Genomic DNA, 72089 nt, shown 5'->3' with positions numbered 1-72089 from the left:
AGAGAAGTGTTGCTGTTATCGGGGACTGAATGTGAAGATTATGAATGATTTGCAGTTCCTGGAAGAAATGGAGTTATGGGTTGTGTATGAACTTGGATCTGCAGGAATTGGAGAGCTAGAGAAGATGATTTCTTAATCAACAGCTGCAACATCAGCTTCTGCTCGAAAAATGTTTGAAGAATTGCTTGAACCATCAGTTCTGCACCTGAATATGTTATTGCTGCAGTTGATTCTTGTGCTCTGGTTGTAGGGGATTGAGATGGGGAAATTGTATTCTGGGCAAGCAATGGCAATGAGAAAATGGATCTGGTGATACAAGGGACATGAGTGTGTATATGAATGAAGCACTCGTGTAAGAGCAGGAGATGATGAAAGAAGAGTGCAATTTTGCTGGTAGTATTTGATCAAGTTTTGGTTGAGAAGGCTGGGAATGGAGTTTGATTTTACAGAGAAGTGGAGTCTGAAGCTGCAGAATGGAGTTGGTGGTGAGTTAGATGAATGTCTAGGTCAGGTACAACTACAGGTGCAGAGAGTTGCAGCTGCATTTGAGGTGCTGCAAGTGATGAATTTCGAAATGCAAGCCTTAAGCTATGGTGCTATTGGTGCGTTGTAGTGCATCTCGACAGCTCTGTAGGCAATGTAGGAGGTTCGTTGGCAGTCGAGACGAAGAACGAGAAGTGCGGATCTGCTTTGTTTATGTGCAGTTCTGACCATGGTTCAATGGCCTTATATGAGGGCTGTTTGGCAGTGATTTTATGATACTGTGTTGGTGATACTTATTGCTGAGTCTATGGCCAGGGTTGTTTGCTGAATCTAATCCAAGGATGAAATGGGTCGAATCTGTGGTGGTCATGGTTAGTTTTCTTGGCTCAATGGCTGTGTATGATGGGTCACTTGGCAGAGGCTAGTTGCCATGGGTCGAATGAATGTTTGGCCGCATATGAGACTAAACCTAGAAGCCTACAGGATATGGAGATACGGGTACCAGTTTATTTCAGGTATGAAAAGAGTTTCTTGCCGAGAAAACAGGGCACAAGTACTATCTTTGCGGCTGATTATTGAGATGAATGGCCGTGATTGCTGGTTGTTTTTAGAGTTAATATTAAAAAGGAAAGTGGGTATGAATCAAGTCACGATTATACAGGGCAGAGAAGCTATATAAGGAGGCGCATAATACAGAGAAACACTACCTCTTTTGCACCAGTTTTCTGCATATCTGCTCGACGAAAGTTCTGAAAGAAAAGCTGCAACCTGAACCTGTTTTCTGCAGCTGCTTAGTACTTCACAGTGGTTTGCTTTCACAAGTTTTTAGCCATTGAAACCTTATTTATTTTGAATATATCTTTGTGTTTAAACCAAGAACATGAGTAGCTAAAAACCTTATTGATTGGGGAGGATTTCAAAACTCCGAACATGTTTTATTAATCAAATCTTAAGCAAGTTATTCTTTCATAAATATTCTTTTGTTGATTATCTTTTACCGTTTATATGACCATGAGGTGTTTGCTAGGTATCTAAGTGCGCAATTATGTATTTTTATGCAACTCTAATGCTAGTATTGAAAACATTAATCCGTAGTTGTTATAGTGATCTTTACATAAGTAGCGGTGCACTATTAGTTGTAAAGGGATTTTGTATGCAATGGTGTGTAAAAGATAACCCTAGGTTAACGTGTCGAGCTTATGAACATGTGGCTAGGAGCAACTTGATTCACAAATTTATTAATTGATTGAATTACATCTAGAGAGCTTATTTTAGGTGGTTCATTTGATTAGAATCCGCTAGAGAACTTATTCTATGCGGTGATTTAAGGAATCTAAAAGATTAGTTGAGCTTATAACTTGTCTAAAGTTGTTAACAATCGAAATTTATTGAAACTGAAACTTGTGTGATTAATAATATCTTGTTTGGTAGTGGCGAATGAATCTCTAGTCAATCTCATCTCATAATTTGAAGTACAATCTTTGCAATTTTCAGAATTTGTGTCTTTCAACAACAACAATTTGTCTTATAAAGCAACTTAAAACTCACACCTCCCTGTGGACTTGAACTCGACTTGCCTTACTACTTCTGTATAGAATTGTGTAGCATAGAAGATTGTTATTGATAGGTTGACAACCTCATCACTTGGTTCTTCCACTGATCAAGGAATTACCACATATCATGGAAAGAAGAAATCTTCTAAAGATGTCATTAATGCTACACACTCTAATCATTCCGGTGATCAGAAAGTATGTTTCTTTTGTGATTCAAAAGGACATGTTCAACGGAAGAGCAAACTGAAGTTGAATGACAATTACTTTGGTCGACTTCAACACACCTTAGATTTAATACTCAAAGGTGTAACTGACATGCGAATGTCTAAACCTATTGGTTTTAGTACTCATCCTGTGAATGCTTCCAGGAAAGTCAGTTCAATATGCTCATCGAACATTCGAACTAATTGTAGTATTAATACAAATCGGTCAAGGAGATTTCAGAAATGTTCTTCTCAACCTAAAGTGAAGGATGATGGTCAAAATGTGAGAAAGGTGACAGTAGAAGAAAACAACAACGGAGATATGAAGGACAATCTTTATCTGATAATTGAAGGATACAAGGGTCTTATCAACAGGCTGTCAACATCCTCCATACAAACTTCTGGTAAGGATTCAAACTTAGTCTCATATTTTGACGATAATAAGTTTTATGATACGTTTTTACATCAAAAAGGTTTTCCTCCAAAAATTAGAAGGATCAAGAGATTAACCATGAACATCATTCATTTAATGAGCTTAGGGCTCATACTTGTGCTAATTAATCACAAGGATTGAAATCTTACTCATAAAAAATCCTGCTGAGTAAGATTATTTTATAAATATGTATGTATGCTGGAAAAATATTCTCTATATTGTTTGTGCTACTCTATTATCGGTTGCTAGCCAACTTTTTCCACAAGCATTGTTGCATAAGTCCTTTAATTTTAAAAAAATTAGGTTCATTTGCTTTTTTTTCTTTCTGAAATTATTTTTGGTTTAAGAATGTTACTCTTATGCTCTAAATTTTTCTCTTGTGAGAATATAAAATTTATTGAGCTAAGATTTGTGAAAATATTCACTTAGCAATATTTTGCTTTGCAAACTATTTTCTTGGTTTGCCTTTTCAGTTGACTTAGTGTTAGGGTTGCACAAGACCCGCCCACGATACCCAAACCCACCCGTACCCGCTGAACCTGTGGGTATTTAGTCCATACCCGCCCGCTGTGGGTGCGGGGTTGGTTATGAAAAAAAACCGTTGTCTGTGGGTGCGAGGTTGGTTTAAGCTAATACCCGCCCAAAAAATCCGCAGATTATATACCATTAGATAAAACTAATCATAGACGTCCATTATGAAACCCTAATACTAGTAGATAGGATAACTGATAACCCTCATTCACTTTCTACACTCTTCTCTCTATTCGGCTCTCCTCTTCTTCCTCCTCAGTTCTTCTTCTTCACCTACGAACGACGATTACCAGAAATCGACAACAAAAATTTGAATCTTCACCATAAATCGACAACAATCGAAAAACCAACAGATTCTACACTTAATCTTCATCTGTGAACTTCCTAGGTATGAATATTTTGGAGGTTTTGGTTTTTTTTCTCACATAATCAAGGAGAATAGAAGTTACTCTAAATACTTGCATATAAAGCGGGTTTAAACCCGTTTAAACCCATACCCGCCCAATCCGTAGCGGGCGGGTAACAAAACCCGCCGCTGTTTGTGGGTGCGGGGTTGGTTATTAAAAAAGAACCGCAGTCTGTGGGTGCGAGGTTGGTTTTATCTTATACCCGCCCATACCCGCCAATGTGCAGCCCTACTTAGTGTCTTTCGTTTTTGGGTCAAGTCTGTGTTCGTACGGGTACCCGTGTTACTTGTCACGAACTGTCCTTAGAAACCCTAAAATCTTATTCTCCGAGAAACCATTTAAATATTGAACCTATTGACTCACGTACGCGTACTCTAGGTTATTTTTTTTTCTCAAGAATGTCTTCACCTTCTCGCACCTGTGATTTTGCAAGAGGTTTTCTTGATAAAGGTACTGGTTTCGAGTCCAAAAGGAGGAAGAAAAGAACCCTAGTAGAAGTTGACGATCAAAAACCTGATGCCTCATGCTACTATGCCTATACCCATGAAGATATTGAGAATGAGGATATGGTTTCTGCTAAAGTGGTTTATGATTTTCTTAAATACTTTGAGGAAGCAAAACCGCAACTCGTTGATACTATAAAGGGTCTTGATGTGTTAAGAACTGAGTTGAAAAAGGTTAACTCTGACCTTATTTTCATGAAGACACATGTTAAAGATCTTCTCAATGAGGATATCTTCTATGAAGAAGCAGTGGATGCTGTCAGTCACAAGACAAAGGACTCAAGACTCGTGGGGGTTCCGGAAGTGATCCTTGATTTGAGTTTATGGTTTTGATTGCCTTAGGAGTCATTGTTCCTTTTTAGCTTGTTTATTTTGTCTAGGAAACTCTTATGAGAATTTATTCTTGTGTTTTAAGAAGGATAACTAGGGTTTGGAATAACATATATTGTGAGTACACATATCTATTTCCAACGATTTTCATCTTGCAATTTTTTTAGATTTATTTATTTACATTCTAAATTTTATTTGGAAGATGATTTTGCAGTATTAATCTTTATTGGTTTTATATATTGCAAAAATAATGTTATGATATATGTGTGTTTACGTTCTTGAACTATGATTATCCCATATATGTCAAAAGTTAAGTCTATTGTGTCCTTATGCAAATATTGATGGAGAATATAATGAACTTTTGAATTATATGTCAAAGATTAAGTCTATGGTATCATTATGCAAATTTTGATGAAAAATAGAATGAATCTTTGAATATTCCGCAGTATTGATCTTTCCCTGATCCACTTCTATGTGAAAGTACTGTACGGCTCCGTAAGTTTTCCTATGTTGAGCATTTTCGATTAAATTAATCATTGAGGTTCCTTTATGGTTAATTTAATTGAGTTTTCTGGATACAAATCCATGTTTGATGTGATTTGTTAATGTCCAAAGAAATCCTTTTTTCTTGTAAAAGTAAGGTCGCTCTTGTTGTTCTTTCGGGAATGACATTTTATGGGGCGAAGTTCTTAATTGAATTTTTGCTTAATTGCCAAATATTTGTGGGGAGTGCGGTTGTGGAATATTTTAGGAGTTATCTTGTATCTTTATAAACTCCTTGATGAATACACTAAGTTTCGACTATGTGAAATCATCGAAACAAAGTTGATATGTTCTTTTTTAGTCATGAAGTATCCCTATGACAATTTCATTATGATCCCGCTAGTTTTCGTATCTATAATGGTTTTGGAAAAACCTAGGTTAAAGGAGAATCGACTCTAGTCGCAACTAGTATCACACATGAGGTGTGTGGATTAGGTTTTCCAGTTGCTAGAGTTCTCCCTTATATAGTCTTCAAATCAGGGTTTGATAGCTTTGAAACAAAGCAATCAATATTCACCGTTATATGAAATCCTGATTTAAGATTCAAGCTAAGTTTGCTTAAAACCAAAGCAATATCTCTCCACCGTTAGATGGTCTTAGCTTGTTACACACAAATAAAATATACCTTCATTTAGATATAGGTAACCGTACCTAAACGTGTATATTGATTTGGGTCAACAATAGTTAACCAAAGTTAGCCATATGAACCTTTTATATTAACCACATTCATCTAACACTTCTAGATCAAATATGATGATCAATAAAACATGAATATGATAATCAATAAATCTAATTGTGTTACTCATAGAGTTTTTCAATTGTTTATATCTCATAGAACTATATAAGAACACAATCGACACATAATCGGATTTGATTCATGATTGTACAAAGTACTTATTCAAGAATCAATTCATCAACATTAAGCCACGGTTTGCAAAGATTGTATTCACTAATTTATAAATGTACTTGTTCATGAGTATGAAATCATACTTAACCGATTTTAGAACTTTAACCAACACAGTTTGTAAACGGGTACGCAAACTTAAGTTCCGGACTTTGGTCTTGCCCGACAGTTCGCAAACGGGTATGCATATTGTCGTACCAGACCTAACTCAGGTGAAACCGTACGTGTACTGGTATGCATACTTGGTTCCCGGATTTTAACAGTTAAAACTGTTCGCATACTGGTGTGCAAACTTGGTTTCTGGACCCGATTCATACCACAACAGTTTGCATACTGGTATGCATACTGTAATGTATCCAGACAAAGGTTAATTGTTCTAAACTCCCATTTCAATCATTGAAACATCCTTAGAAGACGATATAAGTAGTTTTCAAGTGATGAAATGATCAATACGAAACTATCCGAGTCGACATCAAATGACTGTCTCACAAAAATCATGTAAGATGTTTCAAGGCAATTTTCACATGATCATATTTTGACGTATAATTTAATTTCCAACAAATAAATTGTTTCCAACTAAACTCGTCAAGAATAATGATGAACGTGGTCAAACCAAAAAGATTTCAGCACACATCTCGAGAAACCGAAATATCAAATGTATAAAATATTAAAGTCTATATAGGTATACGACTTAGTCTCAATAGGAGATAGAATAGATTCTGAGTGATAGATGAGTTTAAGTCTCCACATACCTTTTGTTGATGAAGTTCCTCCAAGCTATGCTTTGTAGATCTTCGTCTTCAATCGATGAACGCCATGAAGTCCAAAGCTCAACTACACATTCTATCCTAATCCGAGAAATAGCTATAAGTATATTAGAAATCAAGACTTATAATTTTGACACATAAACTTGACAAACAAGCTTGAGATAACAATGCTTGAGAGTTCGACCGAGCAGTTCTCTAACAGGTAGGTCAGCTAAATGGTTACTCCAAATGTCATAGCTCGACATAACATGCACTCCTCCGAGAGCCATTAAGGGACAAGCAGTAGCAGACTTGCTAGCATCATTCCCAGGAGAAGATAATACTATGCTAGACATTCCTGGAGAGTTTCCGGAAATCTCTTTTGTCAAAGAAGGAGTGTGGCTGTTGTATTTCCACGGTTATGTTACCCCTAGCAGTAATACTGGAGGATCTGGTGTGGTCATGGTATCTCCAACCGGTGAGATCTTTTCGCATTCGTTCAAGCTGGATTTTCAATGCACTAATAGTTCAGCAGAGTATGAGGCTTTCCTCATAGGGTTGTCACTAGCCAAACAAGTAGTACCAACACACCTGGAAGTGAGAGGCGGCTCAAAGCTGTTGGTCAATCAAGTGAATGGAGTATACTCGCTCAAAGAGGTAACCCTGTCCCCTTATAGAGATGAAGCACAAAGGCTATTAAACTACTTTTCTGACGCAACCACAGTTCATATCAGCCGTAATAACAATAAACACGCTGATTTCCTGGCTACCCTATCCTCTAAATTACGTTTTGAAGGCCTGAAAGAGACTCTGACGGTAAAGAGATGAACCGTGGAATCGACAAGGCTTTCACAACCCAAGGATACTGAAATCGATGATTGAACAACTCCGATTATTGAAGAGATTAATAGCTCGCTTTGTCAAGGAAACGTTGGTCTTAAAACCCTAAAAAACTCCTTCATGCTTCATGTAGTATTATACTACAAAAACTCAGATGGATCCTTATCAAGATGTCCGGGAGATGAAGAAACTCAGCTACAACTTAAGCGTGTTCACGATAAAATATGCGGGCAGACGTTAGTGGTGACTCTTTACCGACGTCTCCAACGCCTCGGATACTACTGGACGGATATGGAGACCCAATCCCGAATATTTCAAGGATCCTGCTCAAATTGTCAGGCGCCACCATATAACTGGAAATTCTAATCGTCAGTTATGATGGGGACTGGAGAGAACCATACATTAGTTACCAGTGAGATAGTGTGCTAGCTATTAACAAAAAAGACGCAATTAAGATAAATCAGAGATCCAAAAGATTCATATTTCATGAAGGAATCTTATACCGCAAGAGCTTTCGAGGAGACATGTTACGATGCTCGGCAAAGTCTGAAATCCCGACTATGTTGAGGGAAGCACATGAGGGTGAACACCAAGGAAAGAAGAAGTTATTTCTCTAGGTGAATGAAAATTATTATTGGCCAACTATGGAGGATGATTCAGCAGTGTTCGTTCAGAAATGTCACTATTTCCAGATCCATGGTAATCTTATCCATACATCATTCGCTCCTTTCATTCAGTATGGACTTTTTATAGTTGGGGACTGGATATTATTGGGAAAATCAATCCCCAGTCGTTAAAACAACACGAGTACATCATAACTGCAACAAAGTACTTTACTAAATGGGTTGAAGTTATCCCTTTCAGAGGAACCACTAGAGCGACCATTGCAACATTCATTAAGGAATACATTATCTGTCGGTTCAGCGTTCCTAAGCACATCATTAATGATAACGGTACCCCCTTCGCCAATAAGCAGGTACGGGAGATACTTGAAGGATACAGTGTCAGGCAATTATTTTCTACTCCTTACTACCCTCAGGGAAACGGGCAAGCCGAGAGTAACAATAAGACCTTAATCATAATTCTTAGTCGGACAGTGCCCGATAACCCCATGACATGGCATGAAAAATTTCTTATGAAATTGTGGGCGCATCGGACTGCACCTAGGAGCTCCACTGGAATCTCTCCCTACTCACTAGTCTATGGCGCTGACGTTATTCTCCTGATAGAGATCAAAATCATGTCGGCCAGGATTGCAGCAACAAGTGGTGTCAACTGGAACGAGACTGAAGCATAAAACTCCAGGATAACAGAGTTAGACACTTTGGATTCCAGGAGAACTAAGGCAGAAAAGCACACTCAGGCTTACAGAAAGAGGATCTCCAGGGCATATGGCAAGGCTGTAAAACCTCACGTTTTTCAAACGGGAGATATGGTGCTAAAGACAACCAAACACATTCAGCGGGACATGTCAGCACCAAAGTTTTCCCCAAATGGGAAGGCCCTACGTGATCACCAAGTCCTATAACAATGGGTATTAAAAGATTGTTAAGGTGGATGGAGGGAAAATTGAGGAAGTCATCAACGGAAAGTGGCTCAAGGCGTATTACGCATAACCACTATTTCATCTCTCATTTAGTGGATCGACTCATCATACATTTCTCTCACAATCCGAATTGCTTAAATTTCCTACCAGTTAGGACACGATAATGTAAACTGCATTTGCTTACCAAAATTTAAATGCAATTCATTTTCCAAAAACAATGTTCAAAACCTAAAGAAGAACAATCAACCTTTATCATACCTACTTATTCAACAAAAACAAAAAGTAGTTCAAAGACGATCATCTAATAAGTTGTAGTCCCTGGGAAGCATCATCTTCAGCCTATATTGATACCTTTCGAACCTGCTTTTAAAACTATGGATTTCTTGCTCCACTTTTTCTGATGCGTCATCCAGAGCCTTCTCCTCCTCCAAGATAGCCTTTGTAGCAGGTACAACATTGGCGATAATACCTGCTCGATCAATTTTGATGATATCAATGTGTTTCCAGAGCCATCTCATATTGAACTTTATGGATTCGCAGGTAGATATCATATTTTCCCATTTCTCAACAGTTGATTCACAACATCACGAATAAATGTACCTTCCATCTCCGTAATCATAGGGAGAAGACAGTTTACCATAGTAACCAAGGCAGAAGAACAATGTTGCACCACAATCCTGGTAGCAATATGGTCGTACCTTCTCCATATCTTCGTATACAAAGGTAAAAACTCTTTTCGTACCAGGAACTCACCGACAGTTCGATAACTAGAAGACAAACACTTCATATGAATATCAATCGGTAAGCCTGCGGTAGGATACTCATATGAAGAAATGCCTAAATCAGCATCTCCCAGATCTTCATCCGTAGGCGTGTTTGAGCTCAAAGAAATATGAATAACAAGATCATCGTCATCAACTACTGTCACACATGTCCCGGAAGGACATCTCTAATATATATATATACATTAGAGATAACCATATATATATATGGTTATCTCTTGGACACGACATACTCACATCTATCAACCAGTTGAGAAAATATATCGGTATGACTATCTTAACTCTGATGATCCTAGCATGGGAGTTATCACGAGACTCAAAGATTCGGCCACTCTGAAAGAACAATGTCAACGATTAAAGGAAACAGAAAAGAAAACTACTATTTCAAAACCAAGAGTCGAACAAATCTTACTATTGATATGAATCGTCCATGCTTGGTTGAAGAGTCTGGCTGAGCGGAAGATGATGTACTCTTCTATGACATGATGAAAGAATATGGGTTTCGAAAGAGGGTCTCCACTGCAATCTTATGTACATATATATGCCCCACAGAAACCCTAGGAAAAAGCGGTGTGAATACAGAACAACCTCAATGGGACTTATTCGACAAATAGGGCTCAACGTCTACCAAGTCATGTTCTTGATTGAAACCCTAGTCGAAGATGAAAGAAGATCGTTTAGGTATTCAAGCGTCCGACCTAGTTCAAGACCCAGACCATCCATGCTGCTTTTTTGCATCTCACGGTTCAATTAATATCATCATACCAGGAAAGAAAAGATAATTGCTAGCTTCCCCTGACTGGTAGCTCGACTCAATACTTCGAAATCAAGTCAAATGTTGTTTCCCTGGTAACATTTGCCTCTTCCAATTGATTTTATTCTCGTCTATCACCATCTATTGCTTACCCCGCAACAATTTCACTATTATGTACTAAGCAGGGGATTTAATGTTGATGGTGGCATTTAGTTCATAGCTAAAACTGTAAAACTCCATATTTGTATGCTTGCTTTCTGCAAAAAAGTGGAGCTGTCAAGAAGATGATTAGTGTCTATACTTCTCTGCTATGTAACTCAGTATTTTCAAAATTTATTAGAATAATATTGGTGCATGTAGCAAAAATCCCAAATATTCTATGAATTTTATTTAAGCTCCTGGTCGCGTTATTCATTAATGCAGAATCCGCTGAGTATTTGTCCTATGTTATGTTCCCGGCTGAACTCTTAAACATTGATATGATATGACAATTAATGTTCACTCTCAGCTGAGTAGCATGAAGGTACTCAATCAGAGGCGCGCCAACCTGCGCTGCTATCCAAGATAAAATTAGTGATTTTGTATCAGCGTGCAAAATTCACCAAAAAGTTGATTAATTTTGTGCCAACTCACAAAATTCAATTTTTGACCTAATTTTGTTGATTTACAAAAATTAGGTTTTTTCTCCAAAGCAAGCCTGCACGATGTGTCGATCCCTATTGGTCGAGACTAAACCTAGGAAAGCTAGGAAACCGACCCCTGGAGCTCGTAGAAATACAATCCTACCAAAAATTGTAAACCAGGAAGAAAAAGGGAAACTGTGACTAATTTTATCCGTAGCAAAAAGAGGCGCGTCAACTCCACTTGGACGGTCGGTTTGCCCCGTCTGACACCTCCCATCACCGATCGTCCTTGCTCCAATTTTTTGTTCATCGGCCCCTCTTCCCAATCGGCCAATCATATCGCTTCTAGTCTACCTGCTGCTACTCCAAATTGTTAGTCAAAATAGGCTAGTCGCGCTGCTTCTTATATAATAAAAATAATCTAGACCGTACAAGTCTGTCGCGGAACGATCATGACCACACGACTTGGTCGGTCAATTTTAGGAGCTTGGATGCCTCCTGGCGCGACCAAAAAAATTCCATAATACTCACCGGCATGCCCACTTTTATCCCATCCAATCAGAACTATCCTAGCCCGTAGGAAGTGTTCACAATATCTAGCCAAAGTAGGCCAGTCGAGCGGCCCCAAAAAGGGTTTTAATTATGATAATACCGCCCATGGTAGTCTTCAGTCGATCACAACCGTCCGACTTAGCCGGCCAAATTGACCAACTTAAATTATATTTGGGGTGACCAATGAGGCGCCATCGCGATCACAGGTCATCCCTCTCCCATGAGGACCGATCGCCTCGTCTCCAGCTCACTCAAGTATCTCATGGCAGCTACTCAAAGCAGGACGGTCACGCCCCTTACAAAAACCTTAAATAAATTTAACGACAATCAATAACTGCCGCAAATTATCTCAACCACTCAAGTTGACTGGCTGATTTGACTGGCCTAGATTTAATTTGAGCTAACCAATGAGGTGATGATGACTGCCGGTCATCCGTCTCCTATAAGGGCCGATCACCTCGTCCATAGCTTGCACGAACAACTCCTGGAAGCTAACCAAAGTTGGTCGGTCGCGTCCCTGTTAAGACCGTGAAATCCGTGACTGACTCAAACAGGCTCTATACAACGATGATTCGTATTACAAACGATATTTTATAAATATTGATTTTGCAAATAATTTAATTATTTAACCTAAAAGCGACATTGTTGATGGTGGTTTTTAGCTTAGGGTTAAAATAGTAAAACCTTGCATCAGATGTGACGTCACTCTGTAAGGAAGCGGTGCTGCGAGTACTAACCTCTCCACCGACATATTTATTGATCCGCTCAATACACTTTTATCCATAACACTCTGTAAATTTCGGCACCTCGCCAATACGAGACTCACTAAGTACTTTCTTGTGCTATGTTCCCTAGCAGAACCCTTAATCAGTATGGCATGACGGATTTATGTTCACTCGCAGCGGAGTAGCATGAACCTCCAAGTACCAAAGTTAAGGCCATTGCATGAAATGCTCAGACAGAAAGCACACTGCATTCTGTAGATAAAGATTTTTGTATGGCAACATACAAAATCCAGCTAATTATTTTGATAACTCGTAAATAACTCATAAACCCAACTAATTTGCAAATTAGGGTTTCGCGCCCCGCGCAGTATACTGGACCCCGTTGGTCGAAACCATGCTTAAACAAGCTAGGCAACCGAATCCGCCACAGCGCACTAAAAGTGCGGCCGCGCCCTAGCATGTCGGCCCTCTTTCCGTCAACAATCAGGTCGTTTCAAATCCTCCAACGCGCATTGGAAGTATGGCCACACCCTAGCATGCTGGCCCCACTTTCCGTCAACCAATCAGGTTGCTCCAAACCTGCCACGGCCTCAAAAAGGTCGTCGTACTAAGTTGGTTTCTCAAAACACGCCAGCTTCCCAAAAACGCGCTAGCTTCCTAAAAAACGCCATCATGCCGCACGGGCATGCCAGACGCGCTTACCAGACGCGCATGTCAGACGCGCATGCCTGACGCGCTTACCAGACGCGCATGCCCGACGCTCTTACCAGACGCGCATGCCAGACGCGCTTACCAGACGCGCTTACCAGACGCGCTTACCAGACGCGCATGCCAGGCAAACATGCTGCACGCGCATGCCAAAAAGAATGTGCAAGCCATGCCAGCCACGGCCACGCCACTGGCCGCCAAACGTAAGGTGGTCGCGATGAATGGCTACCCTACCTCCTGAGATGCAAAACCTCGGCTGTCGAAGGTCGTCACTGAACCAGGAAGCCTCTCTATCTTAACTTTCCGCACATAGCAACATGCTACACGTTTTCTAATGAAAACACTCGAGACATCAAAACATGTCACAAACTGGGAGATGCTCATCAGGGTATTGGTCTGGCGGTTTACAGCGTGCGGCGTGCAATACACCCGTTACAAAAAAGTGTCATAAGAGTGAGGCGGTTAGTAATGGCAAGAAATAAGTGGTGAAATGCATCTTCATTATGGAAACATCAATTCCAGGCATTACCCGTTACCACTTTTTCACCACTCAACCGCTTCCACTTCTTACGAGGCCAGGGTACGTTTTATTAAGACTTGTATAAATAGGTTTCACCTATTTCCACCAAAAAAAATTTTTGGCCAGGAGAACAATACACATCCAGAAATCACCTGGTAGCTTTCCATTCAGCTCTCCAATTCAACTTTCAGATATAAGTCGCAAAACACCCACACTTCCAGAATCAACTATTCTGGACTCAACACTTTCTTCACTTCCCTCCCTAAGACCATCCTTTCTCCTTCACTCTATGACCGAAGCAAGCCTGGAACGGCCATTTCTTGGTTTAGGCCAGGATTGTACAGGTTGATCTCTCGAATCAAAAGTACTCTCGTGCAGTACATTGTTTTGGGTTTAGATTTGTTTCTCACCCGCACTCACACGAAATTACCGAAATCAGCAGAAATGTTTTTCACCCACAAATAATTAGCGACCACAGTGGGAGATTAATCTCTAGGTTACAATATCACTTTCCAATGCCCTATTTCATTCTTTCAACCCCGATCTCGAGATGGTAGAACTCAGGTCAGGATCAACAACAAAACCCGAGAACACTGGCGCCGAAATTATTCTCGGTGTTAACATTTCTCCCAATGGTGCTAATACGCCATCTATCAACACCAGCTACATGGAGAATATTCCTTCAGGTGTTACACCTCCAATCACAAGAACCAGATCCTCTACCGCGGAAAATGCTCCTTCAGGTGTTACACCTCGAATCACCAGAGCCAGAGCTGCTGTCGCCGCTCCCAATGTTTCATCAAGTATGACACCTCCAACTGTTACCATAACTGCAACTACTCCGCCGTCAGGACGAGAAACTGGAGGAGCCAGAGGGAGCCGACCCTACATTACTATTGCTGATTTGATGGAAAGGCAGGAGGTTCTCGCCAGGGACCAAACAAACATGGCCTCAACCCAGAAGGAGGTGCTTTCTTTTTTCAAGACACTGACAGAGATGCTACCACAAGAATCACTCCATCTAGAGCCAATGAGGAACACATCCAATACCCCTGACACTAGCACCTCAACATGGCACACTTTTGTAGACGAAGAGACTCGCCCGGGAACTTCAGCGGAAAGAAATCAACCGCCCAATTTTGTCACGAGAAAAGATTTGGAATGATTTCTCCGAAACCGAGACAAAAGCGACTTCATGGACATGCATCAACATCAGCCCCCGTATCCTCCTGAAGTACAAAGAATTCCTCTTCCAAGGGAGTACTCTTCCCCTCAATTCTCTCTGTATGACGGTACCGACAATATGCGTGAACATGTCTCTCGATTCTTGGAGTCCCTGGAGGAACACGAATATAATCACGTTCTCCGTTTGAGGGAATTTTCGAAATCATTTACTGGAAGAGCAAACACATGGTACAACAACATTACGCCAGGCAGCATCTCCAACTGGTATGACATGGTTGTATCTTTCTACAAGAAATACTTCTTTGTGTATGAGCAAATTACCTTCTCAGATCTAGGAAGGATGTTTCAACGAAACAACGAACATCCGAATGATTTTGTCAAAAGATTAAGAATTCAAGCGCTCGATTTTCATGACCCAAACGTGACCGAACATCAATTGGTGGACTCCTGTATCAATGGCATGATTCCCATCTACCGCGCCTTACTAGAGAATCTGCGATTCCAGACATTCTCTGAGCTTCATGAAGCCGCAAAACGGTCAGCCACAACATCACCAGCGTTGTTGGAAAGAACCAGGACAACTAGAAGCGAGGACGCACACGAAACTTAAGGAAATAGACGCCTCATCAATAAGCAATACAACACTGGTCCCTCCTCTGTGAGCGTGGTAGACGAGGGAGGAAAAAGGAAGGCTCCAACAGCAGAACAACCATCCAAGCGCGCAGCGTCAGCACGATAGGCAGCTCCGCCACGGAAGACCAACGCTAAAGCTCCCATGCGACATCAAGAGGCTGGAGAAAATGTCTTGGATTTACCGTTCCCAATCTAAGAAGTGATTGAACTCTTGGAAGCATGGATCCAAGACGACGCTGTCAGGCTACCTCCTATCAGGCCCCCACCAACCGAAGCGGAAATAGGAAACCCAAAATATTGCCGCTACCACAGATTTTTCCACCACCCGACCAGTGACTGCAACAAGCTGAAGCATATCTTCAAAGAAAAGATAGAAGCAGGGGAGCTTCGACTAGACAATGAAATAGATCACAGAGATCCACTTCCAATCAGGAGTTGCATGGTCTGTGGGAACTCCGTACACGAAACTGTGCAATCCATGATGCAACATGTGTGCGAAATTCTCTACCTATCCAAGGCATAGCGTCAAGACATCTTCGCATCCCTTAATCGTGTTGTATCGGGCAAGTGACTCTTTCCTACTGAAGAAACCACACCAGAACCCCAAACTCTTCCAGGAAGCGGTGATGCAAAATACAACTGGGGATTGCTGACCACGGTTCATCAGAGGAACGCTAAGATCGATAGCACATTCATCGACGTGGCTTCTGACTTCAACATCATTACCATCAAAACTCTGAGAGCTGCGGGAGTTTTGAAGCAGGAGGCTACCCATTCCCCAACCATGGTCAAAAACTTGGCGATAGACGCGTATGGCTACATCAATCTTGAAATCAAGGTGGGGGACACTCTAACACATGGAAAATTCTACATTGTCAAAGAACTCTCAAGCTACGACATGATTCTGGGGCGCACGTGAGTACACGATAACAAAGCGAAGTTAGGGGTATCCCCTCTGCCGATGTCGATACCCGAAAGAATTTCCAACAAGCCATCCAACTTTGAAGATTACACGTTGCCATATCAACAACTTACCAATGTAACTCAATTGCCTGGAGAAAGCCTGTCGACGTTCATCCGCAGATTCCGAACACAAGTAAGTCTGGTTAAACAACCCTTTCTGCACCCAGTCACCTCTCCTCTCGGCCAAGCATGGGGACTCGGTCCTATTACCAACCCAGGCGTTATTAAGAGATGTGAATGGGATGTTGAGCCTTTCAAGTACTTTGTCAAAAATTTGGAAGTTGTCACAGCCAAACACGACGAGTTCAATCAAGTGGTTGCGCAACGCTCTAAACCATTTCAAATTGGAGATGTAGTAGTCAAGATGACCTCGTTTCAAGTTGGGAACATAACAGTAAAGATGGCCACTAGACCCGGTCCGCCTAAAGAAAAGGAAGACGAGCCATATCTGGTGGCAGATGTTATCATGGGTGGTTACTGCAAGCTCATCAATACCGAAAAATTGGAAGGTGTCACGATTCACTCGCGATGGCTCAAACCCTTCAATACCTAAAACGTTGTGCTACCTTCACCTCCAGCGTTCTCCTTCAACATTTCTTTCAGCATTTTCCTTTTCATGCAATGTTTGTAACTCCTCAAAAATGATTGCATTGCTTGCATTCATAAGTAGAATTTTCAATTCCAATTAAAGAACATCTTTCCTTGAAAAGTTTTCCCCTTAAAGGAAAAATACCAAGTAAACCTAAAACTCTCACAGAGTCATTATCCGTCAATTGAAAACCAGAGAAATCAAACCACTAAAAAAATACCTATTCAAAAATACTCAAGAAGGAAATATGCAAGGAAGACGATCATCAGGCGGCAGAACAGATATCTTCTTCAAGAATATTCGGCTTCAAATCTCAGAAACAGTATGAAGGTTTTATTAATTCATTCAAAGATGTGAAACCATAAAAAGCTGAATGACGGAATGTTACTTGACTAAACCTAACTCCACCATGAAAGCAAGAAAGTAAAATCAAACTTCTGGAAAGTCAAAAGAGGCTACACGTTAAGAAGAAATAGCAAAAGTGGAAAAATTGGCCGTTAACCGCAGACGCCTGGATCAATAGCGCCTTCATTAGAGCTTCTTCAAGCACTCTCCCCAGCACACTTTTTGACAGCAAACGTTCCATCCAAACGCCGCCTCGGCAGCATCAACCTCGGCGTTCCATCCAGAAGCCGCCTCAGCAGCAGCAACCGCAGCGTCCCATCCAGAAGCTACCACAGCAGCAACTTCCCCTTCATGTCCGGTGTTTGCTTCAACAGCAGTCCCAACGTATGTTTTCGTAGCTTCTCCAGTTGCTCCAGCATACATTTCCCCCGTCTCCTCGTCCGCCTTGACGGCATCCTCAGCGTTTGCGTCAACACCCCTGACAGTAGTTTCAGCGTCCACTCCAGAAGTTGCTTCAGTTTTGTAAATCGTGTCGAGTCTTCCCCATGAGCCTTTCCAGCTACTTCTTGAGGATGTCCCGGTTCGTCCGCATCAAAGTCAAGGATTACGATACCATCATGGACAGGGTAATTAAACTTGTCCTCACCTAAAAGTTTCATGAACTCAGTCTTCCGCCGCTTCAACCGAGAGGAGAATCATTCAGCCCTAGCATTGGGTTGTAGAAAAGGTTCGTTGCTCTAAGATCTCCCGACAAGCCGGGATTCTTCATCGTGCCTCCACCTTTCCTCCATGTCCACTGAAGCCAAGAGAGTCTGAACACCCATACGTACTCTGCATAAATAGGCGAGACATGTCTCGTATAATCTCGTCAGCCTCACGGAACAGAGAATCAATTCTGTCTAATACCTCCTCATGAGAAGAAAACTGGGTTTCGTCGGGTTCAGAATTTCTTTCCGAAGATATACGATCATCACTGTAAGATCCCATTATATACTACAATTTTTTTACCGCGTTTGTACCAGCAATCTACATGATGAGGAAGACAAAATGGAACTAGGGGAAGAAACACGATACAATACCTGTGGGGAAGATGGACGCGATTCTTATGATGATTTGTATGCGAAGGATTCAGGATCAGCTCTTATATTCAGCAGAAAATCTTTTACCAGCCGTGAATTAAGGCTTCACACGCGTGATACCAGCTGGATTAGATATTTCTTTATACGGAACAATTAGGATTTGGTGTCCGAGTCATTCTGACTTATCCAGCGTCATCTCCGCGCTAAGCAGCGTCCAAGCTACGCCAAGCCAAGTCGCGTCCAATCCACGCCGCGTCCGAGACGCGTCCGAGCCAAGCCATATCCAAGCTAGCCACGCCATCCGCTACTTCAGCTAGCCGCTCATCCGCTACTTCAAGCTATCGGTACCAACGACCCATGGCCAAGACGAATCTATGAAAAATCCGCCAACACAAGGATCACGGATTTCTCATGCCTTCCACTAAAGGTTAGTTCAGTTTCCTTCGCGATCTATTCACATGTTTCCCTCTAGATTTTGCTCTCGCCTGTCACCATCTCATGCTTACCCCGCAACAATGCCACTGTTACGTGCTAAGCAGGGGACTTAATGTTGATGGTGGTTTTTAGATTAGGGTTAAAATCGTAAAACCTTGCATCATATGTGACGTCACTCTGCAAGGAAGCGGTGCTGCGAGTACTAACCTCTCCACCGACATATTTATTGAGCCGCTCAATACACTTTTATCCATAACACTCTGTAAATTTCGGCACCTCGCCAATAGGAGACTCACTGAGTAATTTTGGCACCTCGCCAATACGGTATGGCATGACGGATTTATGTTCACTCACAACGGAGTAGAATGAACCTCCAAGTACCAAAGTTAAGGGCATTGCATGACATGCTCAGACAGAAAGCACACTGCATTCTGTAGATAAATATTTTTGTATGGCAGCATACAAAATCCAACTAATTATTGTGATAACTCGCAAAGAACTCATAAAACCAACTAATTTGCAAATTAGGGTTTCGCGCTCCGCGCAGTATACTGGACCCCGTTGGTCGAAACCATGCATAAACAAGCTAGGCAACCGAATCCGCCACAGCGCGCTAAAAGTGCGGTCGCGCCCTAGCATGTCGGCCCTATTTCCGTCGACCAATCAGGTCGCTTCAAATCCGCCACCGCGCATTGGAAGTATGGCCACGCCCTAGCATGCTGGCCCCACTTTCCGTCAACCAATCAGGTTGCTCCAAACCTTCCACGGCCTCAGAAAGGTAGCCAAGCTAAGTTGGTTTCCCAAAACACGCCAGCTTCCAAAAAACGCGCTAGCTTCCCAAAAAACGCCAGCATGCCGCACGCGCATGCCGAACATGCCATACGCTCATGCCAGGCGCGCTTATCAGACGCGCATTCCATACGCGCTTACCAGACGTGCATGCCAGACGCGCTTACCAGACGTGCATGCCAAAAAGCATGCGCAAGCCATACCAGCCACGTCCACGCCACTGGCCGCCAAACGGAAGGTGGTCGCAATCAACGGCTACCCTTCCTCCTGAGATGCAAAATCTCGGCCGTCGAAGGTCGTCACTGAACCGGTAAGCCTCTCTATCTTAACTTTCCGCACATAGCAACATGCTACACGTTTTCCAATGAAAACACTCGAGACATCAAAACATGTCACAAACTGGGGGATGCGCATCAGGGTATTGGTCTGGCGGTTTACAACGTGCGGCGTGCAATACGCCCGTTACAAGAAAGTGAAATAAGAGTGAGGCGGTTAGTAATGGCAAGAAATAAGTGGTGAAACGCATCTTCATTATGGAAACATCAATTCCAGGCGTTACGTGTTACCACTTTGCCACCACTCAACCGCTTCCACTTCTTACGAGGCCAGGATACGTTTTATTACGACTTGTATAAATAGGTTTCACTTATTTCTACCAAAAAAAAAAAGTTTGGTCAGGAGAACAATATACATCCAGAAATCACCTGGTAGCTTTCCATTCAGCTCGCCAGTCCAACTTTCGGATACAAGTGGCAAAACACCCACACTTCCAGAATCAACTATTCTGGCCTCAACACTTTCTTCGCTTCCCTCCCTAAGACCAACCCTTCTCCTTCACTTTGTGACCGAAGCAAGCCTGGAACGGCCATTTCTTGGTTTAGGCCAGTATTGTACAGATTGATCTCTCGAATCAAAAGTACTCCCGTGCAGTACATTGTTTTGGGTTTAGATTTGTTTCTCACCCACACTCACACGAAATTACCGAAATCAGCAGAAACGGTTTTCACCCACAAACAGACATATGTTATTCTTTGAGGGATGGCTCACGGGGAGTCTTATTCATATAATTTGACTTGCCACTTACGGATCTCATCCAGGTAAATCAAATTATACGAGTGAGCTTTTACTTGCCAGCCTTAGTAATATAAATCATGCCAGTCATGACTAATTGATGTTTTCTACCAAAATATTCGAGACATCAAACATGTCACAACTGGGGGATGTTCATTAGGGTATTGGTCTAGCGGTTTATAGCGTGCGGCGTGCAACACGCCCATTAAGAGAAAGTGTATGGAATAGCGGATAGGTGACAGGTAGAGGAGTAATAGGAGTACAAACCGTCCGGTCTTCCTATAACTACAAGACACGGTTTTTCACCACTCACCCATGATCTCCACTACTTCACAACTCCCACTTCTAGCGAGATCAGTGTGTTCGACTATGACTTGTATAAATATATTTTTTCCATCTATATTCAACTAAGAACATTATTTATCAACGCAAGTATTTCAGAAACCATCCAGGATTCACATCTTACACTTTGCAAGCAAATTCTACGTTCTGATACAAGTCAAAAAACTACACTTTACAGAATTCATCATTCCAATCTCAACACTTTCTTTGCTTCCCTCCCCAAGATCAACCTTCCTCCTTCATTTTGTGACCAAAGCAAGATTGGAACGGCCATTTCTTGGTTTAGGCCAGGATTGTACATATTGATCTCTCGAATCTAAAAGTACTCATGTGCAGTACATTTATTTAGGGTTTAGATTCGTTTCTCGTCGACATACCCAATTTACCATTTTCAACAGAATCAGTTTTTACCCTACTACATCTTGAAAGCCTTTTTTTTATGTGACATAAGGTCACTCGAACTACATCAAGGATTGATGGTAGTTTAAATCTGTTTTTAGATCTGACGATAGAGTTGTGATCATCAATTTGTTAAGAGATTCCGTTATGTGCATGATAGATGATAAGTGGAATCAAGTTTGTTTGTTCAGGTAGTTAAAACACTGAAGATTTGAAGACAAGAATATTTCTTATTGGTTTATGATCTTTGTGATTTACCTCGTGCACACTCTTGATCGGCTGGGATCTAATTAATTTATATTTGTTTATCTTTTGATAAACATCTTATTGCTAGTCGTATAGCTCGAGAATCTATCATCTAGTGGTCTTCTTCATCACTCGAAACTGATATATTATAAACATATATCTTGAATATATAGATATTGGTTGACCTAAACTGAATATGGCAGTTTATTAGATTAAACGGAAGAGCCTTTGTTTAACTAAATATAAAATCTTTGATTTACTTCTTGAGATTGAGAGATAAGTTACCGAATACAATTTAGTACTTTACTGTTTCGAAATATGATTCAAAAGAGTTGAGTGCTTGAAGTCTTTACAAGAAGGTAAAGAAACTTAAGATAATGGACTTTATCATAGGATTCACATATGATTGCTCGGTTAATCCACCAAGCGTTGGTATGTCAAGTTTGGTTGTCATATTTTAGTGAATCAAAACTCATTTAAAGAGTCGCTTGATTATTTACTAGAGTCAACTTCGTATAGGTTAGCTAGAAAGTTACTAGGATATGAGACTTACAAGTATTACGTGAAGACACGAAGAATATGAAGAAGTAAAGAGCTACAACGACAACATCATCCTTCCTCTTGAGGTTAGTAATATTTTACTTGAACTGTTTCATTCCTAACGTATCTTTCAAGTCGTGCATATTGAAAACGTAACTGCGAAACTGTGAATGATTATACTCTAGTTAGACATAGTATTAAGGAATTACAATACGAAGTATAACGTCTATCTTTTGAACTTCGTATATAAGACATCGACATAATAGTATGAATGCTATTGTGATTATGTATGGCTATGGGTGAAGATTTCGACCTAGGAAACAATGTTTTACATTCGTTTAAAGGAAGTACAATTCATAAACTTGTTTTATGAATCAAAAGGGAAATCGCTAGGCTTATTGGTATTGTTATTCATTGCAAATCTTTGGATTACCAATATGTGTGTTTAGAATAACCACTCATAACTTGTTTATGTATCTTGGTAAAACTATTCACAAGGCCTGACTTTTGTATTGGTATGACTTTTATTAGTGAAACCGATTTTAAGTAATCACCTGAGATGGTATTGTCGATATGTTGTAATTGGTATGACCAACTCTATACATTGGGGAACCATCCTAGTTAGAGGTGCAACCGATCACAAGCAAGGAGAATCGATCCTTGTAGGAATTACGACAAGTCTTAGATATTGGTAACCGATCCTATGACTTGTGCAACCGAATACAAGTTAGATACCATAAATATGTGGTAACCGATCCTAGTACCTAGTCAACCAAATTTTGGAAAGCTAGTGTGGCTAATCCTAGTATCCACATGGAGGTAGAACCGAAACTTGTTTTGGTAGAGCCGTGAAACCCATTAATGGTGATTTGATAGGATAATCAATCACATAGTTCTTGGAAGTCATATGAACCAATTATAAACTTGTTTGGAAGTGTGGCAAATCGATTCCAAGATTGTAAATATGAAAAAGGATTTACAAAGTAAAGACTTCGACATACTTTGAACATGTGCAGTAATTCTTATCTTTTACTGTTCAAAGATATTCCTTAATAACTAAAGGAAAATCCCGGATCGAAATAAATTGAGAATCTTTTAATTAAGATTTTTAGTTTTATATGCTTTTAATTTCCAGCAATTAAAATGCATATCTTTAGAAAATAAAAATTGGTAATGTGCATTTACTAATTGGAGATTTTCTACTGAGATTTCAGTTAATATTTGGACAAAACATTTCCAGGAATTATGGAAACCGAATTTGGAAATGTATTGCATATCTTGAGAATATTTTCAGTTTTGGAAATTCCTTGGTGTCCAAACTTCCCTGGTCTATAAATATTGAAGTTTGCATTTCAAGCAAACTAATCCTCAGAGCCATCAAAACTACCTAGTTGTGTTGTTACTGGTGGAGACGTCTATTCGGAGAGGAAAGTACCCTAATTAGGCGAAATCTCTTACGACCGCTCGTTTTAAAGACTTCTTTGGGATTGGGAAGCTCTACGAGTACGTTGGTGGAAAACTAGATAACTGCAGTTTATTATTAGTTTTCGATTGATTTGATTGACTAACGGTTGTTGATCTTTGATTGTACCTAGTTTGTTTATGCTTGAGAATCTTCTCTTCTGATATAAGATTTACTAAACCTAGATGGAAGTATCGACAGGGATCTTTAGACTGTTTGTAGATCTAAAGACGTTTTGTGATAATCCATTGTTAACAGACTCCGTTCTGTGTGTGATTGATCACAAGAGATTCAAGTTGATTATGTGCAGGTGTTTATTGAAGATCTAAGAAGATTTGAAGACGAAGAATATTTATGATTTGGGTTCATAATCTTTGGTGTGCATAAAACTTGATCGGCTGGGGATCCAACTATAATCAGTTTATCTTTGTGATAAACTTGACTGATAAGTTGATTAGATCGACATTAATACAATTCTTTGTGATTCGAAGTATTGATTGCATAGTCTAAACAATTACTTTAGTAATTGTTAAGAGATTGATCTAAGAACCTGACAAAGGAGTTTATTGGGATAAACGGAAGAGCATTTTGTCAAACTCATATCACGTTGTTTGAAAAGAGTTGGTACCGAACATATTTGTTGTTCCTTTACTTTTTGGAATACGAACCAAAGGGATTGTTCCAAGTACGTGACTTATTCATAGGTCGGAGGCATGGAATACAAATGGAACTAAAATAACTATAGGGTTAGTTACTTGGTCTCAACTATACGAAGTTAGGTGTAATTTTGTGTAGCGGCTTAATCCTGAGAGTATTCAATTTTGGACAAGGTCCCGGGGTTTTTCTGCATTTTTGGTTTCCTCGTTAACAAAATCTTGTTGTATCTTTTACTTTTCTATTTCCGCAATTATAATTGTTTTTATTATAATCAGAAGTAAAATACACAAACATTAATTCCTATTTACTTGATAGCAATCCTATTGTGTTTCGTTAAGTCCGAACTTATTATCAAGTAAACATACTTCGTTTTTTTATTGTCTCGATCTTGTATCCATAGTAAACCATACAAGTTATATTGTTGTCGTATTGTCTCGATCTCGTATCCATAGACGATCATACGAAGTGTGAACCGATTAGTTGTATTGTCTCGACTCAGTCCATAGACAGTCACTTTCGGAGAAAGGACTTATAGGTGGAAAAGTTTTAGATTGAGGTATATTTGGGTACCCTCGTCTTTTGAACATGCGTTGACCAGATTAGTTGTAGGCGCAGGAATACCAAGGTAACTAGGGATAGTTTACTTGTTCTCAGCTATACGAAGTTGGTAGTAGTATTATGAGAGTATTCAAAACTAGACTAGGACCCATGGATTTTCTGTATTTCCTATTTTCTTATTAACAAAATCTTGTGTTGCGTTATTTACTTTACTTTCACATTATTTAATTAGCTTAATTTTCTTTATAATTAAAGCGAATACACTCGTTTGTTTATCAAAACACTTGGATTGATCCCTATAGTTAGGTTTGGTTTCCATACCTATTCTATATATCAAGTGTATACCTTGTGGTTGTTATGTTCTTGACAGTCTCTGTCCATATAGGTTGATAACGAAAAGATTGTGGTGTACTTGGTACCCTCGTCTTTTCATAAACATAATTATTTCAAATGATATAAAACATTAGTTCTTGAACAATAAATTGTTGTTAACTAAGATTATCAAGGATCTATACATCCATTGCTTAAATCATATTTTGAGATATTTAGCAAGACAAGCTTGACTCAAAATTTCTTATTTTCAATAATAAATCTATTTATAGATTTTCAACATAATAGGTGGCTTTGAATTCAAGCTAATATAACTTGAGATTCAAGCAAACACTCTCTCAGTTTAGATGAAATTCTTATTAGGAATTCATGTAAGCATGTGAGAAGTGTGTCTTGAAATTACACAAAAGAAAGGATAGTTCATAGAAAATATGACATGTGAACATATAAGCAAAATCGTGTTCATTTATCACTTAAGGCTTAAATCATGATTCACAATCCCAGAGTAATTTAGTGATCAATGATGTCTTAGAAGTGTTCGTGAGAGTTGTAAAAATTTCAAGCGTATTTGTGAAAATAGTTTATGAACATTTGCTTAATTTGTACTTGGTAGGTATGTGCAGGGGTACGTGCACATACCTATGGACCAGTTCGCGAATTCATGTAGCGAGGGTACCCGTACTGGGTCTGCAATACCCTAAGCTATTCACAAACTCAAGCCCTTGGGGTACGCGTACTGGGTATACTACCTCCCACCTTTATACAAATCCAGAACCTCGGGGTACGCATACCTACCTACGCTCCGGAAATCAGATGTCTAGGGTACGCGTACTGGGTACGCGTATTTCTCATAAGTCCACATTTCAGTAGTTTTGAAAACTCTCTTTCATGATCTGAAACATTCCCAATCTCCGTAGATATGAAATATCATTGCTTGAGTAATTTTCAAATGATCATCTTGAAACAAAAAATCTTGAACAATAAATTGTTCTCAACAAGATTCTCAAAGATCTAAGAATATCCATTGCTTGGATCATATTTCGAGATATTTAACAAGACAAACTTGATTCGAAACGTCTTCTTTGCAATACTAAATCCATTAAAAATCGTACAATATAGTCTCATAAAGATAGAATGGTAATGCCGTGAGTAAATAGGATTGTTAAGTTTTCACATACCTCTTTGTCGACGAAGTTCTCCAAATGTCTTCGTTTGATCCTCAATATTCGAGGGCTATTCAGTGATGTCTGATACTCAACTACCATACTATAATCCTATTCTGAGACTTTAATTTAGTAAACTAGAAATCAAGATATAGTTTTATGCATCTAACATTGACAACAAGTTTGGGATAACAAAACTTGGCAGTTTGACCGAGCAATGCTCTAACAGAAACTATTTTCCTTATTCTCCCTATGACTTGAAATTTTTTATCCACTTTCCACTATAATTTGATACTTGACAAAAGGAACGGGATGTTCCATTATAAAGCATGACCTTACTACCTAAGGCGTGTTATTATAGAAAAATATATGTCTGGGGTAGTTGCTTATAGTAACACGCCTAAAGTTAAACATAACGCTTTATATAGATTCAGGTAGCGAACTAACGGCCAATATCTTGTCTAACTACTTCAATTTATTGTTGGAAATTACGCCGGGATGGCCACTCAAGCGCATATCCAATATGAATGGAAATTGTATTAACTTGAAACATAGGGGAAATGTTTAGTCCCACATTGCTTCAAAATTGAAGGTTTTTCTTGTCTATAAACTATATGTTTTTTTTTATAAGTCAAAAATTTGTATTAATAGATAACAAAATTTACAAGAAATGGTTTACAAGAAAAGAGGTTACAGCAACCCCAAAAATTTGAAACTATTTGAACCGAAAATAATCAACATTAGGATGTTCAACAGAAATTAAGAAAGGTGGTTTTCCATTGTAGTGAACTATGTGTATATCATTAACTTGTGAGTACAAGGCTAAGGTGCACCCTTTTCTTAGTGCTTCGCACTGAAATACTGCACCCACCCCGCGCATGCCCTAGACGTTTAGGGAGTAAGCACGCACTTCACATGCTCGTACCGAGGAGCACTTGGAGTGTTTGATTTTATACAATGAGATTCGAATTGGACGGTCAGGATTGCATCTAAATGAATAAGTTAAGATCCAGTATTTTAATATAACAATTATCATCTATTGGGAAGGATTAGTCCAAACCAGTTAGATGCGATCCCACGATCCTGAATGAACAATTTAAATAAATGATTGTTGGGAACATTTATGTGATTCAAACTACGTGACTGTTAATAACAATCGTAATTTTTTAGTTAGCAACCGTTGGGAATAGTTCCAACTATTGCCATAGGTGTTGTTTCAACACTATGTAAACTCTTCATCTTGTTGAGTTTGAGACATAAATATTTGGTTTTTCTCATATGATATTTTGAGAGTGTGTAAAAGAGAGTTTGTGCAATATTAATTCGCATTCAATTTTTGGCATTCATTGAAGTGTTGTTGAAGAATACCAAAAGTATTATTGAATGCTGGAGACATATACCATTACATGTATCAGCATCTAGGATAGGGTATTAAATTTTCTAAGTAAAGAGATTACTTGCCTTAATCTATGTTGTAAAAGCCCAGCGCCTAGCTCTCCTAGGCGCCCGGACAAAAAAACACCCTAGGCGAAAAACTGTGAACAATCTTTTTTTTTCCTGGGCGCCATCTCCTCGCCTAGCGTCTGATACAATATAGGCCTCAATACACATTGTTTGTTTGCTTAATTGTTTTGTCAATTCTTCTTCTTCTCTTTTTTCTTTAATTTTCTTTTTAAAGATCATCTTTACAAGTTTGTAAGGATTTATCGTTTACTAATCCTGATTTGAAATCAGTAATTTGGTAAAATGATAGAATGATTTGAATTGTATTTGGTGAATCAGTAATAAGATTTCCAACAGTTTAACTCTGGCTGTCCACCCCATTACAGGGCATAGATTCCTTTGGACTTCAATAGGCGTGAGCCAATCAAAAGCTTGAACCTATGTGCATAAGGTGCTTATTTCTTGGAGCCCTATCCAAAGAACCTAAAACTGTAAGATAATTTCTTATATGATTATTTATTTTTATTGGGTCCATGTGAGAATATTGGTCATAACTAGGACATTGCTAAATATATAATTCATGGTTTATATAAGGAGTTAGTATCCTATTAATACTCTTCCTTGATGGACGGTCGATATCTAAAGTTCATATATCGAAACCCTAGGAACTTGGTCCTCTCTCTACCTATGAAAGAGAAACAATAACCACCAGTATTGTATCCAAGGAATTACTCATTATGGCTAAGTTCAAGAGAGAGAAATCATGACTTTCACAAGGTATTATCACTGCCCCAAAGATGATTGATGTACGTTGGATTAGCGCTACCAGGTATTCCGTATAAAATATTCTTATATATAATTATCGTGTGATTATTAACGATCCTGATAATCACGTATCTATAAAATCAAATCTTATAGTTGGCATCTAGAGATTGCGTTTAGAACCCATGATCGTCTGTTTTCTGTATGCAATGATCATGTCGTCCATCAAGTTTGTGAATCAACTTCTCATATTAGAATCTGTTGGTATATTATGTCTCTGTTATACGTCTTTCAAAATAATACGTAATTGTATTTCTCGTCTTTCAAAATAATACGTAATTGTATTTCTCATGGTGCGTCGTAATTGGGATCGTGAACAGTACAATGGAAATTAGGTTTTGTTTCTGTAAAGAATTAAGTTGAAAATTGACTATCCTAACGATGGGGCATGTGACCTAAGAGCAACCAAAGTGGGCGAGTATAACCAAATATTTGGTCAAAAAACGAGACACAGCGGACAGACTATCGATTAAAATCCGGATCAAAGACCAAATCTCAGACTATATTTGGTCCAAGACCAAGACCAAAACCAAATATAGTCGAGCGAACGTATAGTTAACGCCCCACCACCAGGCGGGTGTATAGTTAACGCCCCACACCAGGCGTGTATAAAGTCCCCGCGCCCACACCAGGCGTGTTTTACATTTGTTGTTTTTTTTTTTTTTTGGGTGGGGCGGGGTTTATACCTCCGCCCAACTCTTTTTTTTCAATTCACTTTATATATGGGACGGGCTTTATACCTCCGCCCCATTTTTTTGTTGTTTATTATTTTATTTTATTTTTTGGAATCTCATCGGCCGTACGTATAGTTTACCCCCCACACCAGGCGAACGTATAGTGCACGCTCGATCAAATTTAATCTTCTACCCGTAGCGTCACACACCAGACTAAACTCAAATTTGATCGTTTTTTTTTGGTCTTTAATCTTTGGTTATACTCGCACCACTGCAGTTGCTCTAAGGGGCTGTTTGGTAACCATTATTTTAATGGATTATCAGCCCATAATCCATAATAATGGATTCTATACGCGTTTGGTAACCATTATAATAATTGCTTATTTTAATCACAATTGAAAAAATTCATTATTTCCATAAACAGGAAAAAGTTGTTTTGAAAATTTATTATAATCAATTATTTTTTTCTAAAATACTCAAATTGAATTTTTTCTTCTTATTTTCTCTAAATTATCAAGAGAGACAAAAAAACAACATACAACTAAGAAAATATCGTAGATCATCGTTTTTTCTTTTCCTTTTCGAGATCATCATTCTAAGATAATCAATTATCTGAAAAAAAGCGTTTGGAAAATTTTATTTTAAAAATGATTATATCAAACTCATTTACCAATTTATGATTATCTATAATCATAGATACATAATCATAAATTTTACCAAATAAGGCCTAATGCTAATGGACTAATTAATTATAATATGGGTCGAAATGGGTGATAAGTGGGCGACTAATGTTTTGTGAGAGGAATTTCCTGTTTAGTCCAGAAAACCCGACCTGGGTTACTCTGTAGTCCAGCGGGATAAAACATTTGCTGGCTGGTCCAACAAAGTTTCAAAAAACGTAAAATTACAAAGCTACCCGTGAGAAGAGTCAGTGTAAAACTTTAATCATCTTCTACAGTCCAGCGGCAGAAATCAGTTTTATCTTCTTTTGTATTCACTCAAATCTGAAGATCTATAGTACGATTTTGAGTTCCAGTTTCTTTATTTTTCCTGATTTCAATTTCATCTTCTTTATTTTAGTAAAAACTTAAAATCTAGGGCACGATTTTGAGTTTTATCTGAAAATGTAGGTCACAAAACCCAAATAATTCATCATCAAAGCAGAAGAAAATCAATGGGAAAACCCTAGATTCGGTGAAATCAAACAAGATTTTCCTATTTTTTGATGGAAATTCGTTTTGGATCTGATTTTGTTATTCGTTTTCTTGTTACTCCTTCACCAACAACAAAAAGGAAGAGAAACATTATTACTCCTCCACCATTAACAACAAATACAGAGAAAACATTGTTACTCCTTCATCAACAAAATGGAAGAAAGCATTTTTACCAAAAGAAGGTACAAATCTAAAATTCACTTCTAATTTCGTTTCTAAAAGGAACAATACATATCAAGATGTAATGTTCGATAGTTAGATTAGTGTTATGTGCATGATCTAATAGTACATATTACATATTGGTAGTACTTATTAATATGTAATGTTGAATAATTGGATTATTGTTGCGTGTACGATGCAGTACATATGAATATATATTTTTGTATTATGTAAACCCTCTTTACGCTCTCTATAAGCATCAATACATATCAATATGTATTGTTGTACTGTGTTACTTTGTACATATGAATATGTATTGTTGTATTATGTGAAACCCTCTTTATGCTTTTTATAAGCATTAATACATATAAATATGTAATGTTGTACTGTGTTACTTTGTACATATGAATATGTATTGTTTTCCTTGTTGTTGTGTGTATGCATCTGTACATATCAATACGTTCTATTGTACTACGTAAAACTCTTTTTTAGTTCTCCGTAAGCATCAGCGCATATCAATATGCTTTGTTGTATAAAAATCTCTTTTATGCTCCCCACAAGCATCATTATATATCAATATGTACTTTATCCAAAAGTGATTCGTTCATGCAGTACATATAATTATATATCGCATAGACCCTTAATAGTTCATGCTTGAATATGATACTACAGTACATATTGACATGTACTAGGTTATTAATTGATATACCATATTAATATGTACTGTAATAGATACGGATATGTACTGTGTAAAAGCATTAGTTACTGATATGTATCATGTGAAACCAGTGAACCTTATTTCTTTTGTAATGCAGAACTAGCCTTATTTCTTTTCCCCTTATCTTGACTAGTATTGTAGAAAACTTGCACTTGTATTAGGTCATATCAACATGTGCTACCTTGCAAGAGGAAAATAACATGTAAAACCAGCATGTTTCTGATAAGAAATATTGATGTGTAATGCTTGAAAAACGGGGTAGTTTTTGACAATGTCAATTGTCGCCAGTACATATTCGATTATACTGGTAAAAACTGCAGTACATATCTGGTTGTATTGTGATAAACTTGGTGGTTTTTGACAGTGTCAACTGCCAGTACATATTTTCTTATATCGTGAAAAACTAGGTGATTTTATTTCCCTTTCAATAAATATTTGTTGCAAAAATTGGTTTTAACATTAAGCTTTTATGGAAAAACTTATTAGTTGCAGCGATGTGCACATGTTGCGGTGTATAAATATCTATAATTTATCAAGTCAGCAGAAGCTTGAGATTATGAATGTGTTGCATAGAAAACGGGTGCTAAAAAGACTGTAAAGTTCGGAATTGAAGGCGTTGATCGTCACTTATTGTATTACAACAAGGCATAACTCCGCTTGTTTCAACTTCTCCTTTTGTTTCAGTGTACAAAGTTTACTTAATGCAAGTTCCCCTCCTGAGTACATTGTTTTATATACTGTGGTTTCTCCGGATACATCATTTATATACTGTAGTTTTTCCATAGCATATCATTTGTATACTGTGAGTTCAACTCATATTTCCCAATAAAATCTTTTTATTTTGATAAACGAGGTATATACAATAATCTTCCAAAGTACAGGACTCATAAATCCTACTACAAAGGCAGGGCTAGGAAAAGGTTAACAAAAAAATATTGGAAACCTTGAATACAGGCAGTACATCATCTACTGTAAAACCTGATGCACAAACTCAATTTTTTTTTGTAATGTATAGTGGCATTGAAAAGTAAAGTGGCGTTAAAAAGTATGAAGCCTTAAATAGTGGCATTACATATCTTGTTGTAATGTAAAACCTGGCGGCAAAGAAAATTCTGCCAAAAAAACATAGCTCAACAACTCATCAAGTTGATGAGATATTTCCTCCAATCTCTCTCTCATCCTTGATGTCTACAACCTCAATGACTTGTAGCTGCATCTCCAGCGGCCATAACTGTTGTTGTTGTTTGTTTTTTGAATTTAAGATTCTTCTCAAACATCACCATAGCTTGTTATATTTCATACATCCCCTTCCGCAAAACTGTCATCTGTCAAAGACGTAATAAAAACTATCAAGAGTCAATGACTTAACCATTAAGGACTAGAGAACGCTAAAAATACAGAACACCCAAAGAATCTAGCACACTCCTGCAAACAACATCAAGATTAGAATAAAAACACATTAAGAAATAGACATAAATGAATTAGTACATTTTGATATGTACTGAGTGAAAACCTAGTACATATTGAGATGTTCTAGACTGTTTGCGGCAATTGGAAGTTTCTGACTCTTAGGATTATTTTGAACTATAATACTTACAACCTTGGCAGCCTTTGCTCGGATGCCTGCACTCGAATTCTTCAGGTGTTCAAAAAGGGGGACTAAACCACCAATTGTATGCAAATATGTGACACACATACAAACTAATTACATTATATAACTAAAAAAAATCCCAAATTAATAAGGTATCAACTTACCATTTTCCATGTCAATGGATTCAACATGCTCTTGCAATTCATCCAACATAGCTGCCAATTATTAAAACAGACACAAAAAGTAACAAATTAAAATCCAAGCCGACTCAAAAAATTACAAATTAAAATCCAAAGTGATATACATCTCATCATGTAAACAAATGTTTGCTTATTAATCTAGCAAATAAACATCAGGATTCGAAAAAAATGCATTAAGAATTCACATAGACAGACACAAATGAATTAGTACATGTTAATATGTAATCTCCCCACAATGTTTCTGGTCCTTCACCACATTGTAAACAACTTCTGGCACAATTTCTCAGTCAAACACCGGTTCCAGGGGAACACTGCAAGGGGCATATAAATTTCCTATCCATATTTATACTATATTCCCTTAATATTACTGCATCAAAGTACATAGTTCATCTTCGTTTAGATGTTTTACATTCTCACACAGAATCCAGAATTATGTCAAATGAAAAAAAGAGCACAAAATAATTGAATGTTGAGAAGGTACCAGCAACAACACTGTTTTTCTTTTCCCGAGTTTGAAAATTCAGGGCAACAACAATCACATATCCTTGTTACCTTCTCAGCATATGTATAATCACAAGAACCATTGAATGATAAATGAAGTAAAAAGAATTGCAAACTCTAGCACAAGTCTACATGTTAGAGCTAGTACATATAAATATGTACTGAGTGAAAACCTAGGACATATTAATATGTACCGAGTTAGATCATTTCCCTGCATCGTCAAATGTAAATGTTACCCATGGCATCCAAATAGGAAAAGTGAATCCAACCTGAATACCATTTTTCATCAGATTGGTGAATTATAAATTTACTATAGAGTGTTTTATATAAGATAAATCATGAAAGAAAAATGTGTTGAATTCCTATTCATATTTATATACGCGTCATATTACTGCCTCAAATTACATAGTGCAACTTCATTTAGATGTTTTACTTTCTCACACAGAATCCAGAATTACGTCAAATAAAAAAAAACACCACATAATAATAGATCCCTTCGAAGGTACCTGCAGCAACAATGCTTTTCCTTTCCCGAGGTTGCAAAGTTAGGACAATGTATGTGTCCATGTTACTTGCTCGACAAACAGTTAAATCTTATAACCACAACAACCATTGAATGATAAATGAAGTACAAAACCTAGGACATATTAATATGTATTGAATCAAAGCCTAGTACATAACGATATATCTTACTTAACCATTGGTCTCAACTCGCATAATTAGCAAAAAATCACTTCACACACACAGTAGGTTCAACATACAAATAAAGAAAAAAAATAATTCAATAACATCATATAGTATATACCTTGAGAAACTTCTGCATTTTACACATGCATGGTGTAACAACTTGATTTCACACGTATTGACACTAAAAATGTTACTTACATCTAAGAATACAAAAACAACATAAATATCTATAAAACTTAAAGATCTTAAACCAAAATCAGTTCAACCCAATTTATAACGAACTAAATTCCGAATATTAAATCAAATCAACAATTAATAATAGTACCTGAACAATTTTACCCAATTCTAAATCCCTTACTAATCCATGGCTAATTAGTTGTCTACGGACTCATATTCTTCACATTTCATATGTTTGTTACTATCAGATTATAAAAATGATGAAAAACCTAGTTCTCGCGTCATGAAAAGAAAAATCAGGAAAATCAATCAATAAGAAATCGACGAGGAGCTGCCAGTTAAACCCTAAAAATATAAAATTAAAGATGAGGAAAACAAACATTAACAATTATCATCGTCACTGATTTTGGTTTGCAGAGAATTAGATTTCCTTGGCTTTTCTCCATCAATCGTCATGGCAAAGCTCTTCGTCGGAGAAGAAACTGAAAGAAGGAACTAGATCCAGAATGTTATCATCGTACGAGGGCACTTTAAGCATTTAGGAAAAAACGCTTCATAACTCTCACACGTGTTTGGACTGGGGGTTAATTCTTTTGGTCCAAAAACATAAAATCGGACTACCTCTTAAAAGATATCTAATGATGGACTACACATTAAGCGGGTTCTAGTAAACAGGATTAACCAGTAATTCCTAGATTAAGAAAACACAAAGTTTCAATTGTTCACTGATCCTGGCCATCATAGGACAAACCCTATTCAATATTAACCGATCTCGGATCCTAACCCGTTTTTAACCCGGTTCCACAGTTTCAACTAGGACTGATTAAAGTATATAGCCAGTCAACTGTTGACGCATCAGTTTGACCAAGAGATTTCGATTGTTGACTATGACTCTGTGGGTTCTACACCGATCCGTTATTTTTCGACTTTTTTTTCTTTGATCGATAAAAATTTAATTTAATTTAATTTAATTTAATTTAGACTTGTTCATTATATAGAACCAAATAATAAATAGAGTCATTTTACAATCAAAATTATTTTTTATGATAATGTTAAGAGGCCATGCAGTGATTTTTTAATTAACGAGTTGTATAACAATTAACATGCTTCCGCTTTATTGAAAATACCAATGACTTAATGTGTAATTTAAAACGATTCCTTATTGAATTGCATTATAAATTTTATTGATCAAAACCATTGTTTGGCACTATTAAATTTTAGCGTGTATTATGGTAGGATTTTTCTCCCAATGTTGATCTTTTTTATTGTACAAGATTATTGTCTTTAAGATCATTATGTTGAGACACTTTTGGCTATCACCACAGTGATACTAGAGTTTCTTTATCGTGGAAATAATCATAATATTATTGTAAGCACGAGTTCGCCAAACCTAAAGGTAAGGTTTAGCGATTACCGAATTTTTATGATGATGACATTATTGTTAAGTTGTTTGACAATCACCACAGTGATTTCAAATAATTTTTGATCCATAATCATTATAATTTTATGTTGTCAAGTGCTTATAATAAATATATATATATATATATATATGTATATATATATATTCTTAAATATATTAAAACAACAATTACCCACAGGTGATTTGAGTTTACATGTTTAAAAAAATACTAAAAGATATGATCTTTATTTGATCATACACTATGGACATGAATCACTTTATGTTTTAATGAGTGTCTAATGTCATTTCCCTTCATGTTCAAACTTGAGTGCCGGTTTTGACTGCATTTAGACATAAAAATTAAGATCATGATTAAGTAAATGCTACATAATTTTTTTTAATATTTTGGAAGTGTTTTGGGTTAAAAGCACATTGAAAATATTTTACCAAACACGGCCTGCTTTTTCTCTCATGCCTCCTTCTCCGGCGATTCACTCCGGTGATTGGAAATTCATTCCAATCACGACCTCTCCATGAATCCGCCTTGCATCGATTGTGTTTAGTTTTTCAATCTGATTTCTTTTCCACGATTTTCTGTTTTTCACTGCTTTTTTCCTTCAATTTTTTTCAGTCGCGGCTTGTCTTTCCTTAGGGTTCTTACTGCTTTTCGTTTTAGGGTTTTCTTACTGCTTTTCATTTTTCCCATGCCGAGAGTTACACACACTTCTTCTCGTGCATCGCTGCATTCTCCCAGCTCCCATATTCTTCCTTCCTCCATCCCGTCAAGCACGAACTCCTCTTCATCTTCTTTAGCAGTCTCCGACATCTTCTGTCACTGCCCTTTCAAGAGTCTTCATGGATGCCATGATGGAGTTCATGGAAGAGGGTATGTCAAGGGTTCTTTTCTGAAGCATCTCCACGAAAAACATCTCTTTTCGGAAGACAGTAAGAACGTAGTTAGAGACCTTATTGCTACTGATTTGAATGTGTTTTGTGCTCTGGAGAAAGTTCTATGCAACTTACGCATGTGGTTATGTAGCAAATGCTTATACTTGCATGCCTGGTCGAAAAACTGCAAAGGACGTGAAGGGTCGAAACATGATTTTATTTCAGGACCCTTCAATGGAGATGGTGCAGACTTCTTGATCCATGGATTGGACAAACCTGTGGAGCTACAGGTTGTGTCGCAATTGGATGGTGTTGTGGATGTTGACGTTGTGGATGCTGCAGTTTCTGAGGGTAACGACAGTGATGTTGTTGTTTCTGAGGATAATGACAGTGGTGCTGTTGAGTTTCTCACCACTGATATGCTTAATGTTGTGCTCCAACGGCAACTCCCCAGTGTTAAATGCATCCCCCATAAGTGTAGACTCGCTTTTTCGAGGGCACTTAAGGTCTGCCTTGATCGGATTCTTGCAAGTCCGAACTCCTGGCAGGTTGGTTACGTTTGCTTCTCCTTCTCATTTGTACTTTGTCCCTTTACCAGCCGAAGAGTTCTGTTGAGAGAAAATCTGGTAATCGTAAGCGATTACAAGTGGTAGCTATTCTTCACGTGATCAATGTTTGGAAGGAGTTGAATGGCTGCTTCATTTTAGTAAAAAAGCTGCTACAACAGACGATTCGGTGGGGTTCAAGGAAATCAGACGAGAAGAATGAGGATGATAAGAAGCAAGGGTTTGCTAACATTTCCGCCTGTCAGAAGAAGATTACTTCAGGGCATTTTGCAGCTGCCATCCGAGTCTTGTGATCGTCTGGTGTCGCACCTTTTGAAGAGAAGACTTACCTGGACTTGTTGGAAAAGCATCCCTTAGCCTCCCCTACGGAGGTTCCCACAGACGATATCACTGCGGATCCCATCTTTGTGGATTCCAAGGCGGTTTCGAGAGATATTAAGAGCTTTCCTAAAGGTACGTCGTGTGGTCGCGATGGTTTACGGGCGTAGAACCTAGTCGATGTTCTTAGTGGTGTGGTGGCTGCAGTGGCAGATGATTTTCTTTTCTCTATCTCTGGGGTTGTCAATATTTGGTTGGCTGGAAAATGTCTTAGTGAACTGGGCGAATACATTGCTAGTGCCCCTTTGACGCATTTGCTTAAGCCGGGTGGAGGGATTAGGCCTATTGCAGTTAGTACGGTTTGGCGTAGGATGGTTTCTAAGGTAGCTGCTTTTTCTGTCGGAGAGGACATGACTTCCTATTTAGAAGACTATCAATTTGGTATTGGTGTTCCTGTAGGAGGGGAAGGTATTTTACATGCTGTAAACCGCCTTTTAGAAATGAAGAGTCATTCAGACAAAATGTCAGTGTTGCTAATTGACTTTTCCAATGCTTTCAATATGGTGAGCAGAACTCAGCTCATCAAAGAAGTCCTCCTTCATTGCCCAGGTATTTCTCGGTGGGTAGAATTTTGCTACTTACGTCCATCTAAGCTTTATTATGCCCAATATATTTTGTCTTCTTCTCTTGGTATGCAACAAGGGGATCCCCTCGGTCCCTTGCTTTTTGCATTGACACTTCACCCCTTAGTGAAGTCCATTGCTTCTCGATGCAAGATTGATTTACACGCCTGGTACCTTGATGACGGCACAATTATTGGTGATACTTTGGAGGTAGCTGAGGCTTTGCGTATAATTGAAACTGAAGGACCGGGCAGGGGGCTACACCTCAACATAACGAATACGGAAGTCTTTTGGCCTTCCCTAGATCCCAGGAGTATTACAGACGGTGTCTTCCATTCGAATATTGGTAGGACTTCTAAGGGTGTTAAACTTTTGGGTGGTCCAGTGAGTTTATACATGAACTTTATTAGTGACATGTTATTGAACAGGGTGCACAAAACTGTTCAACTAATGGATGCGATCAAAAAACTCAAGGACCCTCAAAGTGAGATGCTTTTACTTCGCAATTGCACTGGTGTGTCTAGACTTTATTTTGCGATGCGAACTACCAATCCTGCCGCTTTACAACCTGACCCTCAAGGACCAGCTATATCAGTATTTGAGGCTTCTGATTACTGCGGATGGTGCGGGTTTTGGTCCTCTACATAAGAGATTAGCTACCTTGCCTATGAAGGATGGTGGGCTCGGTATTTATACCATGGCTGACACTCGTGCTTACTGCTACCTTGCTTCCTAGAGCCAGACTACTTCAGTGCAAAAAGCGATCCTTGGCAACTTATTCTCAACGGACAAAGGTTCAGCTTATCGGTTGGCTCGTCAGACCTTCACTCAGGTATGTGGATTGACGTCTACTTACTGTGTCGATGACACTTCCCCCTCTTCCATGCATTCCTTGGCAGTTGTTTATTTTGATGCAGTTAAGAAGCAAATCCCAAACCAATTCCATATATATGCAAGAGATTATATCTTATGGCAATGCAATCTTGTGAAGCATGCACAAGACTATCTTTTGGTGGTGCCCATTAGTGGGCTCAATCAATGTCTTGAACCTAGACAATTTAGAGTTGTGCTTTGTTATCGCCTTGGTATTCCTTTGTTTGGTGAGAATACTTTGTGCTCAAGTTGTAGCAAGCTTATGGACACTTTCGGTGATCATGCGCTTCATTGTGCTAAGGATATTGGGTATAAGTTTCGCCATGGTGTTGTCCGTGATGTTGTCTTTGACATTTGCTACAAAGCCAATGTACCTGCGCGCAAGGAAGTTCCTCTTGGTCTTCAGACGGATGATGGTAGATATTTAAAACCTGACGATATTCTCGTTCTTAACTTGGAAAATGGGTAAGACGTTTTTATGGATGTTACAGGTCTCTCTCCATTCACTGGTGATGGTGTTCGCTCCTTTGTTCCTGGTAAGGCTATTTCTGGTGTGGTTTCACGTAAATGTACCAAAAATCTGGACAAGTGTGTTGCACATGGCTATGGTTTGGGGGTTCTAGATTTTTCTACTTTTGGGGAACTTGGTGAGGATACTCTTGTTTTTTTCAAGCGTCTTAGGAATTGTTTGGTTAGTAATGACGCTAGTAGTGGTTTTGGTAGTTTTATTTTTCATACTTTAGGCGTTGCTATTCAAAAAGGAGTTGGGGTCCAGCTTGTCACTAGGTTACCAACCAAAAGCTCTGTGTAATATTACTTGATAATTATTTAATTATAAATATATAAAAGAAAATTTACTTAAATTAAATCATTATCGAGTTGAGTAACCCATTATAGTATTTACATGAAAATTGTTATTATATGTTTAACATCCAAAATTTATTGCATCCTCTAAAGAAACTAAGGTTTTGTTTTTGGATACCTTCTCAAATATTTGTGAAAATGGCATTCATTGCCTATTCTAAACATCATTTATTTTTATCCATACTATAACTCTTATTTAACATGATCATTAAGCTTGTATTAGATTTAAATTAGCAATGCATCCAAGAATTTTCTTCCACGAAATTTCATTATTGAATTATACTTATAGACTTGCTTAATGATCGATTTTGTTTTATGAAAAGTTCATTATGTTTGGATATTTTACAGTTAAAGGGTGTTGTTAATTTTTACAATTTATATATATGATATTCCTTTGAGTAAATGTTTATGATTAATGTTTTAGGGTTACTCATAATTGTTTATAATCGACTAATTCTAGGATCAGATCAAGTATGTGCATATCATTGAGGGGGACCATGCAATATCACAAGAAAAGATAGTGTGATATTTGCAATTGTAAACGTCTGTTGCATTGTTTAGTTATCACCACAGTGATACTAAACTCATATGTGTTAAATATTATATATTTTTGAGTCCTCTTAGTTTGATTTAACGATAAGAACAATGTTGCTGCAAGTAGTTTTGGTTCACAAGTTTAAACAAGCATTAAGGTTATCTAAATGTTACATATACATGTGAAATAATAGCCACCCACAGGTGACTACAGTTCACATTATATTAGGTTGAACATATTTAGAATTATTTGAGTTTGTTAATACATTTTTGACGAGATTCTCCCACAGGTGTGCATGAGAAGGTAATATATCTATATATGTTTTTCATGTCTCACATTGTTCCTTGATAAGGTTTTACCCACAGGAGAATCTTATTGAAGGTATGAAACTATTGTAAACTTAATTATCATTTATCTCAATTCTATCTTTTGTTCTTATTAATTATTGATTATGATTATTGTAGACTTTTTTTTTTGGGTCCAAACTTTGGAAGATAAAATTGTTTATCACATGATGATTTTTCGCATATCGTGTACATCTATTAATTGCATTAAGAATCTCAATTCATGGATGTTTTCTCAGAGATTTATTATTGAAATTGAGAGGCAATTATAGAGAAAGTGAAAAATCATAAAGTCTGACAAAGGTAATAAATTTTGTGAAAGGTATGACAAAACAGGATAATATCCTAAATATTTCACGTAGTATCTTCAAAAGTTTGGAATTGTTTCTCAATACACAAGGCCAACTTATCCTTGGCATAATGGTGCATGGAAAAAGACAAAATCATACTTTTATGCAAATGGTTAGAAGCATGATGAGTTATGCATAATGGCCACGCATATGTGAATGTATCTTCTTTCTACAACTGTGTAATTTAAATAGATTTTCGAGTAAAGCAGTTTCAAAGACAAACTTTGGACTAGAAAGGATGGAAACCTAGTTTAAATCACCTTTAAGTTATGGCTGTTTAGTTGGAGGTAAGGGCTTACATTCCCAAGAATGAAAATTGGATTTGAAAACTATTACTGGTTCATTGGTTTTCCTAAATAATCCAAATGGTATTTTTTAATGTTCTAACCATAGTATGAGATTTTATTGAAACTGAAAAAAAATATAAATTCATTAGTGATGGCATAATCAATGGGAGTACGTGGACATATATGTTCAAGAAGTCATGATAATGATCCCTTTATTTAAGATTTATATAGATATTGTGAATCTTCTCATTGTCGGAATGTTGAAAGACCACAAATTACTGATCCAATACTCCATAATATAACTACTGCCAATAAAGATTTTTTTTTTATAACAACATGAACCAGCATTAAGAAGGTCTCAAACGAGACTGAAAGGAAGTTATTCATGTTGTTTCAGTGATTTGCTTACTAGAATTTATTTCATTTTGATATAGAATGGCAAAGTCTCGATTTCCGGTCCACAAATATTATGAGTAATAATTTTGATTAATGAATTGATGTTATGTGAGCGAAAATCAATGGTTGAAATTCAAGTCTCGAATATTGTTTAATTGCTTGAATGACAAATCAGTTGTATGAAAGTGGGTCTTTCTGACCTAACACGACTGTAATAGAAATGTTAAATGATATAAAGCAAGACTTGTAGCTAAAGATTTTACTCTGAAATGATGCATCGATTATAAATAAGTTTTTCTCTTATATCAAAGAAAGATTTATTCAGAATTTTCATAGTATTATTAGTAGCTCAGTATGACCTAAGAGTTGCATTAACTAAATGTGAGAAATAGCCTTTATTAATGATAAATTATAAAGAAAATTTACGTATGCTAAAATGAAGGGCATGCCTTATAAAGACAGTAACACGCAGTCTGCAAACTTAATAAATCAAAGTATGAAATTAAGCAAACTTCTCGAATATTGCATATCTAAAATTCAATAAGACCATTAATGTTATTTGGTTTTGGATGAAATTATTCTAGATCCATGCATATACCTCAAGATCAGTGGGAGAAATTCATACTCTTGGTATGTCATGTTAAGACTTACTACCTACGAGTTATGATCTTGACTTTATGCATATCTCTATATTTTTCGAAATAAAGGATGTCAATGAAGCTTACCATGTGATAGTCACATATCATGTGGATTACTAAAGCTCTCATGTAAAGCGTATATCGAATTCGTAGAATTTTGAAATAATAACACATTTATCAAATTTTGTTTCCTATTGAATAAAAGATATAGATTTAATCTTCATTACGTCTTAATTCTAATATGGAACTTATAACAAGTTGTTCGTATGTTAGATACATGCCTAATGATTTTGAAAGAACAAATTACTGGAAAGTTATCAAGAATCCCGAGATACTAATCTTGAATTATGTCTTACAATTATTTATCCAATCCAATTAGAGTTGATTGGATTTTCAAACTTCAATTCTTGTGGATGTGCGGATTCTATAAAGGAAGAATCCATTAATACTAGTTCCACGATTGAGTTTGAATATTTTTGACTGCGAAACTCAGAGACTTAAGGTTTGTCTCTATATTGCTGAAATTTATCGTCTTAGCTTCGCAGCATTAAAACACGATATGATACAAAAGGAACAAAACACATGAACCTTAAGTATATATGCGTGAATCAAGTAATTCAGAAATAATAGTTGTTCATTTATCGCTTAAGCACAAATGCATCCACAGATGCACTTAATGAACAATTACCTTTTAAGACCTCTTAAGAAAAGATAAAAAATCTTAGGTTTGTGGAGTAATTGATTATTGAATTCAGCTAATTTATGCGCTTATTTTTGAAAACTGATTGAGCTCTTAATAATATACTTCTGAATTTATTTTTGTATCCATATTTAGTATACACTTATGTGAATGTTAACAGAATTTGTATTTCTGTTGAAGACATAACTAGACCATTATGATACTCCTCTTAAAGGCCTAGTTGAGTAAGTTGTTTATGTTGTGGTACATGGAAGGGAAAATGTTGATAACAAGACAACGTGCAACTTCATAAGTAGCTTATTTAATCAAGATATTACGTTAACCACTAATGTGTTATGTTTAGCAATTATGCGAGCCTTATGAATCATGTAGTTAACCATTAGTAGATAATCACATAGACCAGTGGGAGAATGTAAAATAATTTCTTATATGATTAATTATCTTTATTGGGTCCATGTGAGAATCTTGGTCATAACTAGGATATTGCTAAATATATAATCCATGATTTATATAAGGAGTTAGTATCCTATTAATACTCTTCCTTGATGGCGGTCGAGATCTAAAGTCCATATATCGAAACCCTAGGAACTTGGTCCTCTCTCTACCTATTAAAGGGAAACAATAACCATCAGTATTGTATCCAAGGAATTACTCATTATGGCTAAGGTCAAGATAGAGAAACCATGACCTCCACAAGATATTATCACTTCCCAAAGATGATTGATGTACGTTGGATTAGCGCTACCAGGTATTCCGTATAAACTATTCATTCTTCCATATAATTACCGTGTGATTATCATGGAGTTCAACGATTCTTAATCACGTATCTATAAAATCAAATCTTATAAAAACATCTCCAATCATATTAGTGCCGCATCCCCATAGACTTTATGCTGATATCTGGATGTTCAAGCTTTAATCATGTTAAATCATTCATTTGAGCAACATGTAATACTTAGCATAGAAGGATTCACTCATTCATGATTTCCACAAAAAGTGAGAAAAGTATATATTAATTTTCTCTATGTACATGATAAAAGATTGTTCGAACCATCTCACATCCCACTGTAAGTTGCATCAAGAATCTTCTAAATACATATATTAATTATTTAAAGATACAAAGCAGATCAAAACAATGGCAAAAATGAGCTTAGTACTAGCTAGCTAGTTTAAAGACATATTACCTTTTGTTGTAGTGGTTTTTTAACAGGTTCATGCAGAAATCAATTAACAACAATATTAGTGGGTTGCCCTCTGACTCTCAAAGTCCCATACTCCCATCCCATTGTGACAGCTCCTGTTTACTTTCTTTTCACCTCATTCTCCACTCACTTCCACAACAACCAGTCTATGAATAATCAGTAGCCACTTTCTCCATTTTCATTTCCACTGCATTTCTGATCTCTCTCTTTCTATCCCTTTCTGCGTAAGATGTCTGACAACACAGAGGGATTTTTGAGCGATCAACTATCAAGACCAACTCCAATCTTTGGACTAAGATTATGGATCGTATTGGGTATATCAGTTGGTACAGCTTTCGTTCTTGTTCTTTTTCTGATAGCACTATGGTTAATGATCTCAAAACCCAATAAGAGTACTAGTAGTACTTCTAAAGACAAGAAGTCTACTTCTCAAATCAGCTCTACATATCCAATGCATGAAATTCGGATTGATAAGTCGAAAGAACCAAAAAACCATAAAGAAGTTAAATCTCATATCGCATCAAATCCATTGCTTGAATCAGAGCTAGTTGGAAAAGTTGAAAACGGAGCGCTTCTGAAGGAGGATAGTAGTTTAGTTGGGGTTCGAAAGGTGCAAGTCGAGGTTTCGCACATGGGATGGGGTCACTGGTATACTCTTAAAGAGCTTGAAGAATCAACTAAGGGGTTTGCTGATGATAGAGTGATCGGTGAAGGTGGATACGGAATTGTGTACCTTGGCCATCTAAAGAACAACACCAAGGTTGCAATTAAGAATTTGCTTAATAACAGGTATATCAATACTTAAGCCCAGCTGCCTCATAACTTTATTTATGTAGAAATTTCCTTCGAAAGTGTCCTCCAGGATTCAAGAAGAAGGAAAAAAAAATGTTCTGTTTAGAAACGTATGACTGTCATAGATTTCTCAGATGAGCTGAGGATTTTATTTGGTTAATTTCATGTTATACGCAATTTGGAAATTCCATCATTAAATAGATGTATTTACTTCTTCAGAGGACAAGCTGAGAGGGAGTTTAAGGTTGAAGTTGAAGCAATTGGACGTGTTCGGCATAAAAATTTAGTAAGATTGCTCGGCTACTGTGCTGAAGGAGATCATAGGTACACTTCATTTTACAGGCGAACTCCTTTTCTATTTAGAACTGAATCCATGTTAACAATTTAAATGGCATCATGTATTTCATAGGATGCTTGTTTACGAGTACATGGATAATGGGAACTTAGAGCAGTGGCTTCATGGATGGGAGGCTAGAATGAACATTATTATAGGAACAGCAAAAGGGTGAGTAACAACGTAGTTCCAATGAACTTATACACATCCATGATTTCATTATTCAGTTTCTTGACTTGTTGGCAAGGAACTAACTTCATTTCTATTAAATTATAGGTTGACATATCTTCATGAAGGGCTTGAACCCAAGGTTGTTCATCGTGATGTTAAATCGAGCAATATTTTGCTTGATAAGCAGTGGACTTCGAAGGTATCTGATTTCGGTTTAGCAAAGCTATTGGGCTCAGAGAAGAGTTATGTCACAACCCGTGTTATGGGAACATTTGGGTTCGTTGAAATATCTCTGTCACTCACTCTCTCTACACAGACATATGTGAACTACGCTGCTTACTCTTTGAAGCAATAAATTTGCCTAAATGATGGATAAGCTTAGGAAGTAACTGTGTTTCTGTACATTTGTAGATATGTAGCTCCTGAATATGCAAGTACAGGCATGTTGAACGAACAAAGTGATGTATATAGCTTTGGAATTCTTATTATGGAGATCATTTCTGGGAGAAATCCCGTGGACTTTACTCGGCCTCCAGGTGAGGTTAGTATACCTACGTGCTGATTAAATGCATATTTTGGTCTGTACAAATGTTAAAAGCTCTTCAAGTTTATTTAGGTGCTATTTCTAATTGTACGCAACGGATGTTCAGGTTAACCTTGTTGATTGGCTTAAAACAATGGTTGCAAACCGCAACGCTGAGGGAGTTTTGGATCCTAAGCTACGAGATAAACCATCTGCAAGGTCACTCAAACGCAGTCTTTTAGTTGCCATAAAGTGCGTTGATCCAGATCCTCAGAAGAGGCCAAAGATGGGTCAAGTGATACATATGCTTGAAATCGATGATTTCCCATTCAGAGAAGTATGTCCATGTTCTCGCATTTACCAGTTCTTGTAAATCTATTCCATTTTGTTTTTTCCTCATATTTTAGTCCTTTCCTGTATTCAGGGCCGGCAAGCTGAAGGCAAGAACTCAAAACACGCTAATGATAGTATGAAATAAGAGGAGGATTCAGCTGTGAGACGACAGACAAGCTGGCGGCGCAAGCTGAAGAAAAATGAATGGCATGAAACGCCAGTTGTAGATCAATTGCGTTTGGAGACCAAAAGAGCTGGCCTAAGGAAAAACCACTCTTTTACTCAGAAACGTACATTTTAATTTTATCACATATCTATGCCTGTAAAGTTGTATCATCTTGTGACTCTCTCTACATATCCATTGTGGTCAAGTTTAACCTATATCTGTTAGACTGTTATCGTATAACTGTATCCAAATGGTAATTATTATATAGTTTTTCTTCCAAATGGTAATTATTATCCAAAAATATACTGCCATTAGTCCTACAGAATCCTTTATGCACAGACGCATAGTGCTTTTCTAGACAAAAAGAGAAAGGCTTAGATGCGGGGCAATAATTATAGTAACTAGTATCTTTCCCGTGCGTTGCACGGGATCAAAATGGTTGTCATGTTTGTTACACGATAACCAATCAAAACAAAGTTTAAACCTGTTTAAGATAATGTGTTGAGTGAAATCTTAATGAAGCGATTCATAAATGAGTATGGCATTGAAGTGTTCTTTTAAAGTGTTCGTTTTGTGGCAGTATGCTTAAGCAGTATAACAACGAGCACTACAGTCTGTCTTGTCCTTCTCTGTTTGTTATCCCAATGGTCTAGATTATGGATACTTCTCAAGTCTTACGCGCAAACTATTCAGCTTCTAACATTTCACCGAATAAATTCAAACGACTGCAACTCTTAATACTAAACAATACTTCTTCCCTTTCTTAAAAAGATATATTTTTCCTTTTGCATTTTAGCCCAAAAATATGTCAAATCGAAAAAGTTAAAGTATTTGTTTTTAAGAAACGGAGGGAGTGTGTGCGGTATAAATTTATGCTTGCACCACTCTAACATTAGGAAAAAAAACTACAATAATTGGTACATATAACAACATAGAAAAGTACTTATTCAACATGATTTGTTGTTTCTGGAGAAATATCTGTTCCCGGACATGTAAACCCATAGATGTGATATATAGACGTCAAACAATGCATGGAAAAATTACAAAATATGTAAAATCCTCTAAAAAATCAAAATTTCCTTAGAAATGCAGAGTCTAATCTCTTCTTATTGATCCTCATTCTACTCATTAGGTTATTCAATTTCAATGGTTACTCTCCTCCCCTGTTCTTCATCTACATTCTATAGTTGCGTCAACCAATGGTTACTCTCCTCCCCTGTTCTTCATCTACATTCTACAGTTGCGTCAACCAATGGTTACTCTCCTCCCTTGTTCTTCATCTCTATGTCGACCAATGGTGGAATATTGAAGAGCCACTCTCCTCACCATGATCTTTATCTTCACTTGCGCCGACCAATGGTGGAATGTTGTTATTATTCTGGAAACTCTAACTCTAATTCACTGGCAATCATATCCCACAATGGAGTTTCAAAAATCACATAATATCTTGATTCTCATCCTCCAAGTTAATCCATAATTACTATCCTGGTCCGAACGATAGGGATGGCGTTCTGGGCCTCAACAACTATTACAAAATAGTTTGCGGGTCTTCAACTCAAGATTGGATTAATAGGAAATTCAGTTCAAGGAAATAATGTGTAAGCCAAAGATTTAGAGACACCTGTTAAGATATGGTCAAGATATGATATATCTTGACATTATTGTGTTTGTTATTTGGTTATAACTGCATATATATTCTTTCTGTATATATCCTAGATATTGTTAGGTGTATCTTTTATTTGTCTTATCTAGTTGTTAGTTGTATCTTTTATTTGCCTTATCTAATTGTGTAAACATGTATAAATCAGGCTTTTGCCTATCAATGAATATACAGAGAATTATTCTCACAACTACATTAGAATCTCTATGCTCATGTTCATCATGGCATCAGAGCTAGGAAAGATCTGTGAACCAGTTTCCGCTGCAATACAATCCAGAGAAAATACAACCCAGAGAAAACATAGTAATCATGTCAAGAGAAGATTCTAAACCTATCACTGTCCGTTTTGATGGAACCAATTACAATCACTGGTCATTCCTCATGAGGAGTTTTCTTAAAGGAAAGAGTATGTGGAAGTATGTCGATGGTATAGAAAAGAAACCTACAACAAGCAAATCTGTTGAAAAAGGGAAAGAAAATGAAACACAGAAAAAGGATCCAAAAGAAGAATGGGAGATTAACAATCACAGGATTCTCACTTGGATTGGAAACACAGTCATTCCTTCCATAAGCATGCAACTCACAAGTTTTGAGGTAGCCAAAGATGCATGGGATTTTCTTTCGAAAAGGTACACCCAAATCAACTTTGCTCAGAGGTATAAACTCGAACAAGATATTAGATCTATGAAACAATCGCATGATCAGTCTATTTCTGTTTTTCATTCTGAGATGTCTTTAATCTGGAAACAATTAGCACTCATGGAACCAATATGGACCGTAGATTTGGAATTGTGGCAGAAGTATAGAGAGGAAACACGTTTAGTTCAGTTTCTAATGGCGTTGCGTGATGAGTTTGAGTCTGTTAGGGCATCAGTCCTTCGTCGTTCACCTCTTCCCACGGTGGAAGTTGCTTTGTCTGAACTTATTACAGAAGAAACAAGGAAAAGAATCACACCGGAGATATCAGGAGTATTTGTTATGCCCTCACGATCCATCCCTAACAATTTTCCAAGAAACTCAAATGCTCAAGTGCAACGTGATATGTCTCAAGTATAGTGTCATAACTGCAAGACCTTTGGACACTTGGCAAGGAACTACAATCTCCCATCGGCCAATACATCACCTGCTGCCACAATACCTGACACACCCACAACACAGTGTGGGTATTGTAAGAAATTTGGTCACTCATCTAGATTTTGCACCTCACCAACCTCAAGAAACATGAGAAGGATCAATGCTAATGGAGGAAACAAATTCAATACACCTACCAGATTTACGGCAGCTCCAGTTTCATCTGCAACAGATCCATATGCAACATCGACAACCTCATCTGCATTAGTTGTACCTGGTGGTGGTTCAGCACCAAACCTTGCTGATATTCAAGAGATGATTAAACAAGCACTCTCAATTGGTAACAACCCTACAGCTGCATCTGCCTTCTCTATCTTCTCAGGTATTTATTCAACAGAATGGTTTCTCGACTCAGGAGCATCAAACCATATGACTTTTAATCAAAAGTATTTTGAAAGTCTTCATCCTGTCATCACCCCTAAGATTCATACTGCTGATGGATCAACAGTAACTGCAAGTCATATAGGCTTGGTAAACAATTCAAATAACTTCTATGTACCAGATGTGCTTCTTGTTCCAAATATTACAATGAATCTTATTTCAGTTGGTCAACTGTGTGATCAAGGTTATAACACATATTGTTTTCCTTTTGGTTGTGCTATACAGGATCTCAAAACCGGGAAGCTAGTTGGGATAGGCCGTAGAGTTGGTCGGTTGTATCTCCTTCAATCTCTTGCTCTCTCAGCGGAATCTAAAAGTCATGTCGTAGCTGCTACTCCCACTGCACCTGTGTCAATATCTCCCTTCATGTCTTGGCATTCTAGGTTAGGTCATGCTTCCTTTTCTCGTCTTTCATATATGATCAATAAGGGTTTACTAGGAGATACTCGGTTAGATAAAGAACCAAATTGCATCTCTTGTAAACTGGAAAAACAACCAGCTCTTTCTTTTAATCTTAGCACTTCTGTCTCAACTGAACCTTTTGCTCTTATACATTCTGATGTCTGGGGTAAATCTCCAATTATGTCAAAGGGAGGTGATTTGTATTATGTCAGTTTTATTGATGATTATTCGCGTTATACATGGGTATATCTATTCAGCTCTAGAGCAGATTTTCTTAAGTTAAATGTTGATTTCTCAACCATGATAAAAACTCAGTTTGGTAAAGTGATCAAAGTTTTTCGTGTTGATCAAGGAGGGGAATATATTTCCAATCCATTCAAATAATTTCTTAAAACCCAAGGCACCATTCTTCAACTGTCATGTACTGAAACTCCAGAACAAAATGGAGTTGCAGAACGTAAACACCGTCATATTATAGAGACAGCTAGAGCTCAGTTAATTTCTGGATCAGTTCCTTCAAATTTCTGGGGAGAATCAGTCCTTACTGCAGTCTACACCATCAATAGAGTCCCAACAACTGTCATAGGAGGAATGTCACCTTATGAGCGTCTCTATGGTAAGAAACCAAACTATTCTGAGCTTCGAGTCTTTGGTTCAACTTGTTTTGTACTCCTTCCAGAACGTGAACGTCATAAACTTGGTCAAAAGAATGTCTTGTGTGTCTTCCTTGGTTATGGTATTGAACAAAAAGGGTACCGTTGTTATGATCCAGTTAATAGAAAGCTTCGTGTCTCTCGTCATGTCACATTCTGGGAGAAAGTTCCATTCTGGTCACTTCCAAGCAGCAAATCATCATCTTTTGAGTCTTTCACTTATTCTGATCCATTTCCTAGTGAATCCAATCCTAGCACTTTTCTTATCTACTCCTGAAAGTCCATCTCCTCTAGTTGTTGATCCACCAAATACGGATGACCAAGACCACTCTACGACTCAACCTAACAGTGCAACTCAGGAACGAGATCCTGATTCTGAAGAAAATTCTTTGCCACCTCGCAATCGAAGACCACCAGCTAAGTATGCAGACTATCACTGTTCCTTGTCTTCTATTTTGTCATTTTATGAACCAAAAACATACAGAGAAGCTGCAGCCATTCCAGAATGGCAAGATTCAATGGATGATGAATTGGAAGCACATGCAGAGGCAGGCACATGGAAAGGTGGACCTTCCTCCTGGAAAATCAGTTGTTGGAAGCAGATGGGTCTATAAAGTTAAGACCAAGTCAGATGGTGAGTTTGAACGATGTAAATCACGAGTTGTTGCAAAAGGTTATACACAAGAGTATGGTGTTGACTATGAAGAAACATTTGCACCAGTGGCCAGAATGGTTACAGTTCGTACATTACTTGTGTTGCTGCAGCACGACAATGGGGGCTTCATCAAATGGACGTGAAAAACGCGTTTCTTCATGGTGAGTTACAAGAAGAGGTTTACATGCAACCTCCTCCTGGTTTGCCTCATGAACCTAATCAAGTATGTAAGCTTCGACGGGCATTATATGGACTCAAACAAGCACCTCGTGCTTGGTTTGAGAAGTTTAGCAATGCAATTCTCCAGTATGGCTTTACACAAAGCTCTGTGATTCAGCTATGTTTGTCAGATCGTCAGAAAAAGGAATTGTCATTCTTTTCTTGTATGTTGACGACATGGTTATTACTGGCAGTGATCTACAAGGTATTACTGAACTCAAATCATATCTTAGTGATTGTTTTAAGATGAAAGATCTTGGATCTTTAAGTTACTTTCTTGGCATTGAAGTTGGCATGTCACCCACTGGTTATTTCATATCACAAGTCAAATATGCATCTGAGATTCTACAATGTGCATGGCTATATGACAATAAGGTAACTGACACACCTCTTGAATTGAATGTAAAATACAGTCCTACAGATGGGACTCTATTGTCTAATCCAACACTGTATTGTCAACTAGTAGGGAGTCTAAATTACTTGACCATTACGAGACCAGACATAAGTCATGCAGTTCACATAGCTAGTCAGTTTATGTCTGCTCCAAGATCTACTCATTATGCAGCTGTTCTCAGAATTCTAAGATATATCAAGGTCTGTGTTTCTCATCAAAGTCTGATCTCACTCTTCAAGCTTACTCGGATTCCGATTGGGCTGGGGATATTACAGATAGAAAATCTATTACATGCTACTGTGTGTTCTTGGGAGACTCATTGATTTCATGGAGAAGTAAGAAACAAAGTGTGGTTTCTCGTTCAAGTGCTGAAGCAGAGTATAGAGCACTTGCTCACACCACATCTGAACTCATTTGGTTACGGTGGCTACTTCGTGATATGGGAGTTCTAATTTCTGCTCCTACACCACTGTATTGTGATAACAAGGCTGCTATTCAAATTACACACAATGATGTCTTTCATGAGCGTACAAAACATATAGAGATAGATTGTCATTTTACTCGTCATCATTTCAAGAAAGGTACAATCACTCTTCCACATGTTAAATCAGAATTTCAAGTGGCTGATCTTTTCACCAAGACTCACTCTGCAGCTCGTCTTCGATTCTTAATTTCCAGACTCAAGATGTGTACTCCACCACCTTGAGTCTGAGGGGGGTGTTAAGATATGGTCAAGATATGATATATCTTGACATTATTGTGTTTGTTATTTGGTTGTAACTGCATATATATTCGTTATGTATATATCCTAGATATTGTTAGGTGTATCTTTTATTTGTCTTATCTAGTTTTTAGGTGTATCTTTTATTTGCCTTATCTAGTTGTGTAAACATGTATAAATCAGGCTTTTGCCTATCAATGAATATACAGAGAATTATTCTCACAACTACATTAGAATCTCTATGCTCATGTTCATCAACACCCACCAGTTGGAGAAGCTTATACAAACCTCATACATGCCAACCATTGGAAAAGCTTACAGTTGGCAATACCTCTTTTTTCCGTCACGAAATCAACTGCTGCTTGACCTTAATCCATATTCATGTAGGAAAAAAAATAGACATTTGATTAAAACAAAAAAAAAATAAACAAATCGACATCATAGATTTTAGTATGTTAACAAAAACCTAAAATCTAAAACACTTCAAAATTAATATCAGTAATCAAAATATAAATTTACAAATTAATCAAGGTTGAAATTTATTTTCTCTGTTGCCGTTATATTTGTTTAAAAAATATAAATTTACTTGGAAAAACAATGATTCAAATAAACTAAATGCTACATTAAGAGAGTTTGAATTATATGAGAGAGAAAGAGATGAGATTCGAATCTTTTGATGAAAGATTGTAGTCTTTGCAGTATTGTTTCCTACGGAACTCTCATGTCCATTTTGTATGATCTGCAGTCCTGCACAAATGAATAAGGGTGCACACGGTACGGTTCGGTTATTGCCAAGACCGAGTACCTGTACCTCCCTAGCCTCGGTTCCAAAATTTTGGACCGGTACCTGTACCTTGTACCTCGGTTCCGGTACCATTCGGTACCAGGTACGGTTCCGGCTCCAATCGGTTTTTTTCTGTCAGAATTCCAGACATATCCAAACAGACAAATTAAGTACCTGTTTTACCTGTTTTTCAATATATTAAATATCTCAATCAAAGAACAAAGTAACAACCCAAAAGTAGCAATAAGCCAATAATACTAGCAAACCAAAGTGCCAAACAACCAAAGTCTCGACAAGTAGCACTGACAAACAACCAAAGTCTTAACAAGTAGCAGTAGCCAGTAGCACACAAACACACACACTGATGTCTGACCAACACAAACAATAGTTACAATACTATAATAGTCTTAATTCTTAAGTTTTAATGTCTTAACAACTAATAGAAAGTTAGTTGAAGTTGTAGCATTAGTAGTGAAGTGGTTGTGGAGATCTATTCCATGGCTGCACTGGTGGTGGCATTATGTTTGATAGGACCCAGTAAAGCTGCAATAAAAAGCAACAGCAAGTTAGGCTACAACTAAGTGTAAAGATAGTTTAGAACTAATCAGAATGCTTAACTAAGAGAACTAAACAGAATGCAGATGAATGAAAGGCTACAACTAAGTGCAAAGATAGTTTCAATGATGCAAGATATCTGATGATGCATGCAAGATAGTTTCAATGATGCAAGATATATGGATTGCACAGCTAAATTACAACTACTAGTGCAGCTAATAAGCTATAGAACAAAGTTACACAAATGAGATGAGAATTGTATGCACAGATGATTGAGTTAACTAAGTTAAAAACAATCTATAATCTAGAACTGAAGCAAGTATGTACAGAATTTAAACATTTAATATCATTTTGTACATCTATCAGTGATTCAGTATATATCAACCAATAACAATCATGCATTTCTAACATCCATTTATGAACAGGTCAAGAACCAAATCACTTAAATAAGCATAAGATGTAAAGATTTGAACCTTAGCTTAAGAGTCGTATAATCACCTGATAAGCACCCAACTTTTTGAAGAACAAAAAAATTCATTTAATTCACAAATTAAAACCAAACTCAAAGTCTGGGTTTCATATGAACTAAAAAATAATGAAAAACCAAAAGATTAAGAAGATAGAATTCTTACCAAATCCAAGCCAAATCAATCAACTCTTGCAGAGAAGGAAGAAATCGTTTTGATATCTTAATTACAAATCTGATGAACAAGTAAGTTAGAATTATTAGATAGAATTATTAGAATACAAATCAAGTAATCAACACTACTTCAAAACCCTAGGCTCCAAAAATCAAAATAGGAGAACTGAATCAACACTTACCCTTTGGATAACAATTTCTCCTTCTTGTTCTGGATCGAGAGGTTGTAAGTAATGGAGAAGAGAAGATTCAGAAGTCTCGCTCGTCTCTGTTAATGGAGTTCTTCACTTCTCCTTCTCAGACAGAGAGGAGACGGAAAAAAAGAACAAAGGAAAATGAGAAGAGAAACCCTAGCCCTGTAATGTTCGCTTATATACCCCCTCTAATCTAACGGCTATTACTGATCTATTATCCCCTAAATCTAACGACTCTTACTATTCGGTACTTTCGGTCCGGTACGGCACGGTACTTGTATTAGACCGTGTACCTGTACCCCCAGACCTCGATACCTATTTTTTGGACCGGTACATGTACCCCGTTCCTCGGTTTAGTCCAAAACCAGGTACGGTTCCGGGACGGTCCGTCAGTCCGGCTCGGTTCCTGTGCATCCTTACAAATGAAGCCATAGAATGCAGTTAGCCCCGACCAGAATGCAGTTAGTCTTGGGCAGAATGTTGGTCTACTTAAGAGATGGATGAAGATTTCCAATTCAAAGTGAAAAACGATAATTAAATGCACATACAGCGTGGGCTTTAGTTCATGATCCAAACAACATTACGGTATTGGATGTAAAGATTGGCAATTCACACACACGGTGGCTAAAAAATATTAGAAGATCGTAAATACTCCCACGAATGCAATCTGCATCCCGGTAAAAAGGAGTCTAACTAACCCCCTCCACAGTGGCATGTCATGCATACACAAACATATGCTGATCGGTGATCATATGCAGAAGCAATGAGTGCAAAAATTATTACTGAAGCAAAAATGGGCATTTAATAAGCCAAAAAAAAGCCACCTAACTAAATTAAGCTTCAAAAGTTTTAAAGTTCAGGAAACAAAGAGACATAGTATCACCTTAGGACAAACACAAAATGTTTTGCATTTTAGACTTGAAACTGTTGTGTAAATCAGCTTTCACGCCCTGCACGTCTTTGCCGCGATGCGCCTTTCATATCTAAGGGAATGTTTACAATATGGTAAATTGCATATATGCAGTATTCAATGCTCGATAACCACCACCCTTCTTTTCCAAAAATAAAATAAATAAATAACAATTTTAAGGATCTTGAATTCGTAAACATCAGTAGGAGTTATAGAACCAAAAGCTAAGTAAGATATAACTTCATAACTACAGTAGCCCATGCGCAACAACTCAATTGTGCGTCCATTTTATTTTTTAGTCAAGAATAAAGCAAGAGAAATTTAAAGAAGTTGCAAGAAGGAGAGACATTGAAGGAGAACAGAGAAATTAGCTTTCTCTTGGTTAATCTTACTTCCGCTTGTAACTGAAAACCCAAAAATAAGAAACCCAAAATCAAAACAAAACGATACAGATAACGAATAGACCCTAAATCACTTTTCCTGCAAAGAGATTAACCCTTGCATGAAAAATTTAAGCATAATGGGATAAATCAAAAATCAGTTGATGGCATGGTCATGTTAAGAAACCTCACCCCGAAGAAAAATAAGTAGAGATTGTGGCTGGAGAGATTAGTTTTGAGAGAGAATTGGGAGCGAAGTGAGGAGGGGAAGAGAAGAGATTAGGGCTTGGAGATTGGCTTTTAGCAAGTGGATAAAAGGTAATCAATCTAGGGTTTCCAATCTTTCTGTTGTTAGTGATGGTGTTGGAGTATGTTGTATATCTCCGCGTTTTTGACCATTTTTCTTTAGAATTTTCGATAGGGTTTCTCAGAGATTTGGTATTAGGAGGAAAGAGTGGAGGGAAGGGAGGAGTGATAGGTTAACATCTGCTCTTTTCTTATGTCAATAACTGGATGAGAAGAAAACAAAACACACTAAAAGAACAGTTAAATCTTTAGCTTAAACATCAAACCAAAAAAACTGATTAGCAACAAATTCAGAAAAATAGATAAGCGAAGAAAAATAGATAACGGGCTAGGATTTAGCAATACCAATACGTAGATTTTTTATTTTGTTTTTCTTTCTCTCCATTACACAACAGACATAAACCCTCATCTGCAAAAACCACAGATAAACAAAATCAACACCAATTAAGAAATGGAGAAGAAAGCCGAGCAAAAAAAAAAAAAAAGGAGAACCAAGAAAAATTTAGGTCGAAAACTTTATATTGAAAAAGAAAAAGAATTAGGAATAGGCACACATGATAAGGAAGAAGAAAGGTGGAGACCGGAGAGGAATGGATGCGGGAAAGAAGAAAATAAGGTTTGCCTAGAAACAGACGGTGTCATTTTTCTTCGGAGTTTTAGTAGGATTGGAGTGATAGGTTATGTTTTGTGCTACCGTGGATTGGTAACCCTCGATTTTTATTGGTAGGGGGTTAGGAATTCTAGAATTCAAGTTTTTGGCCTAACTTTCATTCTGGAGTTACTATTTCGGCGCTTAAACATCAAACCAAAAAAACTGATTAGCAACAAATTCATAAAAATAGATAAGCGAAGAAAAATAGATAACGGGCTAGGATTTAGCAATACCAATACGTAGATTTTTTATTTTGTTTTTCTTTCTCTCCATTACACAACAGACATAAACTCTCATCTGTAAAAACCACGGATAAACAAAATCAACACCAATTAAGAATAGGAGAAGAAAGCCGAGCAAAAAAAAAAAAGAATAGGAGAACAAAGAAAAATCTAGGTCGAAAACTTTATATTGAAAAAGAATAAGAATTAGGAATAGGCACACATGATAAGGAAGAAGAAAGGTGGAGACCGGAGAGGAAAGGATGCGGAAAGAAGAAAATAGGGTTTGTGTAGAAACAGACGATGTCATTTTTCTTCAGAGTTTTAGTAGGGTTTGAGTGATAGGTTATGTTTTGTGCTACCGTAGATTGGTAACCCTCGATTTTTATTGGTAGGAGGCCAGGAGTTCTAGAATTCAAGCTTTTGGCCTAACTTTCATTCTGGAGCCAGTATTTCGGCCTCAAATTATATATACAATCTTTAGCTTAAACATCAAAACAAAAAAACTGATTAGCAATAAATTCAGAAAAATAGATAAGCGAAGAAAAATATATAACGGGCTAGGATTTAGCAATACCAATACGTAGATTTTTTATTTTGTTTTTCTTTCTCTCCATTACACAACAGACATAAACCCTCATCTACAAAAACCACAGATAAACAAAATCAACACCAATTAAGAATAGGAGAAGAAAGCCGAGCAAAAAAAAAAAAGAATAAGAGAACAAAGAAAAATCTAGGTCGAAAACTTTATATTGAAAAAGAATAAGAATTATGAATAGGCACACATGATAAGGAAGAAGAAAGGTGGAGACCGGAGAGGAAAGGATGCGGGAAAGAAGAAAATAGGGTTTGTGTAGAAACAGACGGTGCCATTTTTCTTCAGAGTTTTAGTAGGGTTGGAGTGATAGGTTATGTTTTGTGCTACCGTAAATTGGTAACCCTCGATTTTTATTGGTAGGGGGTCAGGAATTCTTGAATTCAAGCTTTTGGCCTAACTTTCATTCTGGAGCCAGTATTTCGGCCTCAAATTATATATACAATTTTCTTCAAAGTTTTAGTAGGGTTGGAGTGATAGGTTATATTTTGTGCTACCGTAGATTGGTAATTCTCGATTTTTATTGGTAGGGGCTAGGAGTTCTGGAATTCAAGCTTTTGGCCTAATTTTCATTCTGGAGCCAGTATTTCGACCTCAAATTATATATACAATTGTTTTGCTTTTGTCGTTGTCATGATTAGCTAGTTGAACAAGGTACTTAACAAAACAAATTTCAATGAGAGTGTCTGCGAATTAAGCACAGTATCAGTATCCATTGCCAACATCTTCTTATTTTGCATAACCTGTTTTCTCAAATCATTTAGCCGTTAGTCTCATCAGCTACATGATAATGATGCCTGATAGGCTTGCTACACTTTGAAGCTCCCCTTTCTCTAGTTTTCAAATCTGAAAAACATAAACACACACACTACACCTTGAAGGTCGGCGATGATTAGTCAGGTTTTCCAGTTCACCTAAATAACTATCCTTGATAGGCTTGCTTCGGTTTTCAAGCCATGTTCATGCCACCTCGCATGCTGAAAAACAGAAATTGCACTATGGCTGGAAAGCCAAAGTTCTTTGGTCACCTTTTTTTCTTCTCGTGATGGGACAACTCGCCAGTGAGATAGTTCTTTGGTCACTATGGCTGGAAAGCATAAAAATAGCCATATAAGTTAACAATTACTTAAAGAAAAAGAAAAATTGATTTGTCTTTCAATTTTGTTACAGACGAGCTAAAATGGTTGATGAGTTTTTTTTTGCAAAATGCGGTCTCTCCTGACTTGCTTGGCGAATTTCGTCAACTGCAAGCTAGAATTGCAACCAGAAGATGGTAACCAGAAGATCTTGTTTAGCGTTAGTCTTACTTATGCAACTGACATGTAATGAAATCGAAAATTGTGAACAAGATATTTAATGTCAAAGAATGGTTCGTCAGATCGTAATGACACGGAAAGAGTACGGTACTTGGAGAAACATATTAAAGTGTACTTGTATCCATAAGCTATGCAATTCTACACTTCTACAGAGATGTCCTCTGAGACATTATAAACTTCCTTACAGAGATATGTCATTTGTTGGTGTCATTGAAGGTCTCTTAGACTGTCAGTGTCGATTATCGCAGTTAATTAGTTCGTGATTCGTGTAATAGTTTTCAATTCTGTCATTTCTTTTCCCCTTCAGCCAAGTAAAACAAAGGCAAAGGATAGCATGAGCTTCAGCTTACACTTATGGGTTTATCAATTTTCAGGAATGGATCAAATGTGAGGGGTTACTTTGTATGGCCCTTCATGGATTGTTTCGAGTGGACATTTGGTTACACTTCTAGCTTAGGTCTTTATGGAGTTGACTTCAGTGACAAGGATCGAAAGAGGTAACCTAGGCTGTCAGCTCATTGGTATTCATTCATCCTTAATAAACAAGCACGATACTGGGGGTGGGAGATAGTGGCATTTATCGACCAACTCTAGAGCAACAGGGAAATTTGAAACTGTGCCTGTTAAGCAGCTAATGGATAATTTGTTCAGAATTTTTGTTACTATACAAGCGGACTACATATAAATATGCCAGATAGTATAGCTAAAAATATAAGTAAACAAAACTAAACCCAGCTGGGTTGTATTACTTGTATCGTTAATCTTTTCGTGCAGTGCTAAATGGGAAAATAGTAAAGAACTCCCATAAATTTTACAGCCATGATAGCAAAAGCATGCTCGATGAAACCGCTCCAAAGAACCACCGCAGCTTAATAGATGTTCCATCTGAGGAAGCATTACCAGATTTCCGACTTGGTGCTGGTTCAGGTGTTTCGGCCGCCTTTGGTGGAATGTCACATGTTCCAAAAGTTGCATTTGCCTGTATTATGACAACAGAATTTAATCAATAACCTAGTAAAAAATGAAAATAAGTATGCAGTTGCAACTTGTATACTTAGCAGTACTGTACCCTGCAATAGGAAATGCTGGTGCATCCGCAAAGCGGACCGTTTGCGACATCTACAGCCTCTGATGCTCCTCCTCCATCACTTCTCTGCAACATAAAGTACACCTCGTTACAGTTTATTTCCGTTTGAGCTTTGATTCAGTTAGATCTTCTTGATTAATGTCTATAGCAAGTTGAGATAAAAAGTACCTTGTAGAAATCAACAGCTATGAAGTTTGGCACCCGATTCCCTGCCGCCTCACCACAGGTCTTCAACATGCTAATCAGTGGAGCTGAATTGTGTTTGCATGCTTGCGCTAGGTCTGGGTTATCAGGGAAATAGTTTTGTAGGACAAGTGACCTTGTTTTCGTGTTCATGGGAGATGATTCTGCACGATTTGGACAGGAACCTGCCTTCAGCCCACCATTACCATCTGCAATTCAGCTCAAACATTAATCATTTAGCTGCAATTTTCAAATGATTCCTGAAAATTTAAAGCCAAAGGTGATAAAAGAGTAAAAATAATCACATTGGTTTTCTACAACGTATCTCCACTCGTGTGCTATACCCTCAGCAGCCTCCTTCGCTGATTTGGAGGTAAAGACCACTAGTCGTTGATTCTTCTGAACCATGTCATCTACGGTAGGCCAATCTTCGCCGTTTTTAGGCATCCTTGAAACTGGGAACCAGTATTTCCTTAGGCCAGCGGCATCAAAGACTTTAGTCAAGCCCTGAGGAGATGCGACATAATCCTCAATGAAGATGGTTATGACCTCTGAAGGGTTTGCATCCAGAAAGACTTGAATCTCTTTCAGCACGTTGATAGCAGGTTGCTGGAATTTAATAAGCAAGTTAAATTAATTTCCAAGTATAAACGAAACAGGATGTCAAACTCAGTAATAAATCGCACAATCTTGAGTATAGAAGCACTTACAAATGCAGTGAAGTTATAGCATTTCCCTCCAAATGAGTGACACAACCAGATATCATTGTTGAAATCATACATATCAAGCATTAAACCACGAACTCCATTCTGCAAAAGAGCTTACTACTTTAGCAAAATCAATCAGTTGATAAGATAACTTCTCTATCATAAGCAACTCATTTCAGCTTTCCCATCCTTTGTTATCATTTGCACAGTTGTCCAAGTTTATCCTCATAGACAGAATAAGCCAATAAGGTGAAACTATTCGCACAAAGCACCTGAGGTGAAAATGCGTCTACATTTTGTGGTCACAAGAGCATCCGCATCCGCATCCCATGTACAAACATACATTGCCAAGCCCATGTGACGGTGGTTGCTTTTGTACCCATACTTTTGTTACATGTACTTTCAATGCCACATTCAAACCCTTGATAGTAATACTATGGCACATTTAGGATTCTGACATGGTTGTTGAGCTAATGCCACGTTAAATCACGTCGAGATGAGACATCAGTCAACTTTTATGCTTTTTTCTTTAGAAAGAACCCACCAATGTCAATTATTGCACTACACATGTCACTGTTTACTGGACTGATATAAAAACTATTTTACATTCTGGCAAATAAAATGTCATCTAGCTCTGCTTCAAAGCAAATTTCTATCAATATCAGTAGGTAAAAAGATGTAACCCTTTGATTACAAGCTAAGCAACATGTGCAATTCTATTCATTCGAATTGCAAACTCAACTACTACTACTCAAGTTGTCCAGTTTATTTACCTAGATGAGTTGCTAACTAGGAAACATGGGCACACGGTCACACAGCAATTTGGAAAAAGAAACCATTACAACAAACGACACCTGAACAGCCCCAAGATTACTCAAGTATCCTTCGTTGACAAAGTCAAGAAAAGTCAAATGATAGGGATAGCCAGAGAAATGAGGGTCATTATGGTCCACCAACACCCAAAAAAACTAAGAACACACATAGGTTTTTGACTCTTTCCCGTTTATCTAATTTTTCAAAAGTTCAAAATTCTTTTTTTTTCAGAAAGAGAAGAAAAAGTAGCACCGCGAGTTCCCGATATTGCATTTTGTTGAAGACAAAGATATCCTTGTTCTTTTTCTTAAATAAGATAAAGCTACTCAATAATATAAGGGTGGTATTGTCTTTTACAAACACCGGCTCTGTTCACCGTGTTCTTCAGAGAAACAATCTTTTTCCGGCTAAATTAATTAGAGAAATTTATAAGGAAAAACAGAAAAACTTACATTGAGCTGACTAGTGATGGAATCCTGTTGATTCTCCGGAGTTATAATATTCGATCCAGTTTGAGATTTTTGTCCCAGAAGTGCAAACGAATTGTGAGTTGTTAGCCATGTATACTTGTTGAATGGTAAAGCTCCTTTCACCTAAATTAAGAAAAATTATTCAGAATTGAGAAGATGATATTCAATTGATGATAATAATCTAAGTATTGTAAATTTGAGAAGACGTACTTTTGAAATGGGATTAGTAGGTTTAATCCTAGTACATCTTGGTCTAGGATGTCCACTAGCAACACAAGTTTCACAATGTAATCCTGCATCACAGTTTGAATTTTTGGCACAAGTTTGTCCCACCTGAACAAGAAAAGCAAAGGAAAACAAAGATGTTAAAAACGAAACATAAACAGAGCAGTTTTGGAATTCCAGAGAGAGAGAGAGAGAATTCTACCTTGAGAGCGGAAGCAGAGATGAAGAAATGAGTTGCAAACAACAAAGTTGCAACAATGGCGATATACAAAGATTTCTGTCACAAAACAAAAATTGTCAGAATCAGATGACTAGAGGAAGAAAATGGCGATAGGTAAACCAAAATTAGAGAAATAAGGTTTAGTTTTTTCATGCCTTCATTGATTCTGGCTGCACAGAGAGAGATGGAGAGGGAGAGGGAATTGTTATTGGGTTTTTCACTCTCAATCTCTCTCTCTAAGGTTTTGTTTGTTTTTGATTTTTGTTTTTCTGATCAGAAACAAATACGAAAACAAATATGAAAACAAATATTCAGTTACTAACTTTTGAAAAGGGAAAAACAGAAGGAAAAAAAAAACGAAAAGATTTCTGGTGCTTGTAAAACGGGACACGGTAACCCAACAACAGTAGAATGTCTCAGGTGATGGTTATTTTCCGTTACTACTTCACATCAAATTTAGGTCTAGTCTGTTTCTAGAACACAAGATTTTCACAAGGCATACCGTGACGGTTTCACCAGCTCTTTCATGTACTACGCTCCCACTAAAATATACTGAGCTTGTATTTTTAAGCCGTCTATATATGTTTGTGTGTATTTCTCCGACCATAAATCGTCTATATATGTTTGTGTTCATTTCTCTGATCATAAATCCGATGATTCAGGAGCGCGTGATCATTGTTTGCCGGAAGTCTGGAATGCGTGACAACCTTTAGTCAACACTTCAAATCACCAACCCAAAAAGCATGACTGGTTTATACTTTTATTATCTAACTCAGATACAGGTACCACAAACACCTACCGTCCATGTACATTTCTGTGTTCTCACCCTATACACTGCCTATTTGGACTTCCGGAATTATTAATTGTGTTGCGTGTGTGTGTTTTTTCGAAATTGAGTCTTTAATTTGTCTAGAAGGTAGACGGGTGCATTTACTTTTCCTGTCTACAAGTTTTGAAAGTTTTCATTTCGACGGAATGAATGTGAAGTTCACGGTTCCACACTGATTTTTTATATTCCATGGAATCATCTTATGAAGTTGGTAATCGATCTAGAGTGTCTGAGATATGGTAGATTTTTCTTCTCTTTTTAAATTCCAACCTGGAAGTTGAATGTTTCCGGAAAAGAACAAATGCACAGGTAAGGTAAGGTGAGAGGTTACATTGGTGGGTTGCATGTGTTGAATAATTTAATGAATATATAGATTAGTGGAGATTCATATAGTAAACTTCTATTAACAAATTGACAGTCTATATTCCTAATCTTATTTCATACTCGGATCAGATGTGGTTGTTGAGGAAAAAACAAGAATTTGAAACAAAATTTAGGAACAGACGGAGAAAAAGTGTTTAGTTAGGGAAACTCAATCAAAGGGTTAGATAGAATTTGAAGGCAGCACAACAACTATATCAACAACCCCTTGGCCTTGGGTCTGATTAGGTATCCCTTGCCTTCTTGGAAGGTTAGCAACTTAATGTGCGACTGTTTTAATTGATTTGGTTCTGCTGATAAACGTGACTCCTGCATAGTGAGTCAACGGTTTTCAGATGATTCTACTGTGTCAGCCACTCTTTTGTCCGGGTTGCTATAACAAACCTTGCGCTCGGAGCTCTCGTAATTTTTTTGTTCATGTTTTGATGATCGTCGGGGAGATTATAAGCAATTGTCTTGAGTCTATTAGTACTATATGTCAACTATGCAGATGCTTCAGCAGAATCAACACCCAGTAAAGCCTCTACTCTTAACTAATTAGACTACTTAGGTCCATCCATTTCTCTCCGAAACCTCTTAGATATCACATGCCACCGCTGCTTGGTGCTGCAACCATAAATCAAATTTTAAAACGAATCTTGGATGAAATATTACACTCCATAATCAGGGAATCGTTTTAAGAAAAGGTATGCTGTTTACAAAACGGGCCATATGATTTTAACTTTTAGGATCAGAATTCTATCCTAAAATGGGCTAGCGAGCTATAGTTATAATGGGCCGCATATTGATAATAGATTGATGATTTTAAGTTTTTAACAGTTGGCATGTTTTAGAAAACTGTCTTGAGACATACTAAATTTTTTTGAGGCATACTTATTTATTATCCCATCTAGGATGGTTTTATAAGGGGTGTCAAAAGATAGTGCAATTACCTATATATTCTTAAACAATCTAATTACTAGAGTGTCCTTATCCTCAAAAACCTAAAATCAAAAATCAAAATAACCTTTAAACTTAAACATCTTGGACTCCAATTCAATCAAGCAATCAATCAATCAAAGGAAACACGAATCGAAGCGAGTGATGTTGGAGTGCGAAATCCAAATCTCAATTGCTCTTAGATGTATTTTAGAATGCATTTGTAACAAACTCATCTTGTTTTTGATTGATTTTATTTTGTTTGATCGATAAAATATGATTTCAAAGATGAAATTAGGGTTTTCAGAAGATCAGTTCGGCTGATCTTGGAATATCAATTTTGAGCCGAACCTAGTATATGATTTAGAGAAATACTATGTTCCGCTAATGCGATTTTGCTAGATTTTGTTCGAATCAACCGAACCTAAATTCGTCTGTTACAGAGTGAAGTTCGGCTGATAACATGTCAGCCGAACCTATGTTTTTTGAAAATACACCTCGGTTCGGCGAATAATGATTTTGTTCGAATCAGCCGAACCTAAATTCGTGAGTTACAGAGTAAAGTTCGGCTGATAACTTGTCATCCAAACCTCTGTGTTTCGAAAATATACCTAGGTTCGGCTGACAAGTTGTTGTCGAACCTAGGTATATTTTCCAAAAACAGAGGTTCGGCTGACAAGTTATCAGCCGAACCGTTCATCTGATCAGTAGATCTGAGTTTTAAAAATCCAATTTTTTGACAGATTCAACGTATAAAAAGGACATTAAACCTTGTATAGAAATCTACCTCTGATTTGAATCACACATTTTGGTCACTTCTAATCACTAAAATCTTAAAACCCAAGTTTTTTTCACTTCTTCTTCCTCCCAAAAATCCCAACTCTCTCACATAAATTTGATTTCTCTACTAATTTACCACTAATAATTTAATTTTTAATCAATTCTTAAAATTCCTAATTAATAAAATTTAATCAATCACTAACACTAATTATGCAAGGGTAATTATGCCATTATCAAAAAGAGTGGATAAGGGGTGATGTTGTTTTTTATTTAGTGACCCTATTTTGGCATTATTTAGTATGCCTCAAAAAAATTCAATATGCCTCAAAACAGGTTTCATGTTTTATGATACGGTTTAGGGGTGAACATGGGCCGATATGGACCGGATTTCTCTTTATCCGCATCCAATCCAATTCATTACGGATTTTGAATTGGCATCCACATCTAATCCAGCATCCAACACATTTGCATCTAATGGATGCACAAATGAGCAGATTGGATGCGGATGATTTAATGGGTTTGTTTTATAACTAAAAATTTATACTAGAAAAATAAAGCTTGAGATGTAATAATTTTTTTCTTTTCTTTGTTGCTCTCAAAAGACGACAGTACAATGAAATATATATTGAATTATGGGCAGCTTGAGACCTAAATAGAAAGGGCCTAGCACTGTATAACTCTTTCACGTTAGCAACTAATATCTAATGAAATTAGAGAATACACTAAAATCAATCCCACCAAACAACAAAGTAATGAAAAAATCGTCTGCCACTGAAGTTGCGACTACAACTAGGGGTGAGCATTTCGGATCAAAAAGAAATTATCCCATCTCAAATTTGACCCTTTGTCAACCTAATGGGTCCGAATGTCCAACGTATTTTTATGGTTGCACGCAAGCCCAATCTGTAATCCGTTGGATTTCAAAAATCTCATCCGCATCTAACCCATTAGCGAACTGTCGGTCACCCATCCGCAAAATTACGGTTGGGTCGGGTAAAATCTGCAGATTCCGGGACAAAGGCCCACCCCCAATGACATTTCTGCTATACAATATTACAACAGTCCTTTTGGGTTCGGATGGAGTTTAGATTCATTATATTTTTCACCGAAGCAGGTCGAGATAAAGTTTTTATAGCCAAAATAGATGATTTCCCAAATTTGTACTTACTAAAGTACATGCTAAAGTTGCAAGCAATTTTCCACATTGCACGTCGAGATAAAGTTTTTATTGCAAGTTAGAGTGTTAATCGCTCAACTGAACATTAAAATCTCCATTGCTAGTGATAAATATTATATCTCTATTTGTCTCTGAGTTTTCTTGTATTATATATTGTACATCTCTTATGAAATAAATAAGGAGATAAAGGTAGAGAGAAGAAAAGGAGATAAGTTATATTAATTTGTGTGATATACAAAAGTTTAAAGCTCTATTTATAGAGTTTAGATACTTGGTGCACAAGTAATAGGGTTCCACACCCTCTTCAGATGACCCTGGTGTCTAAGCTAACTGCCCTGTTAAGACCTCGTCAGGAAATCCCAAAGAGACAAAACCTGATCGAAGGAAAAAAAAAAGTAAAATTATGAGCGAACCTAGAACAGAGCTCGATATGCATATGTTGCTTCATTAAAACATTGACAAGGAAAATACAGTAGGACAAAACCTTTGAAAAAGTGGGGGTCTAACAACCTCAACCAATATTTCGCTTAACAATCTGTATGGACTAACTCCAATATACTTTCAAGAGAATCAACTATACAGTCAGACTCAATTTTAATAAAAAGTATATCACAGAGTTTATCTCAATCTCTCAATTCAATCCGCAATCAAACACATAATAATTTGCGAGCCTAATTGAATATAAGAGAAATAACTTGTACGGTACCAAAGACCAATGTTCAAGGATCAATCAACAACCAAAGGTTGAATTTACCAATTGATCAATTCAACGCACAACCTGTGATATTTCAATTATGTAACAAAATATAATGCGGAAAAGAAATAACACAGGAACCAAAAGTTTTGTTAACGAGGAAACCGCAAATGCAGAAAAACCTCGGGACCTATCCAAATTTGAACACCACACTATATTAAGCCGCTACAGACACTAGCCTACTACAAAGCTAACTTCGATCTGAAATGTAGTTGAACCCTAATCAATCTCACATTGATTCAAGGTACAGTCGTGCTCCTTACTTCTCTGATCCCAGCAGGATACTACGCATTTGATTTCCTTTGCTGATCTCACTCACAACTACGAGTTTCTACGACTCAAAGTCAAAGACTTGATAAAAAAATCTGTATCAGAAAAGTCGATTGAATAGATAAATATGTCTCCCACAGATATACCTACGAGTTTTTGTTTCATCTTTTGATAAATCAAGGTGAACATGAACCAATCGATAAGCCGTACTTGTATTCCCGAAGAACAGACTAGTATTATCAATCACCTCACAATAATCTTAATCGATTAACGAAACAAGATATTGTAGAATCACAAACGATGAGACGAAGGTGTTTGTGACTACTTTTCTATCTTGCCTATTGGAGATATAAATATCAAGCCAATCTTACGATTGTACTCAAACACGATAGAAAAAACAAGATCATATCACGCAACTACAGAGAAAATAGTTGGGCCTGGCTTCACAATCCCAATGAAGTCTTCAAGTCATTAACCTACGGGGTTTCGTGAAAAACCTAAGGTTAAAGGAGAATCGACTCTAGCTTATACAACTAGTATCACACAGGAGGTGTGGGGATTAGGTTTCCCATTTGCTAGAGTTCTCCTTTATATAGATTTCAAATCATGGTTTGCAATCTAAGTTACCTTGCTAACAAAGCATTCAATATTCACTGTTAGATGAAAACCTGATTAGATTCAAGCTAATATCTTTCAACCTTTAGATCGAACTTATCTTGTTATACACAAATGAAATGTACCTTCATTTAGGTTTGGGTAACCGTACCTAAACGTGTACACCTAGTTGGTTCAACAGTAGTTAACCAATGGTTAGCCATATGAGCACTCTCGTATCAACCTTATTCATCTTCACCATAACTAGTTCAAATGACTCAAATGAACTAGTCATATAGTTGTTCAATTTCTTAGATCTCATAGAAGTATACAAGACACAATCGAAGCAAAATCGATTTTGATTCACTCGAATCAATTCATGAACATTATAGCCACGGTTTGCAAAGATTGCATTCCTTATTATATAAATGTTTTAGTTCATGAACAACCCGATTTTAGAAAGTAACCTTCTTAATTATGCAAACGGGTACGCATACTTAAGTGACCGGATTGAGTTTGTTTTTAACTCCAAACTCCAGCAGAAATTCACGGACGTGAAACTTCCGCAAGTATGCGTACGGGTATGCCTACTCACCCGGATTTCCAACAACCGCTGGTACGCGTACGGGTACGCATACTTTAGGTTCCCGGTTTTGGACTTTTACACAAATGTGAAAACACACTATGTTTATATCCAAACATGGTTACTTGCTGTAAACTCTCATTTCAATCATTGAAACTTTCTTAGACGATGTTAAAATAGTTGTTGTTCACAAACTATTTTCATCAAAGCGATTTTCAAGTTATTGAAATAATCAACATAACTTTTGTCACGAGTAAAGATGAACTTGGCCAAAGCGAAATCCTACCAACACATATTTCGAGAAATAGAAAAACGAGTTAAACGCGGCTCGAAATAGCAAATGTGTATAATCGAAGTCTATATAGCAATACAACTTGTTTCTCGAAATAGGAGATAGAATAGATAGACTTTTGAGTGATAGATAAGTTCAAGTCTCCATATACCTCTTTGTAGATGAAGTTCCACAAGTTCCCTTGAGTAGTTCTTTGTCTTCATTCGATGAACGTCGTGGAGTCTAAAGCTCAACTACACTTACTATCCTAATCCGTGACTTAGCTATAAGTAGACTAGAAATCTAGACTTATGGTTTTAGCAACTAAACTTGACAAACAAGCTTGAGATATCAACGCTTGCGAGTTCGACCGAACAATTCTCTAACAACCTTGATGAAGGAAAAAGAGTACAATGTAATAGCCCAGTAAAATATTTTTTATTATGAGCTTCCCATGATAAACGCTTCAATAGGATCTTGGTTTGAAAATATTGAAGTTAAGACTTCCCAATTTTGATGAACTAATTTCTAAAATGCAGAAGATGGTTGCTCTTTCGTGAAGAAAATTGCTAGTTGATAAAGTCTAATTTTGTGTTAGTCTTATAGTAGTTGTGTTCTTGAGTCTTCATGCTTCTTTAAATACATTTAAGGACTTATGTCTTGGATTGCTTCTTGGAGAAAATTTGTAGAAGTAGTTGATGTAGCTTCTTCAAGAAAGGCCAAGATACAAATACATTACTCTAAGCGAACAAAACTGTATTTGTGATTAAACTTGATCTGGTTCAGAAATACATTAGAATTCCTAGGAGATGGTTATGTTGATTGGTCTAACAAAATGACCTAGTTAATGGTGAGAATCCACCATATAACGAAAATTGATACAACCCTCCCTTGGACGACCACCATGTTGAATTAAATTGCCTCATTAAAACCTTGCCATTAAAAACCCAACGGAAAAAAAGAAATATGGACGAAGGAAAAAGAGCACAATATCAACAATTTGAATGTAAATTTAATGTCAGCAAGATGTTGCCTTGTCCGGAAACAAAGGAAAAAAAGTACAACTTTTGGCGATTGATGGATGCTACTCAACTATATGAATATTACAGAAAACAAGCATCAAAATCACCACTCTAGCCTATATCATAGAAAAGCTTTATGCAAGCATAATATTAAACTGTGGATTTAATAAAAAAAATATTTATACTGCTAAAGTGTTGACTTTTGTGTTTTGAAGGACTCCTCAAAACACCTATACATTCGATATCATAAACTAATCCGGATTTTGGTACTTTGCAAAAAATAAAATAAAAAACACTTAAAAGAATTGTTAAACCTGATATAATCGAGTCAGGTTGGTGGCTGAATATAATTTGAATCCTCAAAGGATTACCGATTCTGACCATATTATATGCAATACGAGTCCTTCAAGAGCTACCAGTGCAGCATGAACAAAATATTATTGAGCCAATCCCAAGATTTGAGGAAGAAAAATAAAACCCTCAAATCGTCTTTAAAACCATCATATTTCTCATATAATGCATGAAAACTACACCAACCTATAATTTTCATAATTCAGGTTTAAACGTTTAAGGTGTCAAGTCTTGAATCCAAATATTGCGCTTCAAGAGATACCAATCCAACATAATTTGGATTTCGTGCTTACCAATTACATTTGTCGGTATTCGTCTGCAGAAGGGTTCACAACCACCATCATTTATTAGTAGCTACTGTAAATGAATATTCGACAATCATTAGTTTATAACGATCCCACACAATTGTCTAGTGTACGTATATTTTAAAATTTTCTAAAATGCTACTTGTTGATGTATAGTGCAACAAATATTATCGAATATAATGAAAATTGATAGTTTTTTCACATTTTGATCATTTTTCAGGTGCATTGTATTTGGACCTTTTTGCACTACTAATTTCATGATCTCCACTAGATTCTTCAAAACTGCTACATGCAGAGGTATTCTTCCTTCGTGGTCTTAAACTATACAAGCACTAGGGTTGGCATCCAGTAAAAATATCACTGTTGGAAAAGCAATTCCCGCGGAAGCAAGATGAAGTGGAGTGAATCCATTTGAGG

At 37.3% G+C, this 72089-nt stretch overlaps 2 protein-coding genes and 1 long non-coding RNA gene across 5 annotated transcripts; 1 reads left to right on the top strand and 2 right to left on the bottom strand.

Annotated features, from left to right (window-relative positions):
* The first annotated feature begins 44647 nt into the window (after nt 1–44647).
* Nucleotides 44648–47241, top strand: LOC113297961 (probable serine/threonine-protein kinase At1g01540). Of its 2 annotated transcripts, XM_026546585.1 has the most exons (7): nt 44651–45430; nt 45653–45757; nt 45843–45938; nt 46044–46214; nt 46350–46479; nt 46589–46798; nt 46886–47241. In XM_026546585.1, the coding sequence occupies exons 1-7, from the start codon at nt 44871–44873 to the stop codon at nt 46937–46939; spliced, it is 1326 nt and encodes a 441-aa protein (XP_026402370.1). In that variant the 5' UTR covers nt 44651–44870; the 3' UTR covers nt 46940–47241. The 2 variants fall into 2 exon arrangements, with proteins under 2 accessions (XP_026402376.1, XP_026402370.1); XM_026546591.1 differs by lacking the exon at nt 46886–47241 and having other exon boundaries at nt 44648–45430; nt 46350–46474; nt 46589–46729.
* Nucleotides 47242–54141: 6900 nt separating this feature from the next.
* LOC113297955 lies at nt 54142–57612 on the bottom strand. 2 transcript variants are annotated; one of them, XR_003333917.1, is made up of 4 exons: nt 57500–57600; nt 55338–57354; nt 55148–55216; nt 54142–54503 (listed from the first exon to the last, which is right to left on the bottom strand). It is a non-coding gene; the product is annotated as an uncharacterized LOC113297955 (long non-coding RNA). The 2 variants fall into 2 exon arrangements; XR_003333916.1 differs by having other exon boundaries at nt 55338–57612.
* A 2733-nt stretch (nt 57613–60345) lies between these two features.
* On the bottom strand, nt 60346–63807 carry LOC113297948 (PI-PLC X domain-containing protein At5g67130-like). The gene is made up of 9 exons (XM_026546563.1): nt 63593–63807; nt 63420–63494; nt 63203–63325; nt 62975–63115; nt 61713–61811; nt 61308–61611; nt 60988–61211; nt 60802–60885; nt 60346–60711 (listed from the first exon to the last, which is right to left on the bottom strand). Exons 1-9 carry the CDS (start codon nt 63596–63598, stop codon nt 60544–60546), a joined length of 1224 nt encoding a protein of 407 aa, XP_026402348.1. The 5' UTR covers nt 63599–63807; the 3' UTR covers nt 60346–60543.
* Between the last annotated feature and the right edge of the window lie 8282 nt (nt 63808–72089).

Source organism: Papaver somniferum, chromosome 1, assembly GCF_003573695.1.
Source record: "Papaver somniferum cultivar HN1 chromosome 1, ASM357369v1, whole genome shotgun sequence".
Taxonomy (NCBI): domain Eukaryota; kingdom Viridiplantae; phylum Streptophyta; class Magnoliopsida; order Ranunculales; family Papaveraceae; genus Papaver; species Papaver somniferum.
This window is presented reverse-complemented; position numbering and strand designations above follow the sequence as displayed.

Excerpts from the sequence above, each read along its gene's own strand:
- LOC113297961 (XM_026546585.1), top strand. The coding sequence starts at position 44,871 with ATGTCTGACAACACAGAGGGATTTTTGAGCGATCAACTATCAAGACCA. Across the intron at positions 45,431-45,652 it reads AAGAATTTGCTTAATAACAG|AGGACAAGCTGAGAGGGAGT; the intron begins GTATATCAATAC and ends TTACTTCTTCAG. Across the intron at positions 45,758-45,842 it reads TGTGCTGAAGGAGATCATAG|GATGCTTGTTTACGAGTACA; the intron begins GTACACTTCATT and ends TGTATTTCATAG.
- LOC113297948 (XM_026546563.1), bottom strand. Across the intron at positions 61,812-62,974 it reads CCATCACTAGTCAGCTCAAT|AATGGAGTTCGTGGTTTAAT; the intron begins GTAAGTTTTTCT and ends GCTCTTTTGCAG. Across the intron at positions 61,612-61,712 it reads GCTATAACTTCACTGCATTT|CAACCTGCTATCAACGTGCT; the intron begins GTAAGTGCTTCT and ends ATTAAATTCCAG.